The sequence below is a fragment of the Cryptomeria japonica genome, chromosome 9 (genome assembly GCF_030272615.1).
Source record: "Cryptomeria japonica chromosome 9, Sugi_1.0, whole genome shotgun sequence".
In the NCBI taxonomy this organism is placed as follows: domain Eukaryota; kingdom Viridiplantae; phylum Streptophyta; class Pinopsida; order Cupressales; family Cupressaceae; genus Cryptomeria; species Cryptomeria japonica.
The window spans coordinates 373609472-373681560 of record NC_081413.1 but is presented as its reverse complement, the minus strand read 5'-3'; positions in this window follow the sequence as shown (position 1 = coordinate 373681560).

Genomic DNA, 72089 nt, shown 5'->3' with positions numbered 1-72089 from the left:
CAAACCAAATAGAAAACAAAGCATTCACCCACAAGAGCACACTCACCATAACACAAGATATTTGACGTGGAAACCCAAATGGGAAAAACCATGGTGAGTAGAAACTCACAAGTAACCATCTACAGAATAGTAACCAAACCGGTTAAGGTCATACAATGTTCTTCACCAAAATAGATCCTGTTAGGAATCTAGATCTCAGTTAGGAGATTTGTCCTGTTAAAGACTACCTTGTTAAAGGATTTTAGATCCATAGTTGTGAACCACCTTGTTAGAGGATTTACAAAGGATTTGTTGGGCCTACTGCTTGGGTCCTTCATACTGCTTGAGATCCTCGAACCGCTTGGGGTCTTCATACTGCTTGGGATCTTCAGTCAATCTAGGACCGGTAAACCATCTTCTGCAAAATACCGATAGTCTAAAGACTATACATTCAATAATACACAATAGCGGTTGGAACAATTACCGGTTGAGCATAACTCATACATCAAGAAAGTGTGTGTCCATCAATGACAATCAAAACATCATCAAAATGCCAACACTATCTCTGTTTCTCTCTTTCTCTTTATGAATTCTCTCTCCATCTCTCTCTCTCTCTATGAACTCTATCCTCTTTTCTCTCTCCCTCATTCTCTCTCTCTCTCTCCCTCTATGAACTCTCTCCTCTTTTTTCTCCCTCCCTCTCTCATTAGATACTCTCTCTCTCTCTCTGAACTCTATTCTCTTTTCCCTCTCTCCCTCATTCACTCTCTCTAACTCATTGTCTCTCAAATTACCTACTCTCCCTCTCTCTCTAGCGTTCTTTATTTTAATCGTGCGTAAAAGTTTAAATTTATATTTGTAAATGTTGTATTTAATTATAAAGTTTGAATGTTTAAATTTATATTTGTAAATGTTGTATTTAATTATAAAGTTTGAATGTTTAAATTTATATTTGTAAATGTTGTATTTAATTATAAAGTTTGAATGTTTAAATTTATATTTTTAAATGTTGTGTTTAATTATAAAGTTTGAATATTAAAATTTATATTTCTAAATTTTGTATTTAATTATAAGTTTCTATTTTGAAGGTGAAATGTAAATTAAATAGTAATTGTAAATTTTCATGTTTGTATATATATGCAGATTATATTCACATAATTAATGAGTTTGACATAGATGAGATGTTAGGTCAGATGCCACTTCCACCCCTCCACCTCCACCCCCTCCACTTCCACCTCCAGATCCACTTGCTTCCCTCTTGAGATATATTAGTACCATTAGACATGATCCTCATCCTCCTCAACAACTACTACGCCTTCCAGATAGTATGCAAGGCGTTGTCCATTCTATACAAAAAATTGGATGGGGAGTTGGATAGATATCACACGTTGAGAGATTCCATACGTGCTTATTATTCTGATAACCTGTCTTATAAATAGGTCAACGATTTGAAATGTTATTTTTCTGAACCCAAAAATGGGTGAGGAGATAGATCCAAAAAAGTCACGTATTAGATGGTGTAGGCACCTGCAAATAGCTGCACACTTTTGGGAGTATTGGTGGATTGTATTTGACCATCCACCAGACTCTAATCATGAGGTGCCTATGTATTTTTTGAAAAAATTATGGGCAAAATTTGAATTGGGTAAAAAACCCAATTACTTCAAGGGATTGGCTGAGGCATACCACAGGACAGGCCAGGGGCTAAATTGAATGATAGAGTTATAAATTGTGTGCACGGTGATCCCCTTGTTCCTCTTCCTACACTAGTTGTTCCTGCACTCGTTCATCATCGAGTAGTTGAATCTTCTCTTGGTTCACTGAATGCCATTTCAGGCAATTTGTTAAGTTTGAGTCATGTCCAATAGGTGTTTTCGATGTGGATCACAAATTTTTGACCCAACTCTTAACTTAAGAACATCTCTAGCACTAGGTGATACTCTCGTATTATTGTGCTAGAATTTTTCAATCAAAGTTTTGACTTCACCAGTAAGTTTCATATCAGGCCTTGATAGTCTACCACTAAAATTCCACAAATTGTTTGTTGGATCACTTTCAAAGTTAACTCTTCTTTTTACAGCTCTTGACAAATTTTTACGATGAATATTAAGATATCCACTTATGTTACTCATCATTCTTTTATCGAAAGTTGTTTGGCTTACTAAAGCTATTGTTATTGCCCGTCGTGCCGCATTTTTATCTTTAGAATGACTTTTTTTTTCCGATTGTATCAAAGGCGCTAGCTACAGTCGATACAACTTGTTTTAAAGACTCATCCTTCTTCTTGGGTTTCACATAAAAGCCTAACTTCTTCATCACTTTTCGCATTTTAGACAATTTAATTAATTGACATTGAATTCTAAATTTCTTATTATAAAAAAATGTCTAAACAATCTATTTGCATGTGTCCTAATCTGTCTCCATGAAACCAAGCCAGGAAGATTGCCTAGTACATCACTTTTAATTTCAAAATTTTCATTCATTTGATTATCATCCAAACATGTTTCTTTTTCAATTGGTGTTTCCATGTCTACATCCACATTATTGGTTTCAGTTGCAGGTGGATTTTCAAATTCATTTGGAGTTTCAATTTCAGTTTCAAGTTGAGATCTAGTTTCATTTGGGGTTTCAATTTGGATTTCAATTTCAGTTTCAACTTGAGTTCTAATTTCATCTGGGGTTTGATTTTCAATTGGCGTTTGATTTAATAAGTAATCTACTTCTACTAAATCACCAATTTCTTGATGAGAAAAAACATAGGGTTGTGAAGACATACATGTATCCAATAACGAATTAGAAGATGCACTTGAATTAAATGGTTCTATTGTGTTTCCTTCGTCAACATTTATGGTCTCATCGATGTTCTCCTCTTCGAAATGATTGTTGAACTTGAAGCTCCTTGTCTCATTCTTGCTCTTCTCTCTCATTGGCGTATTGCCTCCTCCCTATTTGATGCAATCTCCTCAGTTGTCTGAACCTTTCTTTGCCTCTTCCTGCGTTGATTTCATCCCCTGGCTGCACCAAATTTTGAATTCGAATTGACCTCCTTACCAAATCGACAATAAGACAAAAAAAGAGAATGATTAATCAAAACATTCTCTTTGCAAATTGTACCTGTCAGGCAATGATTGAAAAATAATTCAATCATTGAGATTTGTGCTTGGGGACCAGATTCTGGCCCAATAAATCTTGTAACAAATGGGCACCCATTTTTTGATGAAACAGGTGCCCATTTTAGAATCGGATGCCCACGCCTATTTTGCATTCAACAGTACAAAGCAAAACGAGCGCCCATTTTTTGAATTTAAAAAATGGGAGCTCATTTTTTAAAATTAGGGGCAAGAAACAACCCTTATCCTTTTTTTTTGCTTCGGGATTGGCTTGGTCCCACCAAGCCTATGCTTGGGCCTCCAAAAAAATATCTAAGGTAAAACGACATTATATTTCTACCTTGGCCTAATTTTTTGAGGGCCTTCCTAATTGAATTTTTTGATGAAACAAAAACCCATTAGAGTTTTCAGCATCCTGATTTCAAAAATATAAATTTCATAATGATAAGATCATTTTTACTATTTTTGTATTAATTATTAATCAAAAGTGGTACTTAAACCTAAAATACCGAGGTTCATTAAAACTTTAATAACTTTTTTGTTTTTAGGTTTTTAGAAAAATAAATTATATGACATCGATCTACATATAAATATTTTGAATATTAAAAAAATAATTGAAAAATATGAATTTTTTATCAAATTATGGTAGTCGTACACCCCATGTTTTGAAAATATACTTTATTGTCAGTTTAAAATTAATAAAAAAAAAATATTCAATAAAAAAATAAGAAAAATTATTCTCATCAATATTTGTTGTCTTAGGTATTTTTTCCCAGTAGGATTTGCAAAAATTCATTTATTTGCATCCAAAAAGGGTGCCTGTACACGTGTGGTATGGTCCTGAAACAATCGTTTTGAAAAAATGGTTTTTAAACATGCCTACTAAAAAGTGATTTCTACCATGTGGGTATTAAAATAGATTACATATTTAAAAAGTAGAGTCTGAGCACTATATTTTCTATTACTGAAATTTTTTGAGATTCAATTTTTAAGTCTGTCAAATTTTGAGACCAATCGACAAAAAAATTGAAAAATAGAAAAAAAAAACACTTCCACTTTTTGCCCAAAAGTGCGACTCAACTTCTTGTAGCCACCCTACTCCCAAATCATCATTTTGAAGCATCAAAATGGGTATGTGGAGGTGCAACAAGCTTGAAAATGCAAGTTTTGATTTCGGAGCCACGATCATGAAAGCGCGACTATGAAACTTATCATACTCCCAAATGATCATTTTGAAGTTGGTGCTTCCTAAACAGAAGTTTTGAAGCATCAAAATGTGTGTTTGGATGCACATAAATATTGAAAATGCAAGTTTTGATTCTGAAGCCACAAGCATGAAAGTGTGATTATGAAACTTATCATCTTCCCAAATCATCATTTTGAAGCTTATGCTTCTTAAACGTAAATTTTGAAGCATCAAAATTGTTGTTTAGAGGCACAACAAGCTTGAAAATGCAAGTTCTGATTCCGAAGCCACAAGCATGAAAGCATAATTATGAAACTTATCATACTTCCAAATCATCATTTTGAAGCTTGCGGTTCCTAAACGCAAGTTTTGAAGTATGAAAATGGGTCTTTAAAGGCACAACAAACTCAAAAAATGCAAGTTCTGATTTAGAAGCCACGAGTATGAAAGCGCGATTATGAAATTTATCGTACTCCCAAATCATGATTTTGAAGTTTGTACTTCCTGAATGCATGTTTTGAAAAGTCAAAATGTGTGTTTGAAGGTACAACAAGCTTAAAAATGCAGGTTTTGATTAAGAAGCCATGAGGCCAAATCATCATTTTCATGGTTGTGTTTCCTAAATGTTTGTTTTGAAGCATCAACATGGGTGTTTGGAGGAACAACAAGCTTAAAAATGCAAGTTCATATTCCGAATCCATGAGCATGAAAGCATGATTATGAAAGTTATCATACTCCTAGATCATCATTTTGAAAATACAAGTTTTGATTCTAAACCCACGACCATGATAGGTGATAATGAAACTTATCATACTCCCTAATCATCATTTTGAAATTTATGCTTGCTAAAAGCATGTTTTTAAGCATCAAAAAGTGTGTTTGGAGGCACAAGTAGCCTGAAAATGCAAGTTTTGATTCCGAATTCACAAGCATGAAAGCGTTGTGAAACTTATCATTCTTGCAAATCATCATTTCGAAACATGTGCTTCCTAAACACAAGTTTTGAAGTATCAAAATAGGTGTTTGGAGGCACAACAAGCTTGAAAATGTAAGTTCTAATTAAGGGACCACAAGCATGAAAGCGTGATTATGAAACTTATCGTACTCCCAAATCATCATTTTGAAGCGTGTGCTTCCTAAACACAAGTTATGAAGTATGAAAATGTGTGTTTGGAGGTACAATAAGCTTGAAAATATAAGTTATGATTTCAAAGCCATGAGCATGAAAGTGCGGTTATTAAACTTATTGTACTCATAAATAATCATTTTGAAGCTGGTGCTTCCTGAACAGAAGTTTTGAAGCATCAAAATGTGTGTTTGGATGCACAAAAAACTTGAAAATGCAAGTTTTGATTCCAAAGCCACATGAAAGCACTATAATAAAACTTATCGTACTCCCAAATCATCATTTTCAAGCTTTCCCTTCCTAAACGCATGTTTTGATGTATCAAAATGGGTGTTTGGAGGAACAAGAAGCTTGAAAATGCAAGTTTATATTCTGAAGCCATGAGCAAGAAAACATAATTATGAAACTTATCGTACTCCCAAATCATCGTTTTGAAGTTTGTGCTTTCTAAACGCATGTTTTGAAGCATCAAAAAGGGTGTTTGGAGGCACAAAAAGATTGAAAATGTAACTTTTGATTCTGAAGCCATGAGCATCAAAGCACGATTATGAAACCTATCCTACTCCCAAATCATCATTTTGGAGCTTATGCTTCCTAAACATTAGTTTTGAAACATCAAAATGTGTGTTGGGAAGCACAAAATGCTTGAAAATGCGAATTCTAATTTTGAAGACTAGATCATGAAAGCTCAGTTATGAAACTTATCGTACTCCCAAATCATCATTTTGAAGCTTGCACTTACTAAACACAAGTATTTAAGCATTAACATGTGTGTTTGTAGGTACAACAAGCTTGAAAATACAAGTTCTAATTTCAAAGCTACGAGCATGGAAACGCGGTTATGAAACTTATCTTACTCCGAAATCATCATTTTGAAGCTTTTCGTTAATAAAAGTAAGGTTTGAAGAATCAAAATGTGTTTTTGGAGGTACAACAATCTTGAAAATGAAAGTTCTGATTCCAAAACCACGAGCATGAAAGTGTGATTATGAAATTTATCGTACTCCCAAGTCATCATTTTGAAGCTTGTGCTTCCTAAATGTAAGTTTTGAAGCATCAAAATGGGTGTTTAGACGCACAAAAATCTTGAAATTGAATGTCTCGATTACGAAGGCACAAACATGTAAGCACGATTATGAAACTAATTGTACTCCCAAATCATCATTTTGAAGCTTGTGCTTCCTAAACTCAAGTTTTGCAATATCAAAATGGTGTTTAGAGGTACAACAAGATTAAAAAGGCAAGTTTTGATTTCAAAGCCACTAGTATGAAATCATGATTATGAAACTTATCGTACTCCCAAATTATCATTTTGAAACTTGTGCTAACTAAACACAAGTTTTGATGCATCAAAATGGGTGTTGTGAGGCACAACAAGCTTGAAAATGCAAGTTCTAATTCCGAAGCCATGAGAGCATTTTCAAGCTTGATGTGCCTCCAAAAAACCATTTTGATGCTTCAAAATTTACGTTTAGGAAGCATAAGCTTCAAAATGATGATTTGGGAGTAAGATAAGTTTCATAATCACACTTTCATGCTCATGGCTTCAGAATCAGAACTTGCATTTTCAAGCTTGTTGTGCCTCCAAACACCCATTTTGATGCTTCAAAACTTATGTTTAGTTAGCACAAGCTTGAAAATGATGATTTGGGAGTACGATAAGTTTCATAATTGTGCTTTCATACTTGTGGCTTTGAAATTAAAACTTGCCTTTTCTTTCAATCTTGTTGTACCTCCAAACACCCATTTTGATACTTCAAAAATTGAGTTTAGAAATAACAAGCTTCAAATGATGATTTGGGAGTATGATTAGCTTCATAATCAAGCTTACATGTTTGTGGCTTCGTAATCATAACATGCATTTTCAAGCTTTCTGTGCCTCTAAACACCCATTTTGATGCTCCAAAACTTGAGTTTACGAAGCACAAGCTCCAAAATGATGACTTGGGAGTATAATAAGTTTCATAATCACACTTACATGGTCGCAACTTTGGAATCATAATTTGCATTTTCAAGCTTATTGTACCTCAAAATGCACATTTTGATTCTTCAAACCTTGCGTTTAGTAAGCAAAAGCTTCAAAATGATTATTTGGGAGTACGATAAGTTTCATAACTGTGTTTACTTGCATTTTCAAACTTGTCCTACCTCCAAACATACATGTTAATGCTTAAAAAATTGCTATTAGGAAGGGCAAGCTTCAAAATGATTATTTGGGAGTACGATAAGTTTCATAACTGAGCTTTCACACTCGTGGCTTCGGAATTGGAACTTGCATTTTCAAGCTTGTTGTGCTTCTGAACACACATTTTGATGTTTCAAAACTTATGTTTAGGAAGCATAAAAGCTTCAACATGATGATTTGGGAGTAGGATAAGTTTCATAATCGCGCTTTCATGCTCATGGCTTCAGAATCAAAAGTTACATTTTCTATCTTTTTGTGCCTCCAAACACCCTTTTTGATGCTTCAAAACATGCGTTTAGAAAGTACAAACTTCAAAATGATGATTTGGGAGTACGATAAGTTTAATAATCGCGCTTTCATGCTCGTGGCTCCAAAATCAGAACTTACATTTTCAAGCTTGTTGTGCCTACACATACCCTTTTTGATGCTTCAAAACATAAGTATAGGAAGGAAAACTTCAAAATGATGATTTGCGAGTACGATAAGTTTCATAATCATGCTCCTGGCTTCATAATCAAAACTTGCATTTTGAAGCTTGTTGTGCCTCCAAACACACATTTTGATGCTTCAAAACTTGTGTTTAGGAAGCACAAGCTTTAAAATGATGATTTGGGAGTATGATAAGTTTCATCATTGCACTTACATGCTAGTGGCTTCAGAATTAGAATATGCATTTTCAAGCTTGTTGTGCCTCCAAACACCCATTTTTATGCTTCAAAACATGCATTTAGGAAGCACAAGATTCAAAATGTTGATTTGGTAGTATGATAAGTTTCATAATCACACTTCAGAATCATAACTTGCATTTTCAAGATTGTTGTGCATCCAGACACCCATTTTCACACTTCAAAACTTTTGTTTAGGAAGCAAAAGCTTCAAAATGATGATTTGGGAGTATGATAAGTTTCATAATTATGCTTTCATCGTCGTGGCTTCGGAATCAGAACTTGAATTTTCAAGCTTGTTGTCTCTCCAAACACACATTTTGATGCTTTTACAACTTGCATTTAGGAAGCACAAGCTTCAAAATAATGATTTGGGAGTACGATCAGTTTCACAATTGCACTTTCATGCTCGTGGCTTCAAAATCCAAATGTGCATTTTCAAACTTGTTGTTCCATGAAACACCCATTTTGATGCTTCAAAACTTGCATTTAGGAAAGACAAGCTTCCAAACTTGCATTTAGGAAGCACAAGCATCAAAATGCTTGTTTGCAGGCACAAGAAGTTTGAAAATGCAAGTTCTGATTCCAAAGCCACAAGCATGAAAGCATGATTATGAAACTTATCATACTTTCAAATCATCATTTTGAAGCTTGTGGTTCCTAAACACAAGTTTTGAAGTATGAAAATAGGTCTTTGGAGGCACAAAAAACTTGAAAATGCATGTTTTGATTCAAAAGCCACGAGTATGAAAGCATGATTATGAAACTTATCGTACTCCCAATTCATGATTTTGATGTTTATCCTTCTTAAATGCATGTTTTGAAGAGTCAAAATGTTTGTTTGGAGGTACAACAAGCTTGAAAATGCAAGTTTTGATTAAGAAACCATGAGCCCAAATCATCATTTTCAAGGTTGTGCTTCCTAAATGTATGTATTGAAGCATCGGCATGGGTGTTTGGAGGGACAACAAGCTTGAAAATGCATTTTTTTATTCCGAAGCCATGAGCATGAAAGCACGATTATGAAAGTTATCGTACTTTCAAAACATCATTTTGAAGTCTGTGCTTCCTTAACACATGTTTTGAAGCATCAAAAAGGGTGTTTGGAGGCACAAGAAGCTTGAAAATGCAAGTAATGATTTTGAAGCCACGACCATGAAAGCGTGATTATGAAACTTATCATACTCCCAAATCATCATTTTGAAATTTATGCTTCCTAAAAGCATGTTTTGAATCATCAAAAAGGGTGTTTGGAGGCACAAGAAGCTTGAAAATGCAAGTTTTGATTCTGAAGCCACGAGCATGAAATCATCATTTGAAACTTATCGTACTCCCAAATCATCATTGTGAAACTTATCGTACTCCCAAATCATCATTTCGAAACATGTGCTTCCTAAAAACAAGTTTTGAAGTATCAAAATGGGTGTTTGGAGGCACAACAAGCTTGAAAATGTAAGTTCTAATTCAGGGGCCACGAGCATGAAAGGGTGATTATGAAACTTATTATACTCCCAAATCATCATTTTGAAACTTGTGCTTCCTACACACAAGTTTTGAAATATGAAAATGTGTGTTTGGAAGTATCAAAATGGGTGTTTAGAGGCACGAAAAGCTTGAAAATGCATGTTTTGATTACGAAGCCACAAACATGTAAGCGCGATTATGAAACTAATCGTACTCCCAAATCATCATTTTGAAGCTTGTGTGCTTCCTAAACACAAGTTTTGAAACATCAAAATGTGTGTTTGGAGGTTCTCATTATTTGTGATAGGGTAGGTCAATGATACAATAAAGAACCATATATTTAAGAAGAAGGCTCATATTTTAAAAAAAAAGTAGTTACACAATGAAATCAACATTGACAAATCCATGGGCATTCAAGGGCGTTGCTATTATAGTTATAACTATCATACCCTAAAAGATCAATCAACCACCAAAAGAGCAGATCAAGGGTTTTTGACAAAAGACAATGGATTATGTGATTGTAGCCCTTATAGTAAATTCTGAGCATGAATACCAAAAAATAGTGAGTTGTGGAATTGATAAAGCTATAAGAAGCAACACAGGATCACCATGTATCAAGATCTTAGCCCTTTACATGTTATTCTCAGACTTAACAGAAATATTAAAAAGCCTTTGAAGACTATTTGTAGACAAGGAGATCATTGTCTTAACAGTGATGTGCAACTCATAAGCATATGCTTGGTGCTTACAAATAGAGATTGTAGTCTCAGACCCACAATCCTAACAACGAATAGGCATCATAGTCTTGCTAGGTAATGCAAAACCCTAATATGTGTATGAATCAAAGCACATACTCTGCAATAAACCTCTTTCAAAGAAATAACAAAGATACCATAGAAGAAAATATGGCACGTACCATGCAAAAGAATCCAAAGTGTATGCGAAGAAAGCTCATGTTCAAGATCCAGTTCAACCTCACATAACAAAAAAATGCACAAACTTCACAATGTTGATTCGGCTTCATAATCGCGCTTTCATGGTTGTGGCTACGAAATCAGAACTTGTATTTTCAAGCTTGTTGTGCCTCCAAACACCCATTTTGATACTTCAAAACTTGCGTTTAGGAAGAACAAGCCTCAAAATGATGATTTGGGAGTATGATAAGTTTCATAATTGTATTTTAATGATCCTAGCTTCAGAGTCAGAACTTGCATTTTCAAGCTAGTTGTGCCTACAAACACCCAATTTGATGCTTCAAAACTTGTGTTTAGGAAGGACAAGCTTCAAAACAATGATTTGGCAGTACAATAGGTTCCAGAATTGTGCTTTCATGCTCACGGCTTCAAAATTAGAACTTGCATTTTAGAGCTTGTTGTACTTGCAAACATACATTTTGATACTTCAAAACTTGTGGTAAGGAAGCACATACTTCAAAATGATGATTTGAGAGTACGATAAGATTCATAATCACGCTTTCATGCACCAGGCTTCAGAATGAGAACTTTCATTTTCAAACTTTTTGTGCCTCCAAACACCCATTTCGATGCTTCAAAACTTGCGTTTAGGAAGCACAAGCTTCGAAATAATGATTTGGGAGTACGATTAGTTTCATAATCGTGCTTTCATGCTTCTTGGCCTCAGAATGAGAACTTCCATTTTCAAGCTTGTTGTACCTCCAAAAACACATTTTGATGCTTCAAAACTTGCATTTAGGAAGTGCAAGCTTCAAAATGATAATTTTGGAGTACGATAAGTTTCATAATCGAGCTTTCACGCTCGTGGTTGCAGAATCAAAACTTGCATTTTGAAACTTGTTGTGCCCCCGAACACTCATTTTGATGCTTCAAAACTTGCGTTTACGAAGCATGAGCGTCAAAATGATTATTTGGGAGTACAATAAGTTTCATCATCGCGCTTTCATGCTTTGGCTTCAGAATCAGAACTTGCATTTTCAAGCTTGATGTACCTCCAAACACCCATTTTGATGCTTCAAAACTTGAGTTTAGGAAGCAAAAGCTTCAAAATGATGATTTGGGAGTACGATAAGTTTCATAATCGTGCTTTCATGCTCATGGCTTCGAAATACAGAACTTGCATTTTGAAGCTTGATTTACCTCTAGACACCCATTTTGATGCTTCAAAACTTGTGTTTAGAAAACACAAGTTTCAAAATGATGATTTGTGTGTACGATAATTTTTGTAATTGTGGTGTCATGCTCATGGCTTTAGAATCATAACTTGCATTTTCAAGCTTTTTTTGCCTCCAAACACCCATTTTGATGCTTCAAAACTTGCCTTTAGGAAGCATAAGCATCAAAATGTTGATTTGGGAGTACGATATATTTCATAATCGCACTTCCATGGATGGCTTCGGAATCAGAACTTCCATTTTCAAGCTAGTTGTGCCTCCAAACACCCATTTTCGTGCTTCAAAATTATGATTTGGGAGTAGGATAAGTTTCATAGTCAAGCTTTGAAGCTCATGGCTTCAAAATTAGAACATGCTTTTTTAAACTTGTTGTGCCTCCAAACACCCATTTTGATGCTTCAAAACTTGGTTTTTTGAAGTGCAAGCTTCAAAATGATGTTTTCGGAGCACGATAAGTTTCAAAATCGTGCTTTAATGCTCATGGCTTCAGAATCAAAAGTTGCATTTTGAAACTTGTTGTCCCTCCAAACACCAATTATGAAGCTTCAAATTGATATTTTGGAAGCACTATAAGTTTCAAAATCGCACTTTGAAGATCAAGGCTTCAGAATCGAAACCTGCATGTTGAAGCTTGCTTTGCCTCCAAACACCCATTTTGATGCATGGAAACCCAAGTTTTGGAAGCACGATAAGTCTCAAAATCGCACTTTGAAGCTCGTGGCCTTGGAATCAGAACTAGCATTTTGAAGCTTGTTGTGCCTCAAGACACCAATTTTGATGCTTCAAAACTTGGGTTTTCTAAGCACAAGATTCAAAATGATGCTTTGTGAGCATGATAAGTATCAAAATCGCGCTTTCATGCTCATGGCTTCAAAACAAAAACTTGCATTTTGAAGCTTGTTGTGCCTCTAAACACCCATTTTGATGCCTCAAAACTTGGGTTTTTGTAAGCACAAGATTTAAAATGATGTTTTACGAGCACAATAAGTTTCAAAATCGTGCTTTTGTCCTCGTGGATTCAGAATCAGAACTTGCATTTTGAAGCATCATTATGTGTGTTTGGAGGTACAACAAGCTTGAAAATGCAAGTTTTGATTCTGAAGCCAAAGCCATGAGCATGAAAGCATGATTATGAAACTTATAGTACTCCCAAATCATCATTTTGAAGCTTGTGCTTCCTAAACGCAAGTTTTGAAGCATCAAAATGGGTGTTTGGAGGCACAACCAGCTTGAAAATGCAAGTTTTTCTTCTAGAGCCATGAGCATGAAAGTGCGGTTATGAAACTTATCGTACTCCCAAATTATCATTTTGAAGTTTGTGCTTCCTAAACGCAAGTTTTGAATTATCAAAATGTGTGTTTGGAAGTACAACAAGGTTGAAATGCAGGTTGTGATTCTCAAGCCATGAGCATGAAAGCATGATTATGAAACTTATCATACTTGCAAATCTTCATCTTGAAGCTTGTCATCCTAACCATAAGTTTTGAAGCATCAAAATGTGTGTTTGGAGGTACAACAAACTCTAAAATGCAAGTTCTGATTTTGAAACCATGAGCATAAAAGGATAATTAATACTCTGAAATCATCATTTTAAATCTTGTGCTTCCTAATTACATGTTTTTGTAATACCCTAAAATACGCCACCTAAACCATGGGCCCCTAATCTCGACAACATCACCAAGGTCCTAACCAAAGGCAATTAATCAATCTTGAGCACATTATTAATTCTTTAATCATCAAATGTCACATGGCAAGTCAATTATTCTATATTAATTAAATATTCATTTAATTAATTGAATCATTCCAAGAAAATCATTTTGATCAATTATCCTATTTAATTTATTAAATATCATTGCATATTTAATTAATTAATAAATTTGCCATTTAATCGTAAAAAAAGAATTAATTTATTACAAAAGAGGAATTAATCACAAAGCAAGAGTTAAATTGAAAATAAAATAAAATAAAAGAATTGAATTGAGAGAAATCAAACTTGAGATATTATTTCTTTTTCTAAATTGAGATTAACTTGAAATCAGAAAAGCAAATAAAAGGAATTTAATTGTTTTCTCTAAAATTAGAACTCAAAGCTTTTGAGAAAAAGAAGTTCAGTTGCATTGAAAAGACTCTTTTCTTGAATAAATCAAAGAATTATCTATTTTTATCACAAGTGCATGGAATTAATTAATTCTTATTTCTAATGCAACTTGAACTTCTTATTTAAATGCATTTCAATTAAACTATAATTGGAATCTATCTCAAGGTTAACTGAATCTGATTTCTCAATTATTTCAATTATCCTAAATTGTGCTTTTTCTTGATCTCTCTTGCAATTCTCTATAAATTCAGCCTTCAACTCTCATTCAAATCACCTTGGAGATTTATTATTATACACTTTTCGCTCTGGAGTCATTGAATATATTGTGCTTGCTTTTTGAGATTATTGCATCTTAGTTTAATTTCTTTTTTGCATATTTCATGATTGCTTGAATCCATATTGCTTGAATTCGTTATTTCTTGAATCTTTCATCCATCTTGCATCCATTTAGCTTAATCTTGTGCTCATATAGATTAAATCCTTCATCTTGGTGTAGTCTAGTCACTGGTATTGCTCATACAAATCTGAGAGCAATCTTATACTCGCATCTTTTAGAAGGCAATTGGTTGATTTGTTATGGTTTTATTATTCATGCTTATATTTGTCTAACCATGGATGTAATGACTTAATTGAAGTGTTGTGCCTACAACTATCAAACTTATTTCACTTTTTCACACACAGTTTTGAAGTATCAAAATGGGTGTTTGGAGGCACAACAAGCTTGAAAATCCATGTTTTGATTCTAAATCCACGAGCATGAAAGAACGATTATGAAAATTATCATACTCCCAAATCATCATTTTGAAGTTTGTGCTTCCTAAACACAAGTTTTGAAGCATCAAAATGGGTGTTTGAAGGTACAACATGCTCTAAAATTCAAGTTTTGATTCTGAAGCCACGAGTAAAGCGCAAATATGAAACTTATCGTACTCCAAATTCATGATTTTGAAGATTCTGCTTCCTAAACTCAAGTTTTGAAGCATCAAAATGTGTGTTTGGACGTACAACAAGCTTGAAAATGCAAGTTTTGATTTAGAAGCCATGAGCATGAAAGCATGATTAACAAAACTTATCGTACTCCCAAATCATCATTTTCAAGGTTGTGCTTCCTAAATGTATGTTTTCAAGCATCAACATGGGTGTTTGGAGGGACAACAAGCCTGAAAATGCAAGTTTTTATTTCGAAGCCACGAGCATGAAAGCGTGATTATGAAAGTTATCGTACTCTCAAATCATCATTTTGAAGTTTGTGCTTCCTAAACATATTTTTTCAAGCATCAAAAAGGGTGTTTGGAGGGACAAAAAGATTGAGAATGCAAGTTTTGATTCGAAAGCCACAACCATGAAAACGCGATTATGAAACTTATCATACTCCCAAATCATCATTTTGAAATTTATGCTTCCTAAAAGCATGTTTTGAAGCATCAAAAAAGGTGTTTTGAGGCACAAGAAGCTTGAAAATGCAAGTTTTGATTCCGAAGCCACGAGCATGAAAGCGCTGTTGTGAAATTTATCGTACTCCCAAATCATCATTTTAAAACATGTGCTTCCTAAACGCAAGTATTGAAGCATCCAAATGGGTGTTTGTAGGCACAACAGGCTTGAAAATGCAAGTTCTAATTCCTAATCCACGAGCATGAAAGTGTGATTATGAAACTTATCGTTCTACCAAATCAACATTTTGAAGCTTGTGCTTCCTAAATGCACGTTTTGAAGCATAAAAATGGGTGTTTGGAGACACAACACGCTTGAAAATGCATGTTCTGATTCAGAAGCCATGAGCCCAAATTATCATTTTCAAGGTTGTGCTTCCTAAATGTATGTTTTGAAGCATCAACATGGGTGTTTGGAGGGACAACAAGCCCTAAAATGCAAGTTTTTATTCCAAAGCCACGAGCATGAAAGAACGATTATGAAAGTTATCGTACTCTCAAATCATCATTTTGAAGTTTGTGCTTCCTAAACACATGTTTTGAAGCATCAATAAGGGCGTTTGGAGGCACAACAAGATTGAAAATGAAAGTTTTGATTTTGAAGCCACGACCATGAAAGCACAATTATGAAACTTATCATACTCTCAAATCATCATTTTGAAATTTATGGTTCCTAAAAGCATGTTTTGAAGCATCAAAAAAGGTGTTTGGAAGCACAAGAAGCTTGAAAATGTAGGTTTTGATTCTGAAGCCATGAGCATGAAAGCATCATTGTGAAACTTATCCTACTCCCAAATCATCATTTTGAAACATGTGCTTCCTTAACACAAGTTTTGAAGTATAAAAAATGGATGTTTGGAGGAACAACAAGCTTGAAAATGTAAGTTCTAATTGAGGGACCATGAGCATGAAAGCGTGGTTATGAAACTTAGCATTCTCTCAAATCATCATTTTGAACCTTGTGCTTCCTAAATGCAAGTTTTGAAGTATGAAAATGGTTGTTTGGAGGTACAATAAGCTTGAAAATGCAAGTTATGATTTCAAAGCCAATGAGCATGAAAGTGTAGTTATTAAACTTATCGTACTCACAAATCATCATTTTGAAGTGTCAAAATGGGTATTTGGAGGCACAACAAGCTTGAAAATGCAAGTTATGATTCCAAAGCCACGAGCATGAAAGCATGATTATGAAACTTATCGTAGTACCAAATCAACATTTTGAAGTTTGTGCTTCCTAAATGCACGTTTTGAAGCATAAAAATGGGTGTTTGGAAGCACAACAAGCTTGAAAATGCATGTTTTGATTCCGAAGCCACTAGCATTAAGCGCAATGATGAAACTTATCATACTCCCAAATCATCATTTTGAAGCTTGTGCTAAAGCTTTCCAAGAATCTAGTCTTTAGTGGAAAGTCGTATTAAATGTAATGGCCTCTATATGACTTGTTTTTTATCTCAATGGTTAGTTAGTGATGGTTATAAGGCAGCTTTGACTTTTATTTAAAATTTTAATTATTTAAATAATATAAGGAGGCACAAAAAGATTGAAGATGTAAATTTTGATTTCGAAGCCATGAACATGAAAGCACGATTATGAAACTTATCCTACTCCCAAATCATCATTTTGAAGCTTTCGCTTCTTAAACATAAGTTTTGAAACATCAAAATGTGTGTTTGGAAGCACAACAAGCTTGAAAATGCAAGTTCTAATTCCGAAGCCACGAGCGTGAAAGCTCAGTTATGAAACTTATCGTACTTCCAAATCATCATTTTGAAGCTTTTGCTTACTAAACGCAAGGCTTGAAGAATAGAAAATGTGAGTTTGGAGGTACAACAAGCTTGAAAATGCAATTTCTGGTTCCAAAGCCTCAAGCATGAAAGCGCGATTATGAAACTTATCGTACTCCCAAGTCATTATTTTGAAGCTTGTGCTTCCTAAACGTATGTTTTGGAGCATCAAAATTGGTGTTAAAAGGCATGAAAAGACTTAAAATGCATGTTCTGATTTAGAAGCCACGCGTATGAAAACACGATTATGAAACTAATCGTTCTCCCAAATCATCATTTTCAAGCTTTTGCTTCCTAAACTAATGTTTTGAAGTATCAAAATGGGTGTTTGGAGGTACAACAAGATTGAAAAGGCAAGTTTTGATTTTGAAGCCACAACTATGAAAGCACAATTATGAAACTTATCCTACTCCCAAATCATCATTTTGAAGCTTGTGCTAACTAAACACAAGTTTTGAAGCATCAAAATGGTTGTTTGGAGGCACAACAAGCTTGAAAATGCAAGTTCTGACAAGCTTGAAAATGTAAGTTCTAATTGAGGGGCCACTAGCATGAAAGCGTGATTGTTAAACTTATCGTACTCCCAAATCATCATTTTGAAGCTTGTGCTTCCTAAACACAAGTTTTGAATCATCAAAATGCATGTTTGGAAGTACAACAAGCTTGAAAATGCAAGTTGTGATTCTAAAGCCATGAGCATGAAAGCATGATTATGAAACTTATCATATTCCCAAATCATCATTCTGAAGCTTGCCATTCCTAACCGTAAGTTTTGAAGCATCAAAATGTGTGTTTGGAGGTACAACAAGCTCTAAAATGCAAGTTCTGATTTTGAAGCCATGAGCATGAAAGCACAATTATGAAATACTCCCAAATCATCATTTTAAATCTTGTGCTTCCTAATTACAAGTTTTGAAGTATCAAAATGGGTGTTTGGAGGCACAACAAGCTTGAAAATCCATGTTTTGATTGTAAATCAATGAGGATTAAAGGCGATTATGAAAATTATCGTACTTTAAAATCATTTATTTTGAAGCTTGTGCTTCCTAAATACAAGATTTGAAGCATCAAAATGTTTGTTTGGAGGTACAACAAGTTGAAAATGCAAGTTTTAATTCTGAAACCATGAGCATGAAAGCGCAATTATGAAAAAGATCATACTCCCAAGTCATGATTTTGAGGCACAACAAGCTTGAAAATGCAAGTGTTGATTCCGAAGCCACTAGCATGAAAGCATGATTAGGAAACTTATCATACTTCCAAATAATCATTTTGAAGCTTGTGGTTCATAGACACAAGTTTTGAAGTATGAAAATGGGTCTTTGGAGGCCCAACAAACATGAAAATGCAAGTTATAATTCATAAGCCACGAGTATGAAAGCACGAATATGAAACTAATCATACTCCCAAATCATGATTTTGAAGATTTTGCTTCCTAAACGTAAGTTTTGAAGCATCAAAATATGTGTTTGGAGTTACAACAAGCTTGAAAATGCAAGTTTTGATTCAGAAGCCATGAGCATGAAAGCATGATTAAGAAAACTTATCATACTCCCAAATCATCATTTTCAAGGTTGTGCTTCCCAAATGTATGTTTTGAAGCATCAACTTGGGTGTTTGGAGGGACAAGAAGCTTGAAAATGCATGGTGTTATTCCGAATCCATGAGCATGAAAGCACAATTATGAAAGTTATCATTAGCTCAAATCATCATTTTGAAGTTTGTGCTTCCTAAACACATGTTGAAGTATCAAAAAGGGTTTTTGGAGGCACCACACGATTGAAAATGCAAGTTTTGATTTTGAAGCCATGACCATGAAAGCATGATTATCATGAAACTTATCATACTCCCAAATCATCGTTTTGAAATTTATGCTTCCTAAAAGCATCTTTTGAAGCATCAAAATGGGTTTTCGGAGACACAAGAAGCCTGAAAATGCAAGTTCTGATTCCGAAGCCACGGGCATGAAAGTGTTGTTGTGAAACTTATCGTACTCCCAAATAATCATTTTGAAAATGTTCTTCCTAAACTCAAGTTTTGAAATATCAAAATGGGTGTTTGGAGGCACAACAAGTTTGAAAATGTAAGTTCTAATTATGAAACGTTGAAAAACGAGCATGAAAGTGTGATTGTGAAATTTATCGTACTCCCAAATAATCATTTTGAAGCTTGTTCTTCCTAAATGTAAGTTTTGAAGAATCAAAATGGATGTTTGGAATCACAACAGGCTTGAAAATGCAAGTTCTAATACTGAAGCAACGAGCACTAAAGGCAATTATGAAACTTATCATAAAATATATTATTTTGAAGCTTGTGCTTCCTAAATACAAGATTTGAAGCATCAAAATGTTTGTTTGGAGGTACAACAAGTTTGAAAATGCAAGTTTTAATTGCAAAAGCATGAGTACGAAATCGCAATTATGAAAATGATCATACTCCCAAGTCATGATTTTGAAGCTTGTGCTTCCTAAACATATGTTTTGAAGCATCAAAATGGGTGTGAAGAGGCACAACAAGATTGAAAATGGAAGTTCTTCTTTCGAAGCCACGAACATTAAAGCTCGATTATGAAGCTTATCGTACTCCAAAATCATCATTTTGAAGCTTGTGCTTCTTAAATGCAAGTTTTGAAGCATCAAAATGGGTATTTGGAGGCACAACAAGCTTGAAAATGTTTGTGCTTCCAAATCAACATTTTGATGTTTGTGCTTCCAAAATGCAAGTTTTGATTCTGAATTCACATGAAAGCATAGTTATAATACTTATCGTACTCCCAAAACATCATTTCCAAGCTTTCCCTTTTTAAACGCATGTATTGAAGCATCAAAATGGGTGTTTGGAGGGAAAAGAAGCTTGAAAATGCAAGTTTTTATTCTGAAGCCACGAGCATGAAAGCGCAATTATGAAACTTATCGTAATGCCAAATCATCATTTTGGAGCTTGTCCTTCCTAAACATAAGTTTTGAACCATCAAAACGTGTGTTTCGAAGCACAACAAGCTTGAAAATGCAAGTTCTAATTCTGAAACTAGGAGCGTGAAAGCTCAGTTATGAAACTTATCATACTCCCAAATCATCATTTTGAAGCTTGCGCTTCCTAAACGCAAGTTTTTAAGAATTAACATGTGTGTTTGGAGGTACAACAAGCTTGATAATGCAGGTTCTAAGTTCAAAGCCATGAGCATGGAAACACGGTTATGAAACTTATCGTACTCCCAAGTCATCATTTTGAAGCTTGTGCTTCCTAAACATAAGTTTTGAAAGATCAAAATGTGTGTTTAGAAACACAACAAGCTTGAAAATGCAAGTTCTAATTATGAAACCACGAGCGTGAAAGCTCAGTTATGAAACTTATCATACTCCCAAATCATAATTTTGAACCTTGTGCTTCGTAAACTCAAGTTTTGAAGTATCAAAATGGGTGGTTGGAGGTACAACAAGATTGAAAAGGCAAGTTGTGATTCTGAAGCAACAAGTATGAAAGCACAATTATGAAACTTATCATACTCACTCCCAAATCATCATTTTGAAGCATCAAAATAGGTGTTTGGAGGCATAACAAGCTTGAAAATGCAAGTTTTGATTCCGAAGCCATGAGCATGAAACTGCGATTATGAAACTTATCATACTCCCAAATCATCATTTTGAAGCATCAAAATGGTTGTTTGGAGGCACAACAAGCTTTAAAATGCAAGTTTTGATTCCGAAGCCACAAGTATGATTATGAAACTTATCATACTTCCAAATCATCATTTTGAAGCTTGTGGTTCCTAAACGCAAGATTTGAACTATGAAAATGGGTATTTGGAGGCACAACAAACTTGAAAATGGAAGTTTTGATTTAGAAGCCATGAGCCCAAATCATAATTTTGAAGGTTGTGCTTCCTAAATGTATGTTTTGAAGCATCAACATGGGTGTTTGGAGGGACAACAAGCTTGAAAATGCAAGTTTTTATTCTGAAGCCACAAGCATGAAAGCGAGATTATGAAAGTTATCGTACACCCACAAGTGTGAAAACGAGATTATTCTGAAACCACAAGCATGAAAGTGAGATTATGAAAAAGCGATTATTAAAGTTATCGTACTCCCAAATCATCATTTTGATGTTTGTGCTTCCTAAACACATGTTTTAAAGCATCAAAAAGGGTGTTTGGAGGCACCACAAGATTGAAAATGCAAGTTTTGATTCTGAACCCACAACCATGACAGCGCGATTATCAAACTTATCATACTCCCAAATCATCATTTTAAAATTTATGGTTCCTAAAAGCATGTTTTGAAGCATCAAAAAGGGTGTTTGGAGGCACAAGAAGCTTGAAAATGCAAGTTCTGATTTCGAAGCCACGAGCATGAAAGTGTTGTTGTGAAACTTATCATACTCTCAAATCATCATTTCGAAACATGTGCTTCGTAAACACAAGTTTTGAAGTATCAAAATGGGTGTTCGGAGGCACAAAAAGATTGAAAATGTAAGTTCTAATTGAGGGGCCAGGAGGATGAAAGTGTGATTATGAAACTTATCATACTCCCAAATCATCATTTTGAAGATTGTGCTTCCTTAAATACAAGTTTTGAAGTATGAAAATGTGTGTTTGGAGGTACAATAAGCTTGAAAATGCAAGTTATGATTTCGAAGCCATGAATGTTAAAGTGCGGTTATTAAACTTATCGTACTCGCGAATCATCATTTTGAAGCTTGTGCTTCCTAAACGCAAGTTTTGAAACATCAAAATTTGTGTCTCATGGAACAACAAGTTTGAAAATGCACATTTGGGTTTTGAAGCCACAAGAATGAAAGTGCGATTGTGAAACTTATCGTAATCCCAAATCATTATTTTGCAGCTTGTGCTTCCTAAACACAAGTTGAAAAAGCATCAAATTGAGTGTTTGGAGATACAACAAGCTTGAAAATGCAAGTTTTGATTTCAAAGCCACAAGCATAAAAGCACTATTATGAAACTTATCATACTCCCAAATCATCATTTTGAAGCTTATGCTTCCTAAATGTACCTTTTGAAGCATAAAAATGGGTGTTTGGAGGCACAACAAGCTTTAAAATGCATGTTCTAATTTCAAAGGCACTAGCATGTAAGCTGGATGAGGAAACTTATCATACTCCCAAATCATCATTTTGAAGCTTGTGCTTCCTAAACTCAAGTTTTGAAGCATCAAAATGTTTGTTTGGAGGCACACAACAAGCTTCAAAATGCAAGTTCTATTTCTGAAGCCATGAGCATGAAAGCATGTTCATGAAACTTATTGTACTTGCAAATCATCATTTTGAAGTTTGCCTTCCTAAACTTATGTTTTGAAGCATCAAAATGGGTATGTGGAGGCACAACAAACTTGAAAATGTACATTCTGATTTCGAAGCCACGAGCATGAAAGCATGATTATGAAACTTATCATACTCCCAAATGATCATTTTGAAGGAGGTGCTTCCTAAACACAAGTTTTGAAGCATCGAAATGTGTGTTTGGATGCACAAAAAACTTGAAAATGCAAGTTTTGATTCTGAAGCCACATGAAAGCGCAGTTATAAAATTTTATCGTACTCCCAAACCATCATTTTCAAGCTTGCCCTTCATAAATGCATGTTATGAAGCATCAAAATGGGTGTTTGGAGGGACAAGAAGCTTGAAAATGCATTTTTTTATTCTGAATCCACGAGCATGAAAGCGTAATTATGAAACTTATCGTACTCTCAAATAATCGTTTTGAAGTTACAAGCTTGAAAATACAATTTATGATTACAAAGCCACGAGCATGAAAGTATGATTATAAAACTTATCATACTACCAAATCAAAATTTTGAAGCTTGTGCTTCCTAAATGCATGTTTTGAAGCATAAAAATGGGTGTTTGGAGGCACAACAAGCTTGAAAATGCATTTTCTGATTCCAAAGCCACTAGCATGTAAGCTCGATGATGAAACTTATCATACTCCCAAATCATCATTTTGAAGCTTATGCTTCCTAAACGAAAGTTTTGAAGAATCAAAAAGGGTATCTGGAGGCACAACAAGCTTGAAAATGCAAGTTCTGGTTTCAAAGCCACAATCATGAAAGCGCGATTATGAAACTTATCATACACCCAAATGATCATTTTGAAGTTAGTGCTTCCTAAACACAAGTTTTGAAGCATCAAAATATGTGTTTGGACGCACAAAAAGCTTGAAAATGCAAGTTTTGATTCCGAAGCCACATGAAAGCATAGTTATAAAACTTATCGTACTATCAAATCATCATTTTCAAGCTTGCCCTTCCTAAACACATGTTTTGAAGCATCAAAATGGGTGTTTTGAGGGACAAGAAGCTTGAAAATGCAATTTTTTATTTCGAAGCCACGAGCATGAAAGTGCAATTATGAAGCTTATCGTACTCCCAAATCATCGTTTTGAAGCTTGTGCTTCCTAAACGTAAGTTTTGAAGCATCAAAATGGGTGTTTAGAGGCACAAAAAGCTTGAAAATGCATGTTCTGATTATGAAGGCACAAACATTTGCAATTATGAAACTAATCGTACTCCCAAATCATCATTTTGAAGCTTGTGCATCCTAAACTCAAGTTTTGAATTATCAAAATGGGTGTTTGGAGGTACAACAAGATTGAAAAAGCAAGTTTTGATTTCGAAGCGACAAGTATTAAAGCACGATTATGAAACTTATCATACTCCCAAATAATCATTTTGAAGCTTGTGCCAAACACATGTTTTAAAGGATCAAAATGGGTGTTCAAAGGTACAATAAGCTGGAAAATGCAAGTTCTGATTCCAAAGCCACAAGAATTAAAGTGCGATTACAAAACTTATTGTACTCCCAAATCATCATTTTGAAGCTTATGCTTCCTAAATGCAAATTTTGAAGCATAAAAATGGTTGTTTGGAGGCACAACAAGCTTGAAAATGCAAGTTTTAATTCTGAAGCCACAAGCATGAAAGCATGATTATGAAACTTATCATACTTCCAAATCATCAATTTGAAGCTTGCGATTCCTAAACGCAAGTTTTGAAGTATGAAAATGGGTCTTTGGAGGCTTAACGAACTCAAAAATGCAAAATCTAATGCAGAAGCCACGAGTATGAAAGCGCGATTATGAAACTTATCATACTCCCAAATCATGATTTTGAAGTTTATGCTTCCTAAATGCAAGTTTTGAAGCACCAAAATGTGTGTTTGGAGGTACAACAAGCTTGAAACTACAAGTTTTTATTCAAAAGCCATGAGCATGATTAATAAATTTATCATACTCCCAAATCATCATTTTCAAGGTTGTGCTTCTGATACGTTTTGAAGCATCAACATGGGTGTTTGGAGGGACAAGAAGCTTGAAAATGCGATTATGAAAGTTATCGTACTCCCAAATCATCATTTTAAAGTTTGTGCTTCCTAAACACATGTTTTGAAGCATCAAAAAGGGTGTTTGGAGGCACAACAAGATTAAAAATACAAATTTTGATTCTGAAGCCAGGACCATGAAAGAGTGATTATGAAACTTATCATACTCTCAAATCATCATTTTGGAATTTATGCTTCCTAAAAGCATGTTTTGAAGTATCAAAAAGGGTGTTTGGAGGCACAATAAGCTTGAAAAATCAAGTTCTGATTCAAAAGCCATGACATGAAAGCGTCGTTGTGAAACTTATCGTATTCCCAAATCATCATTTCAAAACATGAGCTTCCTAAACACAAGTTTTGAAGTATCATCATTTTGAAGCTTGTGCTTCCTAATCGCAAGTATTGAAGTTTAAAAATGGGCATTTCATGGAACAACAGGTTTGAAAATGCACATTTGGATTTTGAAGTCACAAGCATGAAAGTGCGATTGTGAAACTTATTGTACTCCCAAATCATCATTTTGAAGCTTGTGCTTCCTAAATGCAAGTTGTAAAAGAATCAAAATGTGTGTTTGGAGATACAAAAAACTTGAAAATGCAAGTTCTGATTCTGAAGCCATGAGCATGAAAGCATAGTTATGAAACTTATCGTATGCCCAAATCATCATTTTCTAAACGAAAGTTTGGAAATTTTAAAATGGGTGTTTGGAGGCAAAACAAGCTTGAAAATGCAAGTTATGATTCTGAAGCCACAAGCATGAAAGCGTGATTATGAAACTTATCGTACTACCAAATCAACATTTGGAAGCTTGTGCTTTGTAAATGCATGTTTTGAAGCATAAACATGGGTGTTTGGAGGTACAACAAGCTTGAAAATGCAAGTTTTGATTCTGAAGCCATGAGCATGAAAGCATGATTATGAAACTTATTGTAGTCCCAAATCATCATTTTGAAGTGTTTCTTCCTAAACTTATGTTTTGAAGCATCAAAATGGGTATGTGGAGGTAGAACAAATTTAAAAATTTGAGTTTTGATTACAGAACCATGAGCATGAAAGCGTGATTATGAAACTTATCATACTCCCAAATGATGATTTTGAAGCTGGTGCTTCTAAAACATAAGTTTTGAAGCATCAAAAATGTGTGTTTGGATGCACAAAAAGCTTGAAAATGCAAGTTTTGTTTTCAAAGCCACATGAAAGCACAGTTCTAAAACTTATCGTAGTCCCTAATCATCATTTTCAAGCTTGCCCTTCCTAAACGCATGTTTTGAAGCATCAAAATGGCTGTTTTGAGGGACAAGAAGCTGGAGCGATTATGAAACTTATCGTACTCCCAAATCATCATTTTGAAGTTTGTGCTTTCTAAATGCATGTTTTGAAGCATCAAAAAGGGTGTTTGGTGGCACAAAAAGATTAAAAATAAGCATGAAAGCATGATTATGAAACTTATCCTACTCCCAAATCATCATTTTGAAGCTTGCAATTCCTAAACATAAGTTTTGAAACATCAAAATGTGTGTTTGGAAGCACAACAAGATTGAAAATGCAAGTTCGAATTCCATAGCCACGAGCGTGAAAGGTCAGTTATGAAACTTATCATACTCCCAAATCATCATTTTGAAGCTTCTTCTTCCTAAACGCAAGTTTTTAAGCATTAACATGCGTGTTTGGAGGTACAACAAGCTTGAAAATGCAATTTCTAATTTGGAATCCACGAGCATGGAAACACGGTTATGAAACTTATCGTACTCCCAAATCATCATTTCGAAGCTTTTTCTTACTAAACGCAAGGTTTGAAGAATCAAAATGTGTGTTTGGAGGTACAACAAGCTTGAAAATGCAATTTTTGATTCCAAAGCCACGAGCATGAAAGCATGATTATGAAACTAATCTTACTCCCAAGTCATCATTTTGAAGCTTTTTCTTCCAAAAGGTAAGTTTTGAAGCATCAAAATGGGTGTTTAGAGGCACAAAAAGCTTGAAAATGCATGTTCTGATTACGAAGCCACAAAAATGTAAGTGTGATTATAAAACTAATCGTTCTCCCAAATCATCATTTTGAATCTTGAATGTTTCCTAAATGCAAGTTTTGAAGCATCAAAATGTGTGTTTGGAGGTACTCATTATTCGTGATAGGGTGGGTCAATGATACAATAAAGAACCATAGATTTAAGAAGATGGCTCAGATTTCCAAAAAAAGCAGTTACTCAAAAAAATGGTTACACAATGAAAGCAACATTGACAAATCCATGGGAATTCAAGGGCCTTGCTACTATAGTTATAACTGTCAAACCCTAAAAGAGAAGATCAAGGGTTTTTGACAAAAGACAATGGGTTATGTGATTGTAGCCCTTATAGTAAAGTCTAAGCATGAATACCAAAAAACAACAAGTTGTGGAATTGATAAAGCTATAAGAAGCAACACATGATCACCATGCATCAAGATCTTAGCCCTTTACATGTTATTCTCAGACTTAATAGAAATAGTAAAAAACATTTTAGGACTATTTGCAGACAAGGAGATCACTGTCTTAACAATGATGTCAAACTCATAAGCATATTAGGGCAGTAAATGATGCTTGGTGCAGATGAACAAAGATTGTAGTCTCGGACCCACAACCCTAACAACGAATAGGCATCATAGTCTTGCTAGGTAATGCAAAACCCTAATATGTGTATGAATCAAAGCACATACTCTGCGATAAATCTCTTCCAAAGAAATAACAAAGATACCATAGAAGAAAATATGGCAGGTACCATACAAAAGAATCCAAAGTGTACGCAAAGAAAGCTCCTATTCAAGATCCAGTTCAAGCTCACATAACAGAAAAATGCACAAGATTCAAAATGACGATTTTGTAGTATGATCAGCTTCATAATCGTCCTTTCATGGTTGTGGCTACAAAATCAGAACTTGTGTTTTCAAGCTTGTTGTGCCTCCAAACACCTATTTTGATGCTTCAAAACTTGCGTTTAGGAAGCACAAGCTTCAAAATGATAATTTTCCCGTACGATAAGTTTCATAATTGTGCTTTAATGCTCCTAGCTTCAGAGTTAGAACTTGCATTTTCAAGCTTGTTGTGCCTCCAAACACCTAGTTTGATGCTTCAAAACTTGCATTTAGGAAGCACAAGCTTCAAAATGATGATTTGGGACCAGGATAAGTTTCATAATCACGCTTTCATGCTCGTTGCTTCGGAATCAGGACTTGCATTTTCAAGTTTGTTGTGCCTCGAAACACCCATTTTGTTTCTTCAAAACTTTTTTTTAAGAATTACAACCTTCATAATGATGATTTGGGAATACGATACGTTTCAAAATCACACTTTCATGCTCATGGTTGCGGAATCAAAACTTGCATTTTTAAGATTGTTGTACCTCAAAGCACACATTTTGATGCTTTAAAAATGTGTTTAGGAAGCACAAGCTTCATAATGACTAAATTTGGAGTACAATAAGTTTCATAATCGCACTTTCATGCTCATTGTTTCAGTATCAGAACTTGCATTTTCAAGCTTGTTGTGCCTCCAAACACTCATTTTGATGCTTCAAAACTTGTGTTTAGGAAGCAGAAGATTCAAAATGATTATTTGGGAGTACGATAGGTTTCATAATTTCACTTTCATGCTAATGGCCTTAAAATCAAAACTTGCATTTTAGAGCTTGTTGTACCTCCAAACACACATTTTGATGCTTCAAAACTTGAGAATAGGAAGCACAAGCTTCAAAATGATCATTTGAGTGTACGATAAGTTTCAAAATCATGCTTTCATTCTTGTGGCTTTAGAATCAGAACTTGCATTTTCAAACTTGTTGTGCCCTCAAACACCTATTTTGATGCTTCAAATCTTGCGTTTAGGAAGAACAAGCTTCAAATTGATGATTTGGGAGTATGATAAGTTCAATAATTGTGTTTTCATGGTCATGGATTCAAAGCCACAAATTGCATTTATAAGCTTGTTCTACCTCCAAACACACATTTTGATGATTCAAAACATGCTTTTAGGAAGCACAAGCTTGTTGTGCCTCCAAACACCCATTTTGTTGCTTCAAAACTTCCATTTAGGAATTACAAGCTTCAAAACGATTTTGGAGTTCGATAAGTTTCACAATCACGCTTTCATGCTCATGGCTTCAGAATCAAAACTTTTATTTTCAAGATTGTTGTACCTTGAAACACACATTTTGATGCTTCAAAACTTGTGTTTGGGAAGCACAAGATTCAAAATGATTGATTTTAGAGTATGATAAGTTTCATAATCTTACTTTCATGCACATTTTGGTATCAAAACTTGCATTTTCAAGCTTGTTGTGCCTACAAATACCCAATTTGATGCTTCAAAACTTGTGTTTAGGAAGTACAAGCTTCAAAATGATGATTTGGGAGTACGATAGGTTCCATAATTGTGCTTTGATGCTCATGGCTTCAAAATCAGAACTTGCATTTTAGAGCTTATTGTACTTACAAACACACATTTTGATACTTCAAAACTTGCGGTTAGGAAGCACACGCTTCAAAATGATGATTTGAGAGTACGATAAGATTCATTATCGTTCTCTCATGCACCAGGATTTAGAATGAGAACTTGCATTTTCAAACTTGTTGTGCCTCCAAACACCCATTTCGATGCTTCAAAACTTGTGTTTAGGAAGCCCAAGCTTCAAAATACTGATTTGGGAGTACAATCAGTTTCATAATCCGAACTTGCATTTTCAAACTTGTTGTGCCTCCGAACACTCATTTTGATGCTTCAAAACTTGCATTCAGGAAGCACGAGCGTCAAAATGATGATTTGGGAGTACAATAAGTTTCATCATCACAATTTCATGCTCATGGCTTCAGAATTAGAACTTGCATTTTCAAGCTTGATATGCTTCCAAACACCCATTTTGATGCTTCAAAACTTGCATTTACAAAGCACAAGCTTCAAAATGATGATTTGGGAGTATGATAAGTTTCATAATCGTGCTTTCATGCTCATGGCTTCGGAATTAGAACTTGCATTTTGAAGCTTGATTTACCTCTAGACACCCATTTTGATTCTTCGAAACTTGTTTCAAAATGATGATTTGGGTGTATGATAATTATGATAATCGTGGTTTCATGCTCATGGCTTTAGAATCATAACTTGCATTTTTAAGCTTTTTATGCCTCCAAACACCCATTTTGATGCTTCAAAACTTACCTTTAGGAAGCATAAGCATCAAAATGTTGATTTGGGAGTACGATAAGTTTCATAATCGCATTTCCATGCGTGGCTTCAGAATCAAAACTTCTATTTTCAAGCTAGTTGTGCCTCTGAATACCCATTTTGGTCCTTGAAAACTTGCATTTAGGAAGCACAAGCTTCGAAATTATGATTTGGGAGTAGGATAAGTTTCATAATCAAGCTTTGAAGCTCATGGCTTCAAATTTAGAACATGCATTTTAAAACTTGTTAATCCTCCAAACACACATTTTGATGCTTCAAAATGATGTTTTCGAAGCACGATAAGGTTCAAAATCATGCTTTAATGCTCATGGCTTCGAAATCAAAATTTACATTTTGAAACTTGTTGTCCCTCCAAACACCAATTATGATGCTTCAAAACTTTTGTTTTGGAAGAACAAGCTTCAAATTGACATTTTGGAAGCACGATAAGTTTCCAAATCGCACTTTGAAGATCAGGGCTTCGGAATCGAAACCTGCATGTTGAAGCTTGTTGTGCCTCCAAACACCCATTTTGATGCATGAAAACTTGGGTTTTGGGAGATCATGCTTCAAAGTGATGTTTTGGGAGCACGATAAGTCTCAAAATTTCACTTTGAAGCTCATGCCCTTGGAATCAGATTTAGCATTTTGAAGCTTGTTGTGCCTCGAGACACGAATTTTGATGCTTCATAGCTTGGGTTTTCTAACCACAAGATTCAAAATGATGTTTTTTGAGCACGATAAGTTTCAAAATCGCACTTTCATGCTCATGGCTTCAGAATCAAAACTTGCATTTTGAAGCTTGTTGTGCCTCTAAACACCCATTTTGATGCCTCAAAACTTGGGTTTTTGTAAGCACAAGAGTTAAAATGATGTTTTGCGAGGACGATAAGTTTCAAAATCATTCTTTTATCCTTGTGAATTCAGAATCAGAACTTGCATTTTGAAGCATCATTATGTGTGTTTGGAGGTACAACAAGCTTGAAAATGCAAGTTTTGATTCGGAAGCCATGAGCATGAAATCATGATTATGAAACTTATCATACTCCCAAATCATCATTTTGAACGTGAGTTTTGAAGCATCAAAATGGGTTTTTGGATTCACAACTAGCTTGAAAATGCACATTTTTCTTCTGAAGCCATGAGCATGAAATTCTGATTATGAAACTTATCGTACTCCCAAATCATCATTTGGAAAATTGTGCTTCCTAAACACAAGTTATAAATCATCAAAATGTGTGTTTGGAAGTACAACAAGCTTGAAAATGCAAGTTTTGATTCTAAAGCCATGAGCATGACTATAAAACTTATCGTACTCCCAAATCGTCATTCTGAAGCTTGTCATTCCTAACCATAAGTTTTGAAGCATTAAAATGTGTGTTTGGAGGTACAACAAGCTCTAAAATGCAAGTTCTAATTTTGAAGCCTCATGCATGAAAGCACAATTTTGAAATACTCTCAAATCATCATTTTAAATCTTGTGCTTCCTAATTACAAGTTTTAAAATTATCAAAATGGGTGTTTGAAGGCACAAAAAGCTTGAAAATCCATGTTTTGATTCTAAGGCCACGAGCATGAAAGCGCTATTATGAAAATTATCTTACTCCCAAATCATCAATTTGAAGCTTGTGCTTCCTAAACACAAGTTTTGATGCATAAAAATGGGTGTTTGAAGGTACAACACGCTCTAAAATTCAAGTTCTGATTCTGAAGCCACGAGTATGAAAGCGCAATTATGAAACCTATCGTACTCCCAAATCATCATTTTGAATCTTGCGCTTCCTAAACATAAGTTTTGAAGAATCAAAATGGATGTTTGGAAGCACAACAAGCTTGAAAATGCAAGCTCTGATACCGAAGCAATGAGCATTAAAGGCGATTATGAAACTTATCATACTAAAAAATCAATCATTTTGAAGCTTGTGCTTCCTAAATACAAGATTTGAAGCATCAAAATGTGTTTTTGGAGGAGGTACAACATGTTCGAAAATGCAAGTTTTAATTCCGAAAGCATGAGCATGAAAGTGCAATTATGAAAATGATCATACTCCCAAGTCATGATTTTGAAGCTGGTGCTTCCTAAACGCATGTTTTGAAGCATCAAAATGGGTGTTAGGAGACACAACAAGCTTGAAACTGAAAGTTTTTGATTCCAAAGCCATGAGCATGAAAGAGATTATGAAACTTATTGTACTCCCAAATCATCATTTTGAAACTTGTGCTTCCTAAATGCAAATTTCATTGCATCAAAATGGATGATTGGAGGCACAACAAGCTTGAAAATGCAAGTTCTTCTTTCGAAGCCATGAACATTAAAGCGTGATTATGAAGCTTATCGTACTCCAAAAATCATCATTTTGAAGCTTGTGCTTTTTAAACGCAAATTTTGAAGCATAAAAAATGGGTGTTTGGAGGCACAACAAGCTTGCAAATCCACGAGAATGAAAGTGCAATTATGAAACTTATCATACTCCCAAATCATCATTTTGAAACTTGTGCTTCCTAAGGGTAAATTTTGAAGCATCAAAATGGTTGTTTGGAGGTACAACAAGCTTGAAAATGCAAGTGTTGATTCCGAAGCCACAAGCATGAAAGCATGATAATGAAACTTATCATACTTCCAAATCATCATTTAAAAGCTTTTGGTTCCTAAACGCATGTTTTGAAGTATGAAAATGGGTATTTGGAGGCCCAACAAACTTGAAAAATGCAAGTTCTAATTCAAAAGCCACAAGTATGAAAGTGTGAATATGAAACTTATCGTACTACCAAATCATGATTTTGAAGATTCTGCTTCCTAAATGGAAGTTTTGAAGCATCAAAATGTGTGTTTGGAGGTAAAAGAAGCTTGAAAATGCAAGTTTTGATTTAGAATCCATGAGCATGAAAGCTTGATTAAGAAAACTTATCATACTCTCAAATCATCATTTTCAAGGTTGTGCTTCCTAAATGTATGTTTTGAAGCATCAACATGGGTGTTTCGAAGGGCAAGAAGCTTTAAAATACAATTTTTATTCCAAAACCACGAGCATGAAAGCATGATTATGAAAGTTATTGTACTCTCAAATCATCATTTTGAAGTTTGTGCTTCCTAAACATATGTTTTGAAGCATCAAAAAGGGTGTTTGGAGGCACAACAAGATTGAAAATGCAAGTTTTGATTCTGAACCCACGACAATGAAAGCGTGATTGTGAAACTTATCATACTCCCAAATCATCATTTTGAATTTTACGCTTCCTAAAATCATGTTTTGAATCATCAAAAAGGGTGTTTGGAGGCACAAGAAGCTTGAAAATGAAAGTTCTTATTTCGAAGCCATGAGCATGAAAGCATCGTTGTGAAACTTATCATACTCCCAAATAATCATTTCAAAACATGTGCTTACTTAACACAAGTTTTCAAGTATCAAAATGGGTGTTTGGAGGCAAAACAAGCTTGAAAATGTAATTTCTAATTGAGGGGCCATGAGCATGAAAGTGTGATTATGAAACTCATCATACTCCCAAATCATCATTTTGAAGTATGAAAAATGTTTGTTTGGAGGTACAATAAGCTTGAAAATGCAAGTTATGATTTCAAAGCCAATGAGCATGAAAGTGCGGTTATTAAACTTATCGTACTCGCAAATAATCATTTTGAAGCTTGTGCTTCCTAAATAAAAATTTTGAAACATCAAAATGGGTGTTTCATAGAACAAGTTTAAAAATGCATGTTTAAATTTTGAAGCCACGAGCATGAAAGTGCGATTGTGAAACTTATCGTACTCCCAAATCATCATTTTGAAGCTTGTGCTTCCTAAATGTGAGTTGTAAAAGCATCAAAATGTGTGTTTGGAGATACAACAAGCTTGAAAATGCAAGTTCTGATTTTGAAATGACGAGCATGAAAGCACAATTATGAAACTTATCGTACTCCCAAATCATCATTTTGAAGCTTGTGCTTCCTAAACGCAAGGTTTGAAGTGTCAAAATGGGTGTTTGGAGGCACAACAAGGTTGAAAATGCAAGTTATGATTGCAAAGCCACAAGCATGAAAGTGTCATTATGAAACTTATTGTACTACCAAATTAACATTTTCATGTTTGTGCTTCCTAAATGCAAGTTTTGATTCCAAAGCCACATGAAAGCACAGTTATAAAACTTGTCGTACTCCCAAATCATCATTTTCAAGCTCGCCCTTTTTAAACATATGCTTTGAAGCATCAAAATGGGTGTTTGGAGGGACAAGAAGCTTGAAAATGCAAGTTTTTATTCTGATGCCATGAGCATGAAAGCACAATTATGAAACTTATCGTACTCCCAAATCATCATTTTGAAGCTTGTGGTTCCTAAACATAAGTTTTGAAACATCAAAATGTGTGTTTGTAAACACAACAAGCTTGAAAATGCAAGTTCTAATTTCAAAACCACGAGCATGAAAGCTCAGTTATGAAACTTATCGTACTGCCAAATCATCATTTTGAAGCTTACGCTTCCTAAACACTAGTTTTTAAGCATTATGTGTGTTTGGAGGTACAACTAGCTTTATAATGCAAGTTCTAATTTCAAAACCATGAGCATGGAAAGACGGTTTTGAAACTTATCGTACTCCCTTATCATAATTTTGAAGCTTTTACTTACTAAACGCAAGGTTTGAAGAATAAAAAATGTGTGTTTGGAGGTACAACAAGCTTGTTAATACAAGTTCTGATTCCAAAGACATGAGCATGAAAGCATGATTATGAAACTTATCTTACTCCCAAGTCATCATTTTGAAGCTTGTGCTTCCTAAATGTAAGGTTTGAAGCAACAAAATCGGTGTTTCGAGGCACGGAAAGCTTGAAAATGCATTTTTTGATTACAAAGCCACAAACTTGTAAGCGCGATTATGAAGCTTGCGCTTCCTAAGCTCAAGTTTTGAAGTATCAAAATGGGTGTTTGGAGGCATAAAAAGCTTCGAAATGAAAGTTCTGATTCTGAAGCCAAGAGCATCAAAGTACGATTATTTAACTTATGGTACTCCCAAATCATCATTTTGAAGCTTATGCTTCCTAAACACAAATTTTGAAGCATCAACATGGTTGTTTGGAGGCACAACAAGCTTGAAAATGCATGTTTTGATTCCGAAGCCACAAGCATGACTATGAAACTAATCATTGTTCCAAATCATCATTTTGAAGCTTCTGGTTCCTAGACGCAAGTTTTGAACTATGAAAATGGAAGTTTTGATTCAGAAGCCAACAGCCCAAATCATCATTTTCAAGGTTGTGCTTCCTAAATGTATGTTTTGAAGCATCAACATGGGTGTTTGGAGGGACAAGAAGCTTGAAAATGCAAGTTTTTATTCCAAAGCCAGGAGCATGAAAGCACGATTATGAAAGTTATCGTAATCCCAGATCATCATTTTGAAGTTTGTGCTTCCTAAACACATGTTTTGAAGAATAAAAAATGGTGTTTTTGAAACGATAAGTTTCAAAAACATGCTTTCATGCTCATGGCTTCAGAATCAAAACTTGCATTTTGAAGCTTGTTTTGCCTCTAAACACCTATTTTGATGCCTCAAAACTTGGGTTTTTGTAAGCACAAGATTTAAAATGATGTTTTACGAGCATGATAAGTTTCAAAATCGTGCTTTTATCCTCATGGATTCACAACTAGAACTTGCATTTTGAAGCATCATTATGTTTGTTTGGAGGTACAACAAGCTTGAAAATCCAAGTTTTGAACTTGAAGCCATGAGAATGAAAGCATGATTATGAAACTTATCGTACTCCCAAATCATCATTTTCAAGTGTGTGCTTCCTAAACACAAGTTTTGAAGCATCAAAATGGGTGTTTAGAGGGACGACCATCTTGAAAATGCAAGTTTTGTTTCTAAAGCCATGAGCATGAAAGTGCGATTATGAAACTTATTGTACTCCCAAATCATCATTTTGAAGTTTTTGCTTCCTAAATGCAAGTTTTGAATGCTCAAAATGTGTGTTTGGAAGTACAACAAGCTTGAAAATGCAAGTTTTGATTTTGAAGCCATGAGCATGAAAGATTGATTATGAAACTTATCGTACTCCCAAATCATCATTCTGAAGCTTGTCATTCCTAACCATAAGTTATGAAGCATCCAAATGTGTGTTTGGAGGTACACAAACTCTAAAATGCAAGTTTTGATTTTGAAGCCAATGAGCATGGAAGCACAATTATGAGCATGAAGCCTCGTGTATGAAAGTACGAATATGAAACTTATCGTACTCCCAAATCATAATTTTGAAGATTTAGCTTCCTAAATGCAAGTTTTTCAGCATCAAAATGTGTGTTTGGAGGTACAATAGGCTTGAAAATGCAAGTTCTGATTTAGAAGCCATGAGCATGAAAGCATGATTAAGAAAACTTATCATACTCCCAAAATATTGTCTCAAGGTTGTGATTCCTAAATGTATGTTTTGAAGCATCGACATGGGTGTTTGGAGAGACAACAAGCTTGAAAATGCAAGTTTTTATTCTGAAGCCACAAGCATGAAAGCGCGATTATGAAAGTTATCATACTCTGAAATCATCATTTTGAAGTTTGTGCTTTCGAAACACATGTTTTGAAGCATAAAAAAGGGTGTTTGAAGGCGAAATAAGATTGAGAATGCAAGTTTTGATTCTGAAGCCACGATGATTAAAGCGCGATTAAGAAACTTATCATACTCCCAAATCATCATTTTGAAATTTATGCTTCCTAAAAGCATGTTTTGAAGCATCAAAAAGGGTGTTTGGAGGTAGAAGAAGCTTGAAAATGCAAGTTATCAATCCAAAGCCACGAGCATGAAAGCGTCGTCGTGAAACTTATCGTACTCCCAAATGATTATTTTGAAACATGTGCTTCCTAAACACAAGTTTTGAAGTATCAAAATGGGTGTTTGGAGGCACAACAAGCTTGAAAATGTAAGTTCTAATTGAGGGGCCACGAGCATGAAAACATGATTATGAAACTTATTGTACTCCCAAATCATCATTTTGAAGCTTGTGCTTCCAAAACGAAGGTTTTGAAGTATGAAAATGTGTGTTTGGAGGTACAATAAGCTTGAAAATGCAAGTTATGATTTCGATGGCATGAGCATGAAAGTGTCGTTATTAAACTTATCGTAGTTGGAAATCATCATTTTCAAGGTTGTTCTTCCTAAATGTATGTTTTGAAGCATCAACATGGGTGTTTGGAGGGACAAGAAGCTTGGAAATGCAAGTTTTTATTCCGAAGCCACGAGCATGAAAGCGCGATTATGAAGGTTTATCATATTCGCAAATCATCATTTTGAAGTTTTTCTTCCGAAACTTATCGTACTCGCAAATGAGCATGAATTCATGATCATGAAAAGTATGGTACTCCCAAATCATGATTTTGAAGTTTGTGCTTCCTAAATGCAAGTTGTAAAGCATCAAAATATGTGTTTCGAGGTACAACAAGCTTGAAAATGCGAGTTTTGATTTAGAAGCCATGAGCATGATTAAGAAACTTATTGTACTCCCAAATCATCATTTTCAAGGTTGTGTTTCCTAAATGTATGTTTTGAAGCATCAACATGGGTATTTGGAGGGACAAGTAACTTGAAAGTGCAAGTTTTTATTTTGAAGCCACGAGCATGAAAGCACGATAGTGAAACTTATCATACTCCCAAATCATCATTTTGAAGCTTGTTCTTCCTAAATGCAAGTTGTTCGAGCATCAAAATGTGTGTTTGGAGATACATCAAGCTTGAAAATAATCATTTTGAGGTTTTTCGTTCTAAACTTATCGTACTCGCAAATCATCATTTTGAAGTTTTTCTTCCTAAACTTATCGTACTCGCATATGAGCATGAAATCATGATCATGGAACGTATCGTACTCCCAAATCATGATTTTGAAGTTTGTGCTTCCTAAACGCAAGTTTTAAAGCATCAAAATGTGTGTTTTGAGGTACAACAAGCTTGAAAATACGAGTTTTGATTTAGAAGCTATGAGCATGATTAAGAAACTTATCTCACTCCCAAATCATCATTTTCAAGGTTGTGCTTCCTAAATGTATGTTTTGAAGCATCAACATGGGTGTTTGGAGGGACAAGAAGCTTGAAAATGCTAGTTTTTATTCCAAAGCCACAAGCATGAAAGCACGATTATGAAGGTTTATCGTACTCCCAAATCATCATTTTGAAGTTTGTGCTTCCTAAACACATGTTTTGAAGCATAAAAAAGGGTGTTTGAATGCACAATATTTTGAAAATGCGAGTTTTTAAGCATCAAGCATTCTGAAGCCACGAGCGTGAAAGGGCGATTGTGAAACTTATCGTACTCCTAAATCATCATTTTGAAGCTTGTGCTTCCTAAACACAAGCTGTAAAAGCATCAAAATGTGTGTTTAAAGATACAACAAGCTTGAAAATCCAAGTTCTGATTCCGAAGCCATGAGCATGAAAGCATGATTATGAAACTTATCGTACTCCCAAATCATCATTTTGAAGCTTTTGCTTCCTAAACGCAAGTTTTAAAACATTAAAATGTGTGTTTGGAGGCACAACAAGCTTGAAAATGTGAAATCTGATTATGAAGCCTCATGCATGAAAGCATGATAATGAAATTTATCTTACTACCAAATCATCATTTTGAAATTTATCCTTCCTAAAAGCATGTTTTCAAGTAGCAAAAAGGGTGTTTGGAGGCAGAAGAAGCTTGAAAATGCAAGTTCTAATTTGGAAACCATGAGCATGAAAGCGTGATTATGAAATTTATCATACTACCAAATCAACATTTTGAAACTTGGGATTCCTAAATGCACGTTTTGAAGCATAAAAATGGGTGTTTGGAGACACAACTTGCTTGAAAATGCAAGTTCTGATTCTAAAGCCACGAGCATGAAAGCGTGATTATGAAACTTATCGTACTCCCAAGTCATCAGTTTGAAGCTTGTGCTTCCTAAACCTAAGTTTTGAAGCATCAAAATGGGTGTTTATAGGCACAAAAAGCTTGAAAATGCATGTTTTGATTACGAAGCTACAAACTAATCGCACTCCCAAATCATCATTTTGAAGCTTGTGCTTCCTAAACTCAAGTTTTGAAGTATAAAAATGGGTGTTTGGAGGTACAACAATATTGAAAAGGCAAATTTTGATTTCGAAGACACAAATATGAAAGCACAATTATGAAACTTATCGTACTCCCAAATCATCATTTTGAAGCTATCAAAATGGGTGTTGTGAGGTACAACAAGCTTGAAAATGCGAGTTCTGATTCGAAAGCCACGAGCATGAAAGTGCGATTATGAAACTTATCGTACTCCCAAATCATTATTTTGAAGTTTGTGTTTCCTAAACACATGTTTTGAAGCATCAAAATGGGTGTTTGGAGGCACAATAAGATTGAAAATGCAAGTTTTGATTCTGAAGCGACGACGATGAAAGCATGATTATGAAACTTACTATACTCCCAAATCATCATTTTGAAATTTATGCTTCCTAAAAGCATGTTTTAAAAAAATAAAAAAGTGTGTTTGGAGGCACAAGAAGCTTGAAAATGCAAGTTCTGATTTCGAAGACACGAGCATGAAAGCATCATTGTGAAACTTATCGTACTCCCAAATCATTATTTTGAAACATCTGCTTCCTAAACACAAGTTTTGAAGTATCAAAATGGGTGTTTGGAGGCACAACAAACTTGAAAATGTAAGTTCTAATTGAGGGGCTACAAACATGAAAGAACGATTAGGAAACTTATCGTACTCCTAAATCATCATTTTGAAGCTTGCACCCCTAAATGAAAGTTTTGAAGTGTCAAAATGGGTGTTTGGAGGCACAACAAGCTTGAAAATGCAAGTTATGATTCCAAAGCCATGAGCATGAAAGCATGATTATGAAATTTATTGTACTACTAAATCAACATTTTGAAACTTGTGCTTCCTAAATGCATGTTTTGAAGCATAACAATGGGTGTTTGGAGGCACAACAAGCTTCAAAATGCATGTTTTGATTCTGAAGCCACTAGCATGTAAGCACGATGATGAAACTTATCATACTCCCAAATCATCATTTTGAAGCTTGTGCTTCCTAAACGCAAGTTTTGAAGCATCAAAAAATGTGTTTGGGAGCAAAACAATCTTGAAAATGCAAGTTTTGGTTCTGAAGCAATGAGCATGAATGCATGATTTTTAAACTTATCGTAGTCGCAAATCATCATTTTGAAGTTTTTCTTTCTAAACTTTTCTTCCTATATGTTCTTGTGCTTTCTAAACTCCCAAAGCTTGTGCTTTATAAACGAAAGTTTTAAAGTGTCAAAAAAGAAGTTTGGAGGCACAACAAGCTTGAAAATGCAAGTTATGATTCTAAAGCCATGAGCATGAAAGCATGATTATGAAACTTATTGTACTGCCAAATCAAAATTTTGAAGCTTGTGCTTCCTAAATGCACATTTTGAAGCATACAAATGGGTGTTTGGAGGCACAACAAGCTTGAAAATGGATGTTTTAATTCTGAAGCCACTAGTATGTAAGCACGATGAGGTTTTATAATTGTGCTTTCATGTGGCTTCGAAATCAAAACATGCATTTTCAAGCTTTTTGTGCGTCCAAACACACATTTCGATGCTTCAAAACTTATTTTTTGGAATCGTACTCCCAAATCATCATTTTGAAGCTTGTGATTCCTAAATGCAAGTTTTGAAGCATTAAAATTTGTGTTTGGAGGCACAAAAAGCTTGAAAATGCAAGTTTTGATTCTGAAGCCATGAGCATGAAAGGATGATTATGAAACTTATTGTACTTGCAAATCATCATTTCAAAGTTTTTCTTCCTAAACTTATCATACTCACAAATCATCATTTTGAAGTTTTTCTTCCTAAACTTATCGTATTCGCAAATGAGTATGAAAGCATGAATATGAAGCTTATCATACTCACAAATCAAAAATTACATTTTCAATCATTTTGTGCCCCAAACACGCTTTTTGATGCTTCAAAACATGCGTTTAGAAAGAAAAAACTTCAAAACAATGATTTGAGAGTACGATAAGTTTCATAATTGTGCTTTCATGCTCGTTGCTTCGGAATAAAAACTTGCATTTTCAAGCTTCTTCTCTCCAAACACCCATTTCGATGCTTCAAAACATGCATTTTATAACTACGCTTTCATGTGGCTTTGGAATCAAAACTTGCATTTTCAAGCTTTTTGTGCATCCAAACACACATTTTGATGCTTCAAAACTTGTGTTTAGGAATCATACTCCCAAATCATCATTTTGAAGCTTGTACTTCCTAAACGCAAGTTTTGAAGCATCAAAATATGTGTTCAGAGGCACAACAAGCTTGAAAATGCAAGTTCTGATTATGAAGCCATGAGCTTGCAAGCATGATTATGAAACTTATTGTACTCACAAATCTTCATTTTGAAGTTTTTCTTCCTAAACTTATCGTACTCGCAAATCATCATTTTGAAGTTTTTCTTCCTAAACTTATTGTACTCGCAAATGAGCATGAAAGATTGATTATGAAACTTATCGTACTCGCAAATCAAAAGTTACATTTTCAATCTTTTTGTGCCTCCAAGCACTCTTTTTGATGCTTCAAAACATGCATTTAGAAAACACAAACTTAAAAACAATGATTTGGGAGTACGATAAGTTTCATAATTGCGCTTTCATGGTCGTGGCTTTGGAATAAAAACTTGAATTTTCAAGCTACTTGTCCCTCCAAACACCCATTTTGATGCTTCAAAACATGCGTTTAGGAAGGGAAAGCTTGAAAATGATAATTTGGGTAAGTAGGATAAGTTTTATAACTGCGCTTATATGTGGATTTAGAATCAAAACTTGCATTTTCAAGCTTTTTGTGCATCCAAACACACATTTTGATGCTTCAAAACTTGTCTTTAGGAAGCACTGGTTTCAAAATGATCATTTGGGAGTATGATAAGTTTCATAATCGCGCTTTCATGCTTGTGGCTCCGAAATCAGAAATTGCATTTTCAAGCTTGTGCTGCCTCCACTTACCCATTTTGATGCTTCAAAACATAAGTTTAGGAAGAAAAACTTCAAAATGTTGATTTCATAGTACGATAAGTTTAATAGTCACGCTTTCATGCTCATGGCTTTAGAATCAGAACTTGTATTTTGAAGCTTGTTGTGCCTCCAAACACTCATTTTTATGCTTCAAAACATGTTTGTGCTTTCTAAACTCCCAAAGCTTGTGATTTCTAAACGAATGTTTTGAAGTGTCAAAATGGGTGTTTAGAGACACAACAAGCTTGAAAATAAAAGTTATGATTTTGAAGCCATGAGCATGAAAGCGTGATTACGAAACTTATCATACTACCAAATCCACATTTTGAAGCTTGTGCTTCCTACATGCACCTTTTGAAGCATAAGAATGGGTGTTTGGAAGAACAACAAGCTTGAAAATGCATGTTCTGATTTTGAAGCCACTAGCGTGTAAGCGTGATGATGAAACTTATAATACTCCAAATTATCATTTTGAAGCTTGTGCTTCCTAAACACAAGTTTTGAAGCATCAAAATGTGTGTTTGGAGGCACAACAAGCTTGGAAATGCAAATTGTGATTTTGGAGCCACGAGCATGAGAGCGCGATTATGAAACATATCATGCTCCCAAATGATGATTTTGAAGCTGGTGCTTCTTAAACACAAGTTTTGAAGCATGAAAATGGGTGTTTGGAGGGATAATATGCTTGAAAATGCATGTTTTTATTCTATAGCCATGAGCATGAAGGCGCAATTATGAAACTTATCGTACTCCCAAATCATCGGTTTGAAGTTTGTGCTTTCTAAACACATGTTTTGAAGCATCAAAATGGGTATGTGGAAGCACAACAAGCTTGAAAATGCAAGTTTTGATTTTGAAGCCACATGAAAGCACAGTTATAAAACTTATTGTACTCCCAAATCATCATTTTCAAGCTTGCCTTATGTAAACGTATGTTTTGAAGCATCAAAATGGGTGTTTAAATGGACAAGAAGCTTGAAAATGCAAGTTTTTATTCTGAAGCCACGAGCATGAAAGCGCAATTATGAAATGTATCATACTCCCAAATCATCATTTTGAAGCTTGTGCTTCCTAAACAAAAGTTTTGAAGTGTCAAAATGGGTGTTTGGAGGCACAACAAGCTTGAAAATGCAAGTTATGATTCTGAAGCCACGAGCATGAAAGCGTGAATATGAAACTTATCGTACTACCAAATCAACATTTTGAATTTTATGCTTCCTAAATGAACGTTTTAAAGCATAAAAATGGGTGTTTGGAGGGACAAGAAGCTGGAAAATGTAAGGTTTTTTTTCCGAAGCCACGAACGTGAAAGCGCAATTATGAAACTTATCGTACTACCAACTCATCATTTTGAAGTTTGTGCTTTCTAAATGCATGTTTTGAAGCATCAAAATGGGTATGTGGAGGCACAACAAGCTTGAAAATGCAAGTTCTGATTTCGGAGCCACGAGCATGACAGTGCGGTTATGAAACTTATCATACTCCCAAATGATGATTTTGAAGTTGGTGCTTCCTAAATACATGTTTTGAAGCATCAAAATGTGTGTTTGGACGCACAAAAATCTTGAAAATGCAAGTTTTGATTCCGAAGCCACATGAAAGCGCACTTATAAAACTTATCTTACTCCCAAATCATCATTTTCAAGCTTTCCCTTCCTAAACGCATGTTTTGAAGAATCAAAATGGGTGTTTGGAGGGACAAGAAGCTTGAAACTGCAAGTTTTTATTCTGAAGCGACGAGCATGAAAGCGCAATTATGAAACTTATCGTACTCCCAAATCATCATTTTGAAGTTTGTGCTTTCTAAAGGCATGTTTTGATGTTTGTGCTTTCTAAACGCACGTTTTGAAGCATCAAAATGGGTATGTGGAAGCACAATAAGCTTGAAAATGCAAATTCTGATTTCTGAGCCACGACCATGAAAGCGCGATTATGAAAATGAACATACTCCCAAATGATGATTTTGAAGCTGGTGTTTCCTAAATACAAGTTTTGAAGCATCAAAATGTATGTTAGGATGCACAAAAATCTTGAAAATGCAATTTTTGATTCTGAAGCCACATGAAAGCACAGTTATAAAACTTATTGTATTTCCAAATCATGATTTTCAAGCTTGCCCTTCCTAAATGCATGTTTTGTGGCATCAAAATGGGTGTTTGGAGGGACAAGAAGATTGAAAATGAAAGTTTTTATTCCAAAGCCACGAGCATGAAAGCGCAATTATGAAACTTATCATACTACCAAATCATGATTTTGAAGTTTTTGCTTCCTGAACGCATGTTTTGAAGTGTCAAAATGAGCTACAACAAGCTTGAAAATGCAAGTTTTGATTCAGAAGCCATGAGCCCAAATCATTATTTTCAAGATTGTGCTTCCTAAATGTATGTTTTGAAGCATCAACATGGGTGTTTGGAGGGACAACAAGGTTGAAAAAGCAAGTTTTTATTCTAAAGCCACGAGCATGAAAGTGTGATTATGAAAGTTATCATACTCCCAAATCATTATTTTGAAATTTATGCTTCCTAAAAGCATGTTTTGAAGCATCAAAAAGGGTGTTTGGAGGCACAAGAAGCTTGAAAATGCAAGTTCTCATTCCAACGCCACGAGCATGAAAGCATTGTTGTGAAACTTATCATACTACCAAATCATCATTTAGAAACATGTGCTTCCTAAACTCAAGTTTTGAAGTATCAAAATGAGTGTTTGGAGGCACAACAAGATTGAAAATGTAAGTTCTAATTGAGCGGCCATGAGCATGAAAGCGTGATTATGAAACTTATCGTACTCCCATATCATAATTTTGAAGCTTGTGCTTCCTAAATGCAAGTTTTGAATTATGAAAATGTGTGTTTGGAGGTACAATAAGCTTGAAAATGCATGTTATGATTTCGAAGCCAGGTAAGCTTGATTATGAAACTAATCGTACTCCCAAATAATCATTTTGAAGCTTGTGCTTCCTAAACTCAAGTTTTGAAGTATCAAAGTGAGTGTTTGGAGGTACAACAAGATTGAAAAGGCAAGTTTGGATTTGGAAGCCACGAGTATGAAAGCATGATTATGAAACTTATCGTACTCCCAAATCATCATTTAGAAACTTGTGCTAACTAAACACAAGTTTTGAAGCATCAAAATGGGTGTTTGGAGGCACAACAAGCATTGATAATGCAAGTTTTGATTATGAAGTCATGAGCATGAAAGTGCGATTATGAAACTTATTGTACTCCCAAATCATCATTTTGAAGCTTACGCTTTCTAAACGCAAATTTTGAAGAATCAAAATGGTTGTTTGGAGTCACAACAAGCTTGAAAATGCAAGTTCTGATTCCGAAGCTACAATCATGAAAGCATGACTATGAAACTTATCATACTTCCAAATAATCATTTTGAAGCTTGTGGTTCTTAAACGCAAGTTTTGAAGTATGAAAATGGGTCTTTGGAGGCACAACAAACTCAAAAAATGCAAGTTCTGATTCAGAAGCCACAAGTATGAAAGCACGATCATGAAAATTATTGTACTCCCAAATCATGATTTTGAAGTTTGTGCTTCCTAAATGCAAGTTTTGAAGCATCAAAATGTGTGTTTGGAGGTACAACAAGCTTGAAAATGTGAGTTTTGATTCAAAAGCACTAAGCATGATTAGGAAACTTACAGTACTCCCAAAACTTCATTTTCAAGGTTGTGCTTCCTAAATATATGTTTTGAAGCATCAACATGGGTGTTTGGAGGGACAAGAAGTTGAAAATGCAAGTTTTTATTCCGAAGCGCAATTATGAAAATTATCATACTTTCGAATCATCATTTTGAAGTTTCTGCTTCCTAAACACATGTTTTGAAGCATCAAAAAGGGTGTTTGGATGCACAACAAGATTGAAAATGCAAGTTTTGATTCTGAAGCCACGACGATGAAAGCACGATTATGAAACTTATCATACTCTTAAATCATCATTTTGAAATTTCAAAAATGGTGTTTGGAGGTACAAGAAACTTGAAAATGCAAGTTCTGATTCAGAAGCCATGAGCACGAAAACATTGTTTTGAAACTTATCGTACTCCCAAATCATCATTTCAAAACATGTGCTTCCTAAACAGAAGTTTTGAAGCATCAAAAAGGGTGTTTGGAGGCACAACAAGATTGAAAATGTAAGTTCTAATTGAGGGGCGACTATCATGAAAACGTGATTATGAAAACTTATCGTACTCCCAAATCATGATTTTGAAGCTCGTTCTTCGTAAACGCAAGTTTTGAAGAATAAAAATATGTGTTTGGAGGTACAATAAGCTTGAAAATGCAAGTTATGATTTTGAAGCCATGAGAGCATGAAATTGTGGTTATTAAACTTATTGTACTCGCAAATCATCATTTTGAAGCTTGAGCTTCCTACATGCAAGTTTTGAATCATTGAGATGGGTGTTTCATGGAACAACAAGTTTGAAAATGCACGTTTGGATTTTGAAGCCACGAGCATGAAAGTGCGATTGTGAAACTTATCATACTCCCAAATCATCATTTTGAAGCTTGTGCTTCCTAAACGCAAGTTGTAAAAGCATCAAAATGTGTGTTTGGAGATATAACAAGCTTGGAAATTCAAGTTATGATTCTGAAGCCATGAGCATGAAAGCATGATTATGAAACTTATCGTATTACCAAATCAACATTTTGAAGCTTGTGCTTCCTAAATGCACGTTTTGAAGCATAAAAATTGGTGTTTGGACGTACAATAAGCTTGAAAATGCATGTTTTGATTCCGAAGCCACTAGCATGTAAGTGCGATGATGAAACTTATCATACTCCGAAATCATCATTTTAAAGCTTGTGCTTCCTAAATGCAAGTTTTGAAGCATCAAAATGTGTGGAGGCACAACAAGCTTGTAAATGCGAGTTCTGATTTTGAAGCCATGAGCGTGAAAGCATGATTATGAAACTTATCGTATTCCCAAATCATCATTTTGAAGTTTGTTCTTTCTAAACGCATGTTTTGAAGCATCAAAAAGGGTGTTTGGAGGCACAAAAGGATTGAAAATGAATTTTTTAATTCCGAAGCCATGAGCATGAAAGCATGATTATGAAACTTATCCTACTCCCAAATCATCATTTTGGAGATTTTTCTTCCTAAACATAAGTTTTGAAACATCAAAATGTGTGTTGGGAAACACAACAAGCTTGAAAATGCAAATTCTTATTCTGAAGCCTAGATCGTGAAAGCTCAGTTATGAAACTTATCGTACTCCTAAATCATCATTTTGAAGCTTGTGCTTCCTAAGCGCAAGTATTTAAGCATTAACATGTGTGTTTGGAGGTACAACAAGCTTGAAAATGCAAGTTCTAATTTCAAAGCCACATGGAAATGCGGTTATCAAACTTATCTTAATCCCAAATCATCATTTTGAAGCTTTTGCTTACTTTAGCAAGGTTTGAAGAATCAAAATGTGTGTTTGGCGGTACAACAAGCTTGAAAATGCAAGTTTTGATTCCAAAACCACGAGCTTGAAAGCACGATTATGAAACTTATCGTACTCCCAAGTCATCATTTTGAAGCTTGTACTTCCTAAACGTAAGTTTTGAAGCATCAAAGTGGGTGTTTAGAGGCACAAAAAGCTTGAAAATGCATGTCTTGATTACGAAGCCACAAACATGTAAGCACGATTATGAAACTAATCGTATTGGGCTAGATTTCAAAGTTGGGTCCCAATCCTGTCGAAGTTTGTGGGTTGGGAAAATTATCGTCTAGAAACGGGCACGTGATTTTTATAAATCGAGCGCCTGTTTTGCTTTGGGTGCCCAAGCTGTGAATAAATCGGGTGCACATTTTCAGAAACGTGTGCCCCTTTTGGTTCAGGTGCCCATTTTGTAAAAAAATGGGTTCTTGTTTTGTAAATGTATTTAATTTTTTAAAGGCCTTTTTTCCTCATTTTCACTGTTCAGAAACGGGTAGGCAATTTGAGGAAGCACGGGTGCCCATTTTCAGCTTGCCAACCGACCCTCCAAACCATTTTTTCCTCATTCTAGGTACATACCTTTGTTTTTTTATATTTGTTTTCATTTATTATTATTATTTTTCTAAAAAAATGTTAATTTATGTCATTTTTTAATTGTAGCGAGTAGGTTTAAAATATTAAGTTTGAAAAATGTTTTTGTTTAATAGTGTAAAAAAATTATTTAATTTTATGTTTAAAATAGTTGTTTTTAGTTTTCAAATATTATAGAAAACCTGAAAAATAAAAAATAGTTAAAACTTAAAACCCTAGGTAGAAAACAAAAAAAAACACGTAAATGAACAATAAACCCTACACATAAAACAAACGAACAATAAACCCTAGAAACAAAATGAACAATAAACCCTAGACATAAAACAAACAATAAACTATAGATAGAAAATGAACAATAACCCTCTCTCTCTCTCATTACTTACTCTCTCTCTCTCTCTCTCAATCTCTCTCATTACCTGCTTTCTCTCTCTCTCTCTATAGGACTTTTTTAGTACATCATAGGACCTCTTAAGACATTGTAGGATGCCTTAATACATCCTAGGACATATTTTGACCGTGTAAGAAACCGAGAACCCTTTAATACATCCTACTACATCCTTAGACCCATTTTCACCCAAATGCTACATATATTTAAATGCTATACATGTGTATAGTTAGATGTTTAAATGTTTAAATTTCTTTTTGATATGTTGAAATGTTACATTCTATATGTTTCTAATGTTATGTATAAATGTTAAACATGTATAGCTAGAAGTTAAAATGATATCTTAGGACCCCTTAGTATAACCTAGGACCTTTTAAGATACCTAGGACCCCTCAAGATACCTAGGACCCCTTATTAGGACCTTTTATGACATAAGATTCCTTAGACCCATTTTCACCCCAATGCTACATATATTTAAATGGTATACATGTATAGTTAGATGTTTATATGTTTAAATTTTTATTTCTGTATATATATATATATATATATATATATATATATCTCACTCACACTCTCTCTTGATCTCGCTCACTCTCTCTCATTACCTACTCTCTCTATCTCACTCACTCTCTCTCTCTCTCTCACACACACACACTTTCTCTCTATCTCGCTCACACTCTCTCATTACCTACTCTCTCTCATTAGCTACTCTTGCTCTCTCTCTCTCTCTCTATGCACTCCATCCTCTTTTCTCTCTCTCCCTCCCTCTATGAACTCTCTCCTCTTTCTCTCTCTCTCTCTCATTAGCTACTCTCTCCTCTTTTCTCTCTCTCTCTCTCTCTCTCTCTCTTTATGAACTCTATCCTCTTTTCTCTCTCCTTCATTCACTCTCTCTCACTCATTGTCTCTCAAATTACCTACTCTCCCTCTCTCTCTAGCTCTCTTTATTTTATTTGTGTGTAAAAGTCTAAATGTTTAAATTTATATTTGTAAATGTTGTATTTAATTATAAATTTTGTTTTGGAAGGTGAAATATAAATTAAATAGTAATTGTAAATTTTCATATTTGTATATACATGTGTATAGTTATATGTTTAAATGTTTAAATTTCTTTTTGATATGTTGAAATGTTACGTTCTATATGGTTCTAATGTAATGTATAAATGTTCTCACTCACACTCTCTCTCTATCTCGCTCACTCTCTCTCATTACCTACTCTCTCTCATTCTCTCTATCTCACTCACTCTCTCTCATTAGCTTCTCTCTCTCTCACTGACTCACTGACTCACTCATGCTCTCTCTCATTACCTACTCTCTCTCTCTCTCTCTCTGAAGCCACAAGCGTGAAACCTCAATTATGAAACTTATTGTACTCCCAAATCATCATTTTGAAGCTTCCGCTTCCTAAATGCAATTTTTTAAGCATTAACATGTGTGTTTGGAGCTACAACAAACTTGAAAATGCAAGTTCTAATTTCAAAGACACGAGCATTGAAATACGGTTATGAAACTTATCGTACTCCCAAATCATCATTTTGAAGCTTTTGCTTACTAAATGCAAGGATTGAAGAATAAAAAATGAGTGCTAGGAGGTAAGCTTGAAAATGCAAGTTCTTATTCTAAATCCATGAGCATGAAAGCACGATTATGAAACTTATCATACTCCCAAGTCATCATTTTGAAGGTTGTGCTTCCTAAACCTAAGTTTTGAAGCATCAAAATGGGTGTTGTGAGGCACAACAAGCTTGAAAATGCATGTTCTAATTCTGAAGCCACGAGCATGAAAGTACGATTATGAAACTTATCGTACTCCCAAATCATCATTATGAAGCTTATGCTTCCTAAACACAAATTTTGAAGCATAAAAATGGTTGTTTTGAGAGGCACAACAAGCTTGAAGTTGCAAGTTCTGATTCCGAAGCCACAAGTATGAAAGCATGATTATGAAACTTATCATACTTCCAAATCATCATTTTCAAGCTTGTGGTTCCTAAATGCATTTTTGAAGTATGAAAATGGGTCTTTGGAGGCACAACAAACTCGAAAATGCAAGTTCTGATTCAGAAGCCACGAGTATGAAAGCATGATTATGAAACTTATCGTACTCCCAAATCATGATTTTGAAGTTTGTGCTTCCTAAACGGAAGTTTTGAAGCATCAAAATGTGTGTTTGGAGGTACAACAAGCTTGAAAATGCAAGTTTTGATTCAAAAGCCATGAGCATGACAACATGATTAAGAAACTTATCATACTCCCAAATCATCATTTTCAAGGTTGTGCTTCCTAAATGTATGTTTTGAAGCATCAACATGGGTATTTGAAGGGACAAGAAGCTTCAAAATGCAAGTTTTTATTCCAAAGCCACAAGCATAAAAGCGCGATTATGAAAGTTATCCTAATGATCATTTTGAAGTTTGTGCTTCCTAAACACATGTTTTGAAGCATCAAAAAGGGTGTTTGGAGGCACAACAAGATTGAAAATGCAAGTTTTGATTCTGAAGCCTCAACCATGAAATCGTGATTATGAAACTTATTGTAGTGCCCCTACCCTAGTCAACTTTGTAAAACTGGTTTGACCTTGGTTGAATTTTTATGTGGCATTCTTGAATGGTTGAATTACCATGAGGTAATGTTGTAGTAAGATATTATGATTATTATGCATACCTATTAATGTGTTTTCGCATCGATTCTTATGTAAGTTTAATTGTCCTACTAATTCTTGTTATTAATCTCGAGCTAATACCTTCATTATATATATATATATATATATATATATATATATATGTATATATATATATGTATATATATATATGTATATATATATATATATGTATATATATATATATATGTATATATATATATATATATATATATATATATATGCTTGTATGACTCTTGGTTGTAAGAGATTGTAGGTACAGTACCGTCTAGGTGTGAGGTTCGTCTTCACCTGGACTCGCAGGGTTGAGTATACCTCTTTCGTCCTTAGAATTTGGGTTAGGTGGTCGTAAAACCCCCAGTTTACCCTAGTCATGCTCAAGTGAGCGTTGCCTGTGGTCCATTAGTTCCCTTTTCATTTGGGTTTGCGGGTCGGGTATTTGGTTGGCTTTCTTGGGTTGCATTCTTGGCGTGTGGTTAAATTGAGTATTTAATCCTAAGTAGTTATTTTGATTTAATGTGTTCATTTACGCATTAGTAATTAAGAAACTAAAGTAAATAGGTTTCTTTCATATAATTAATCATTTATTTAAAAAATCCTCTATTCATGTTTGTAGCAAGTTTAATTTAATGGTTAATTTTAAATCATGAATTTATTTAGTTTATGCATTTTGAAAGGGAAGATTTAAATTTATTTGAAATAAAAATAATTTAATCCCTTTTGCTTTTTGGAATAGAAAGGTAAATTTCAATTATTTAAGAAAATCAATTTTTATTAGAAAAGCAAGTTTAATTTATATTTATTTGATATAGTGTGAAAGATTGATTTTGAGAATTTAATTTAATTAAAAATATTTTACCCTCATTAATATTGTGAAATACAACTATTAGCTTTGTTAATATTGAGAAAATTAAAATTAAATGAGGGAGAAAAACATTTTGATTTTGAATTAGAACAAGAAGTTTAGATTATTTGAATAGTTGAAAAGAATGATTTTTCTTTTATTTTATTTTATTTATTTATTTATTTTATTCTTTTTATTCAAAAGTTGTTAAATTCTAAAATAAGGGATTAGGTCAGGGGATTCTTCTATTTAACCCTAGGTTTGGAAATATTTTTGGGGAATTATTTTTGCTAGAGCTTTTTGGAAAATATTTTGGAAGGGAAGAGATTGTTGGAGCTTGCAGGTTGGGCTCTTCTTCAATCTTGCCAGGATTGCTAAACCAGGTAGGCCTCTGGTTTATTTCATGGGCTTCTTTGTTTTAAAGAAATTGTTTTGGTTTTTCTTTGTAAAAATTTGGTTGTGTTTGTAGATAATTCCTTATTTTGTGTGGAAAATGGAAGAATGATAATAAAATCACAAACTCAACCCTCCTTGCTTCCTTTCCAAACCTCCAGATGTCATTTTTGTTTGTTTAAATTGGTTTTGAAAAATTAAAGCCAAATATTGGGGTTTGGCTGTTCTTGAGGAAATTTTGTTTAAAACTCCAATGAATCTTCTCTTAAAAAAAAAAAAAAGAAGTTTAAAATTGAAACTTAGTTTGGGGGTTTGGCAGATTTGATGTTGAAATTGTGTAAATCAATCTCATTTTGCCAATATGGTATTGTTTTAGAAAAACTTCCCCTTTCCTGAATCTGGGTATTCTGTAAATGCAAAATGTTAGAAAACCATGATGCTGGAAAATTATTTAATAGTCTCTGATTGACTGTGTTTTTTTTTAATTTATGGGTACTATTATTTTTTTAGCAGTGAATATATTAAAAAAAACATATATATAAAATAAATAATAAATAAAAAATAAATAAATAGCAACCCGTGGCGGGGAAAATCCCCCCACCACGGGGAGGTAGCACACTACCAAGGTAGCGGCTGCTACCAATTGGTAGCAGCGCTACCAATGGTAGCGGACTGCTACCAAAGGGTAGCAACGCTACCAATGGTAGCAAACTGCTACCTTTTGTGGGCTACCAAGGGGGACCCATGTGGAGGTCCACGTGGGTGCCCCCCCCCTTTTTGCATTTTGAATTTATAAGTTTTTTTTATATATATTTTTTTTATATTGCAAAAAAAAAAATAATAATAATTTAATATTATTTAAATGTTATTTTTTTTAATAAAGTTGTAATTATGATTAATTTAGCATTAATTAATAATTATAATTAAATTGTATAATGGTAAATATACGTTAATTAACATTCAGATTTCATTTTATTATTAATGCATATTTTTCTAATTAAATACTCGAATTGCTAATTTCGTTATTAATTATTAATTTGTTATATTTCATTAATAACGGATTAATAAATATATACATTAATTAATAGTTAATTTTGGTGTCTGTTTTATTGAGGAAGTACTTTTTTTGGAAAAAAAATAAATATTATATTTAATTGGATAATTGTTGAAATAAAATATATTTATTACTTGATAATTTTTAAATAATATTTTATTCAAGAATATATTATTTGAGTAATTGAGAAAAGAATGAAATATTTTATCAAGGATATTTTGAAAATTTAAACGATATGCTATTGGAATTATTGGAAATTTAATAATGTATCGTTTGGAAAATTGGTAAGTTAATGAGATTTTCATTTAGTAAAATAAATGGTTTAGTTTATATTTTTCCTCTATATTGAGACATAGACAAATGGATTATTGTAATTGTGGTTTTGTATTCACCTTGAATGGTGATTTTTCTGTTAATGTGTTTTTGAAAACTTAGACCATTTAGAAAACTTGATCGACTTTTATTGTTTAAACCAATAGGAAAGAAGATTGTCCTTTTCTGATTATTGCCTATGCAAGTTTAATTTTTGTATTCGCTTTCATTTAAAGTAATGGCAAGGCCTTGATATGTTTGTTTGGTCCCTGTCATTTGGTTGATTTGGGGTACCTGTTTAAGTCTTCAGTCTCTAGTTTGGTTGTTGCCTTGTGATGGTGTTATAACTGGTCTTGTCCTTTATGCGAATGTCGAGTGTTGATGTGTGGTTGACCATAGCAGGTCAGGTCTCTAGTTAGAGTACTGTCGGGAAATAGACCTTGTATTAGCTTTTAATATGTTTAGTCGGATCCATTTCTATATAGGGATCATTTATGTAATTATTGACCAATGTGGTCGGTTGTTTATTGGTATGATTCACCTTGATGACAGGAATGTAAATGATGTGGAGCTTATGTACCCTTAACTTATTTAAATGATCAGAGGGGTCTTGCAGTTGAGTAGACCCGAAGATGTAGCCCTTTAGGGGTGAACTCCGATATCAATTTGGTGTTATGTGATGCTTTTGTTCTTATGTTTCATGTTTTTAGTGTTAGCATGTATGGATGGCTTTTTGATAGAATGTATAAGTGGATTATATGAGATTTATTGTAAATGCATGTATGCAATCGGTCTCTTAATGCAGTAATGTGGATCATGAAAGAGTGTAGTTTGATTTGCAGAATGAATTCTATAATTGTTAATGAAAATAAGTATGCATGAGAAGATCTCACTAGTTATGATGAAATTATAGTGCGTTTTGGAACTAGATGCATGACATGTGTTTAATGTAAAATTGAACGAAATGAATGGATAACAATTATTGGATGAACTCATCATATTACCTAAATTGTAATTCTAATGGATGAACTTCATTTATTTATTTACATTTTAACCTTAATAAATGAATTTCATCATATTAGCTATATTTTAACCTTAATGAATGATTCATATGTTATCTATGTTTTAACATTAATGGGTAAATTTCCTCATCTTAGACTCACCTTCAACCATAATGGATGAGCGCATCCTATTTTCTATAATGATAATTTACTGAACAAATTATATCCTTGTTTAAAGTAATATCATGAAATTAAGTTAACCCGTTTTATTGGGCCAGATGTCGTGAGTTGGGATAGATGTTACGTTACGTAATCACGTTGGGAAACTCCTTAGGTTTTGTTTAGTCTTCTGCTGTGTTATCTGAACTTTTGATAACTCCTTGTATATGTTGTGTCTTATTTAAAAAAAAATTATTGCACTCCATTCGTGTGTTTTAGCTTTATCCCTTCAGGGTTTCATTGCGGGGCATTACCTTTCTATTCCAAAAAGCAAAAGGGATTAAATTATTTTTATTTCGAATAAATTTAAATCTTCCCTTTCAAAATGCATAAACTAAATAAATTCATGATTTAAAATTAACCATTAAATTAAACTTGCTACAACCATGAATAGAGCAATTTTTAAATAAATGATTAATTATATGAAAGAAACCTATTTACTTTAGTTTGTTAATTACTAATGCTTAAATGAACACATTAAATCAAAATAACTACTTAGAATTAAATACTCATTTTAACCATACGCCAAGCATGCAACCCAAGAAAGCCAACCAAATACCCGACCTGCAAACCCAAATGAAAAGGAAACTGATGGACCACAGGCGACGCTCGCTTGAGCATGACTAGGGTAAACTGAGGGTTTTACGACCACCTAACCCAAATTCTAAGGACGAAAGAGGTATACTCAACCTTGTGAATCCAGGTGAAGACGAACCTCGCACCTAGACAGTACTTTACCTGCAATCTCCTACAACCAAGAGTCATACAAGCATATATATATATATATATATATATATATATATATATATATATATATTTAATGAAGGTGTTAGCTCGAGATTAATAATAAGAATCAGGAGGACAATTAAACTTACATAAGAATCGATACGAAAGCACATTAACAGGTATGCACAATAATCATAATATCTGACTACAACATTACCTTATGGTAATTCAACCATTCAAGAATGCCACATAAAAAGTCAACCAAGGTCAAACCGGTTTTACAAAGCTGACTAGGGTAGGGGCACTACACTTATCATACTCCAAAATCATCATTTTTAAATTTATGCTTCCTTAAAGCATGTTTTGAAGCAGCAAAAAGGGTGTTTGGAGGCACAAGAAGCTTGAAAATGCAAGTTCTAATTCTGAAGCCACAAGCGTGAAAGCACGATTATGAAACTTATCGTACTCCCAAATCATCATTTTGAAGCTTGTGCTTCCTAAATGAATGTTTTGTAGTGTCAAAATGGGTGTTCGGAGGCACAACAAGTTTGAAAATGCAGGTTATGATTCTGAAGCCACGAGCATGAAAGTGTGATTACGAAATTTATCGTACTACCAAATCAACATTTTGAAGCTTATGCTTCCTAAACGCAAGTTTTGAAGAATCAAAATGATCATACTCCAAAATGATAATTTTGAAGCTGGTGCTTCCTAAACACATGTTTCAAAGCATCAAAATGTGTGTTTGGACGCACAAAAAGCTTGAAAATGCAATTTTTGATTCCGAAGCCACATGAAAGCGCAGTTATAAAACTTATCATATTGCAAAATCATCATTTTCAAGCTTTCCCTTCCTAAATGCATGTTTTGAAGCATCAAAATGGGTGTTTGGAGGGACAAGAAGCTTGAAAATGCAAGTTTTTATTTCGTAGCCACGAGCGTGAAAGTGCAATTATGAAACTTATCATCCTCCCAAATCATCTTTTTGAAGTTTGTGCTTTCTAAATGCATGTTTTGAAGCATCTAAAAGGGTGTTTGGAGGCATAAAAAGATTGAAAATGTAACTTTTGATTACGAAGCCATGAGCATGAAAGCGTGATTATGAAACTTATCCTACTCCCAAATCATCATTTTGAACCTTGCGCTTCCTTAACATAAGTTTTGAAACATCAAAATGTTTGTTTCGAAGAACAACAAACTTGAAAATGCTAGTTCTAATTCTGAATCCAAGAGCATGAAACCTCAATTATGAAACTTATCATACTCCTAAATCATCATTTTGAAGCTTGCGCTTCCTAAACGCAAGTTTTTAAGAATTAACATGTGTGTTTGGAGGTACAACAAGCTTGGAAATGGAAGTTCTAATTTCAAAGCCACGAGCATGGAAACACGGTTATGAAACTTATCGTACTCCCAAATCATCATTTTTAAGCTTTTGCTTACTACATGCAAGGTTTGAAGAATCAAAACGTGTGTTTGGAGGTACAACAAGCTTGAAAATGCAAGTTTTGATTCCAAAGCCGCAAGCATCAAATGCGAATATGAAACTTATCGTACTCCCAAGCCATCATTTGGAAGCTTTTGCTTCCTAAACGTGAGTTTTAAAGCATCAAAATGGGTGTTTAGAGGCTCAAAAATCTTGAAAATGCATGTTATGATTACGAAGCCACAAACATGTAAGCGCGATTATGAAACTAATCGTAATCCCAAATCATCATTTTGAACCTTGTGCTTCATAAACTCAAGTTTTGAAGTATCAAAATGGGTGGTTGGAGGTACAACAAGATTGAAAAGGCAAGTTGTAATTCTGAAGCCACAAGTATGAAAGCACAATTATGAAACTTATCATACTCACTCCCAAATCATCATTTTGAAGCATCAAAATGGGTGTTTGGAGGCATAACAAGCTTGAAAATGCAAGTTCTGATTTCGAAGCCATGATCATCAAAGGGCGATTATGAAACTTATCATACTCCCAAATCATCATTTTGAAGCATCAAATTGGTTGTTTGGAGGCACAACAAGCTTTAAAATGCAAGTTTTGATTCCGAGGCCACAAGTATGATTATTAAACTTATCATACTTCCAAATCATCATTTTGAATCTTGTGGTTCCTAAATGCAAGATTTGAACTATGAATATGGGTATTTGGAGGCACAACAAACTTGAAAATGGAAGTTTTGATTCAGAAGCCATGAGCCCAAATCATAATTTTCAAGGGTGTGCTTTCTAAATGTATGTTTTGAAGCATCAATTATGAAACTTATGCTTCCTAAACAAAAATTTTGAAGCATCAAAATGGTTGTTTGGAGACACAACAAACTTGAAAATGCAAGTTTTGATTTCAAAGCCACAAGCATGAAAGCATGATTATGAAACTTATTATACTTCCAAATCATCATTTTGAAGCTTGTGGTTCCTAAACGCAAGTTTTGAAGTATGAAAATGGGTCTTTACAGGAAAAACAAACTTGAAAATGCAAGTTCTGATTCAGAAGCCACGGGTATGAAAGTGCGATTATGAAGCTTACCGTACTCCCAAATCATGAATTTGAACTTTGTGCTTCCTAAACGCAAATTTTAAAGAATCAAAATATGTGTTTGGAGGTACAATAAGCTTGAAACTACAAGTTTTTATTAAGAAGCCATGAGCATGAAAGCATGATTAAGACACTTATCTTACTCCCAAATAATCTTTTTCAAGGTTGTGCTTCCTAAATATATGTTTTGAAGGATCAACATGGGTGTTTGGAGGGACAACAACCTTGAAAATGCAAGTTTTTATTTCGAAGCCATGAGAATGAAAGTGCGATTATGAAAGTTATCGTACTCCCAAATAATGATTTTGAAGTTTGTGTTTCTTAACAAAGCAGACAGAAACCCTAGATTTAACAGAGTAGATAGTCGCACTAAACAGAATAAAAAAAAATGTCAAAGGTCTGGATTTCGGATTGTCTAGATAGACAAGAGCATACTCTCCTACTTTCACACTTTCCTGCGGTCAGACAGATTATGATTAAATAGAGCAGATAACAGGAAATGAAAAGAAAATGCAGACTACAGTTAGCGCCTAAAAATTTCAGACAAATTAACAGAGCAAACAGTCACACTAATCAGATGGAAAAGTGCCAAAGGTCTAGATTTCTGATTGTCTAGACAGACAAGAGCATACTCTCCTATTTTCACACTTTCCTATGGTCAGAGCATACAGTCACGCTAAACAGAATTAAAAAAAATGTCAAAGGTCCAGATTTCTAATTGTCTATATAGACAAGAGCATACACTCCTACTTTCACATAGATTATAATAAAACAGATCAGATAACAGAGTTATCGTGCTGAAACAGAAACATAAAAGAAACAAAATAAGGAGCCGTCGCACAGAAATACAGAGCCGCTATTCTGGAACTTGTGAAAAAGATATATATATATATATATATATATTATCGCGCTATTCTGGAACCTACATCTCACAACTCACAAAAACTTAAAAAAACATTAGTTCTTAGGGATGTGGGTCCCACCGGGCGTGCCAAAATGAAGAGGGGAAAATAGATTAGAAGGTCAAATGATAAAAAACATAACGAAATAAACATGCAAAATGCTAAAATATCATGAAAAGACCATTTCACCTTGCTATTTTACCTTCTCCTTCAGATTGAGCTTGATGAAGTGAAGGCACCCCTTGATAATGCTCCACTTGATGTGATCCTTTGATTGTTGGATGTGGATGGCTCTCCAATGTTGTGCACAAATGGAATGGATTTGGAAAATGATACGGATGAGATGATCAAGTTGCCAAGATGATTTCCTGGGCTCAAAAGGGTAGCATAAGCTTACTGGATTTCAAGATGTTTTTGAATGAAGGGACGGAGGCCTTTATTTATAGGAAGAGGAGAGAAAAATGGAAGGCTAGAATGGATTCGAGATGAAGGGCTAGGATTTACTTATGAGCTCACACAAGGTCCAAGAGAGGGTGTGGAGACCAAGAAATATGCCTTAAAGGCATTTCGTATCTCCACACTCCACAAGGTGCATTGGAGGAATTAAAAATTCTCCAAAAAAGGATATCATGGGGATTGGAGGAATAAAAAAGAATTAAAAATTCCTTGGGAGAGGGGATGCTTGGAGGAATGTGAGATTTTGAAAATCTTACATTCACCTAGGAAAAGAGTATTTAAAAGCAAGGAGTTGACTTTATGGCTAATCATGCTAATTAGCCATTAACGATTCATTAAGAGGGGGATTAGAAGAAATGTTAGGTGGGATTAGGATAATTTGACTAGGAGAGAGAATGAGTGGAGGAAATAAAAAAAAATTAGAAGAATAATGTTAAGTGAGTTTAGGGAGTTTCTAGAAGAATTTATTAGGTTAATGATAAATTAAGAAGATGATTTGTAGGAATCATGTAGGTTAACTAATTAATTGAAATTAATTAGCTAAGAGGAAGATTTGTGAGGATTTGATTTTTTAGAAGAATAAAGGGATTGATTTATTAAATAAATCAATCACATGTTATAGTGACAATATTAATTATATTTAATTAATATTGAGGAGAATTTGAATTAACATAATTAATTAATTAATTATGTGAGGATTTAAAAATAATTAAAATAATTATTTTTAAGTGTCTACACTTCCAAATCATCATTTTGAAGCTTGTGGTTCCTAAACGCAAGTTTTGAAGTATGAAAATGGGTCTTTACAGGCAAAACAAACTTGAAAATGCAAGTTCTGATTTAGAAGCCACGGGTATGAAAGCACGATTATGAAACTTATCATACTCCCAAATCATGAATTTGAACTTTGTGCTTCCTAAACGCAAATTTTGAAGAATCAAAATGTCTGTTTGGAGGTACAATAAGCTTGAAACTACAAGTTTTTATTAAGAAGCCATGAGCATGAAGCATGATTAAGACACTTATCTTACTCCCAAATAATCTTTTTCAAGGTTGTGCTTCCTAAATATATGTTTTGAAGCATGAACATGGGTGTTTGGAGGGACAACAACCTTGAAAATGCAAGTTTTTATTTCGAAGCCATGAGAATGAAAGTGCGATTATGAAAGTTATCGTACTCCCAAATAATGATTTTGAAGTTTGTGTTTCTTAAATGCAAGTTTTGAAGCATCAAAATGTGTGTTTGGAGGTACAACAAGCTTGAAAATGCAAGTTTTGAAACACAAGCCTCATCCATGAAAGCATGATTAAGAAACTTATTGTACTCCCAAATCATCATTTTTAAGGTTGTGCTTCCTAAATGTATATTTTGAAGCATCAACGAATCTTATTGTACTCCCAAATCATCATTTTCAAGGTTTTGCTAACTAAATGTATATTTTGAAGCATCAACATGGGTGTTTGGAGGGACAAGAAGCTTGAAAATGCAAATTTTTATTCCGAAGCCACGAGCATGAAAGCGCGATTATGAAACTTATCATACTCCCAAATCATCATTTTGAAGTTGTGCTTCCTAAACTCATGTTTTGAAGCATCAAAAAGGGTGTTTGAAGGCACAACAAGATTCAAAATGCAAGTTTTGATTCTGAAGCCACGACCATGAAAGTGCAATTATGAAATTGATCTTACTCGCAAATCATCATTTTGAAATTTATGCTTCCTAAAAGCATGTTTTGAAGCATCAAAAAGAGTGTTTGGAGGCACAAGAAGCTTGAAAATGCAAGTTTTGATTCCGAAGCTACTAGCATCAAAGCGTCGTTGTGAAAATTATCGTACTCCCAAATTATCATTTTGAAACATGTGCTTCCTAAACACAAGTTTTGAAGCATTAAAATAGGTGTTTGGAGGCACAACAAGATTGAAAATGTAAGTTATAATTTAGGGGCCATGAGCATGAACCAAAGATTATGAAACTTATCGTACTCCCATATCATCATTTTGAAGCTTCTGCTTCCTAAACGCAAGTTTTGAAATATGAAAATGTGTGTTTGGAGGTAGAATAAGCTTGAAATTTCAAGCTATGATTTCAAAGCTATGAGCATGAAAGTGTGGTTATTAAACTTATCATACTCGCAAATCATCATTTTGAAGCTTGTGCTTCCTAAATGCAAGTTTTGAAGCATCAAAATGGGTGTTTCATGGAACAACAAGTTTGAAAATGCATGTTTGAATTTTGAAGCCACAAGCATGAAAGTGCTATTGTGAAACTTATCGTACTCCCAAATTATTATTTTGAAGCTTGTGCTTCCTAAACGCAAGTTGGAAAAGCATCAAAATGTGTGTTTGGAGATACAAGAAACTTGAAAATGCAATTTTTGATTCCGAAGCCACGAGCATGAAAGCACGATTATGAAACTTATCATACTACCAAATCATCATTTTGAAGCTTGTGCTTCCTAAATGAAAGTTTTGAATCATCAAAATGTGTGTTTGGAGGCACAACAAGCTTGAAAATGAAAGTTCTGATTTTGAAGCCATGAGCATGAAAGCATGATTATGAAACTTATTGTACTTGCAAATCATCATTTTAAATTTTTTCTTCCTAAACTTATGAATTGAAGCATCAAAATGGGTATGTCGAGGCACAACAAGATTGTAAATGCAAGTTCTGATTTCGGAGCCATGAGCATGAAAGCACAATTATGAAACTTATCATACTCCCAAATGATGATTTTAAAGCTAGTGGTTCCTAAACACAAGTTTTGAAGCATCAAATTGTGTTTTTGGAAGCACAAAAAGCTTGAAAATGCTAGTTTTGATTTTGAAGCCACATGAAAGCGCATTTATTAAACTTATCGTACTCCCAAATCATTATTTTCAAGATTGCCCTTCGTAAACGCATGTTTTGAAGCATCAAAATGGGTGTTTGGAGGGACAAGAAAGCTTGAAAATGCAAGTTTTTATTTCGAAGCCATGAGCATGAAAGCACAATTATGAAACTTATTGTACTTCCAAATCATCATTTTGGAGTTTGTGCTTTCTAAACACATGTTTTGAAGTATCAAAAAGGGTGTTTGGAGGAAGAAAAAGATTAAAAATGTAACTTTTGATTTGGAAACCATGAGCACAAAAGCACGATTATGAAACTTATCCTACTCCCAAATCATCATTTTGAAGCTTGTGCTTCCTAAACATAAGTTTTGAAACATCAAAATGTGTGTTTGGAAGCACAACAAGCTTCAAAATGCAAGTTCTAATTCCGATGCCACGAGCGTGAAAGCTCAGCTATGAAACTTATCATACTCCCAAATAATCATTTTGAAGCTTGCGCTTCCTAAATGCAAGTTTTTAAGCATTAACATGTGTGTTTAAAGTTACAACAAGCTTGAAAATGCAAGTTCTAATTTCAAAGCCAGAGACATGGAAACATAGTTATGAAAATTATCGTACTCCCAATTCATCATTTTGAAGCTTGTGCTTCCTAAAAATAAGTTTTGAAGCATCAAAATGGGTGTTTAGAGGCACAAAAATCTTGAAAATGCATGTTCTGATTATGAAGCCGCAAACATCAAAGCGCAATTATGAAACTAATCGTACTCCCAAATCATCTTTTTGAAGCTTGTGCTTCCTAAACTCAAGTTTTGAATTATCAAAATGGGTGTTTGGAGGTACAACGAGATTGAAAAGTCCATTTTTGATTTTGAAGTGACAAGTATGAAAGCATGATTATGAAACTTATCGTACTCTCAAATCATCATTTTGAAGCTTGTGCTAAGTAAACACAAGGTTTGAAGCATCAAAATGGGTGTTTGGAGGTACAACAAGATTGAAAAGGCCATTTTTTATTTCAAAGCGACAAGTATGAAAGCATGATTATGAAACTTATCGTACTCTCAAATCATCATTTTGAAGCTTGTGCTAAGTAAACACAAGGTTTGAAGCATCAAAATGGGTGTTTGGAGGTACAACAAGCTGGAAAATGCAAGTTTTGATTTTGAAGCCACGAGAATGAAATTGGGATTATGAAACTTATCATACTCCCAAATCATCATTTTGAAGCTTATGCTTCCTAAACGCAAATTTTGAAGCATCAAAATTGTTGCTTGGAGGCACAACAAGTTTGAAAATGCAAGTTTTGATTCCGAAGCCACAAGCATGAAAGCATGATTATGAAACTTATCATACTTCCAAATCATCATTTTGAAGCTTGTGGTTCCTAAATATAAGTTTTCAAGTATGAAAATGGGTCTTTGGAGGCATAACGAACTCAAAAATGCAAAATTTGATTCAGAAGCCACGAGTTTGAAAGTGAGATTATGAAACTTATCGTACTCCCAAATCAAGATTTTGAAGTTTGTGCTTTCTAAATGCAAGTTTTGAAGCATCGAAATGTGTGTTTGGAGGTACAACAAGCTTGAAAATGCAAGTTTTTATTCAGAAGCCATGAGCATGATTAAGAAAATTATCGTACTCCCAAATCATCTTTTTCAAGGTTGTGCTTCCTAAATGTATGTTTTGAAGCATAAACATGGGTGTTTGGAGGGAGAAGAAGCTTCAAAATGCAAGCTTTTATTCTGAAGCCACGAGCATGAAAGCACGATTATGAAAGTTATCGTACACCCAAATCATCATTTTAAAGTTTCTGCTTCCTAAACACATGTTTTGAAGCAACAAAAAGGGTGTTTTGAGGCACAACAAGATTGAAAATGCAAGTTTTCAATTTGAAGCCATGACCATGAAAGAGTGATTATGAAACTTATCATACTCCCAAAGAATCATTTTGAAATTTATGCTTCCTTAAAGCATGTTTTGAAGTATCAAAAAGGGTGTTTGGAGGCGCAAGAAGCTTCAAAATGCAAGTTCTGATTCCAAAGCCATGAGCATGAAAGCATCGTTGTGAAACTAATCTAACTCCCAAATCATCATTTCAAAATATGTGCTTCCTAATCACAGGTTTTGAAGTATCAAAATTAGTGTTTGGATGCACAACAAGCTTCAAAATGTAAGTTCTAATTGACAGGCCACGAGCATGAAAGCATGATTATGAAACTTATCATACTCCCAAATCATCATTTCGAAGATTGCACTTAATAAACGCAAGTTTTTAAGAATTAACATGTGTGTTTGGAGGTACAACAAGCTTGGAAATGGAAGTTCTAATTTAAAAGCCACGAGCATGGAAACACGGCTATGAAACTTATCGTACTCCCAAGTCATCATTTTGAATCTTGTTCTTACTACACAGAAAGTTTGAAGAATCAAAATGTGTGTTTGGAGGTACAACAAGCTTGAAAATGCAAGTTCTGATTCCAAAGCCGCAAGCATCAAAGCACTATTATGAAACTTATCATACTCCCAAGTCATCATTTGGAAGCTTGTGCTTCCTAAACGTATGTTTTGAAGCATCAAAATGGGTGTTTAGAGGCTCAAAAAGATTGAAAATGCATGTTATGATTACAAAGCCACACACATGTAAGCGCGATTATGAAACAAATCATACTCCCAAATCATCAATTTGAAGCTTGTGCTTCCTAAACTCAAGTTTTGAAGTATCAAAATGGGTGTTTGGAGGGACAACAAAATGGAAAAGGTGAGTTTTGATTTCGAAGCTACAAGTATGAAAGCACAATTATGAAACTTATCGTACTTACAAATCATCATTTTGAAGCTTATGCTTCCTAAACGCAAATTTTGAAGCAACAAAATGGTTGTTTGGAGGCACAACAAACTTGAAAATGCAAGTTCTGATTTCGAAGCCACAAGCATGAAAGCATGATTATGAAACTTATTATACTTCCAAATCATCATTTTGAAGCTTGTGGTTCCTAAACACAAGTTTTGAAGTATGAAAATGGGTCTTTACAGGAAAAACAAACTCAAAAATGCAAGTTCTGATTCAAAAGCCACGGGTATGAAAGTGCGATTATGAAACTTATCGTACTCCCAAATCATGATTTTGAACTTTGTGCTTCCTAAATGCAAATTTTGAAGCATCAAAATGTGAGTTTGGAGGTACAATAAGCTTGAAACTGCAAGTTTTTATTCAGAAGCCATGAGTATGAAAGCATGATTAAGAAACTTATCTTACTCCCAAATAATCTTTTTCAAGGTTGTGCTTCCTAAATATATGTTTTGAAGCACCAACATGGGTGTTTGGAGGGACAACAACATTGAAAATGCAAGTTTTTATTTCAAATCCACAAGAATGAAAGCGCGATTATGAAAGTTATCATACTCCCAAATCATGATTTTGAAGTTTGTACTTCTTAAACGCAAGTTTTGTAGCATCAAAATGTGTGTTTGGAGGTACAACAAGGTTGAAAATGTGTTTGAATCAAAAGCCTCATGCATGAAAGCATGATAAAGAAACTTATTATACTCCCAAATCATCATTTTCAAGGTTGTGCTTCCTAAATGTGTATTTTGAAGCATCAACGGAACTTATTGTACTCCCAAATCATCATTTTCAAGGTTTTGCTTCCTAAATGTATATTTTTGAAGCATCAACATGGGTGTTTGGAGGGATGAGAAGCTTGTAAATGCAAATCTTTATTCCGAAGCCACGAGCATGAAAGTGCGATTATGAAACTTATCGTACTCCCAAATCATCATTTTGAAGTTTGTGCTTCCTAAATTCATGTTTTGAAGCATCAAAAAGGGTGTTTGAGGGCACAACAAGATTCAAAATACAAGTTTTGATCCTGAAGCCACGACCATGAAAGTGCAATTATGAAACTTATCTTACTCGCAAATCATCATTTTGAAATTTATGCTTCCTAAAAGCGTGTTTTGAAGCATCAAAAAGAGTGTTTGGAGGCACAAGAAGCTTGAAAATGCAAGTTTTGATTCCGAATCCACTAGCATCAAAGCATTGTAGTGAAAATTATCGTACTCCCAAATTATCATTTCGAAACATTTGCTTCCTATACACATGTTTTGAAGTATTAAAATGGGTGTTTGGAGGCACAAAGAGCTTGAAAATGTAAGTTCTAATTGAGGGGTCACGAGCATGAAATAACGATTATTTAACTTATCGCACTCCCATATCATCATTTTGAAGCTTGTGCTTCCTAAACGCAAGTTTTGAAGTATCAAAATGTGTGTTTGGAGGTAGAATAAGCTTGAAATTTCAAGCTATGATTTTGAAGCTATGAGCATGAAAGTGTGGTTATTAAACTTATCATACTGGTAAATCATCATTTTGAAGCTTGTGCTTCCTAAACGAAAGTGTTGAAGCATCAAAATGTGTGTTTGGAGGCACAATAAGCTTGAAAATTCAAGTTCTGATTCTAAAGCCATGAGCATGAAAGCATGATTATGAAACTTATCGTACTCGTAAATCATCATTTTAAATTTTTTCTTCCTAAACTTGTTTTGAAGCATCAAAATGGGTATGTCGAGGCACAATAAGCTTGAAAATGCAAGTTCTGATTTCGGAGGAATGAGCATGAAAGCGCGATTATGAAACTTATCATACTCCCAAATGATGATTTTGAAGCTAGTGGTTCCTAAACACAAGTTTTGAAGCATCAAAATGTGTTTTTGGACGCACAAAAAGCTTGAAAATGCAAGTTTTTGATTCTAAAGCCACATGAATTCGCAGTTACTAAACTTATCGTACTCCCAAATCATTATTTTCAAGATTGCCCTCTGCAAACACATGTTTTGAAGCATCAAAATGGGTGTTTGGAGGGACAAGAAAGCTTGAAAATGCAAGTTTTTATTCTGAAGCAACGAGCATGAAAGCGCAATTATGAAACTTATCATACTTCCAAATTATTGTTATGAAGTTTGTGCTTTCTAAACACATGTTTTGAAGTATCAAAAAGGGTGTTTGGAGGAAGAAATAGATTGAAAATGTAACTTTTGATTCTGAAGCCATGAGCATGAAAGCTCGCTTATGAAACTTATCCTACTCCCAAATCATCATTTTGAATCTTGCGCTTCCTAAACATAAGTTTTGAAACATCAAAATGTGTGTTTGGAAGCACAAAAAGCTTGAAAATGCAAGTTCTACTTCAATTGCCATGAGCGTGAAAGCTCAATTATGAAACTTATCATACTCCCAAATCATCATTTTTTAGCTTGCGCTTCCTAAACGCAAGTTTTTAAGCATTAACATGTGTGTTTAAAGTTACAACAAGCTTGAAAAATTCAAGTTCAAATTTCAAAGCCACGAACATAGAAACATGGTTATGAAACTTATCGTACTCCCAAGTCATCATTTTGAAGCTTGTGCTTCCTAAAAATAAGTTTTGAAGCATCAAAATGGGTGTTTAGAGGCACAAAAAGCTTGAAAATGCATGTTCTGATTATGAAGTCACAAACATCTAAGCACAATTATGAAAATAATTGTACTCCCAAAATCATCATTTTGAAGCTTGTGCTTCCTAAACTCATGTTTTGAATTATCAAAATGGGTGTTTGGAGGTACAACAAGCTTGAAAATGCAAGTTTTTATTCAAAAGTCATGAGCATGATTAAGAAACTTATCATACTCCCAAAGCATCTTTTTCAAGGTTGTGCTTCCTAAATGTATATTTTGAAGCATCAACATGGGTGTTTGGAGGGACAAGAAGCTTCAAAATGCAAGTTTTTATTTTGAAGCCAGGAGCATGAAAGTGTGATTATGAAAGTTATCGTACACCCAAATCATCATTTTAATGTTTGTGCTTCCTAAACACATGTATGATTCACCCCCCCCTCTCATCTTGTTAGCTATTGGCATCAAAACTTTACAATTGGTATCAGAGATTTGGACTCCAGAAGAAAATTTTAAAGGTAATTGAGGCAAAGATCCAAAAATGTATAAAAGGGATGCACCAAAGCTGAACAAGTCAAGTTTCTCCACATGGCAGAAAAGGATGAAGCTGCATTTATCAAGAAATGGAGAATATGCAACACATTATTTATAGAATGATTACATACCACCAAGCACCAACCCGATGACCTTGGAAGAGATAAAGGCAAAGCAAGAACATATTCAAGCTATGATTGAAATAACATCAGCATTGACCGAATCAAAGTTTAATGATCTAGAAGGCTGTAATGATGCAAAAGCAATGTGGACCAAGCTCATATCTGTGTATGGCAGTGATGAACATGTTCAAAGAGCAAAAATAGATAGTCTAAGAGGACAACTTGAATCCATGAGAATGAATGAAGGTGAGAACATAACCCAATATAGTACAAGGTTAAAGGAGACTGCCAATCAAATCAAAGGAGCAGGAGGAACTATTGAAGAAAAGGATGTAACAAGTAAGTTGTTGAGAACCCTTCTACCTGCTTATGCCATTTGAGTCTCTGCAATCAATGAACTAAGGTCTATACCTAACATGCCAGTTTCTTTGGATGCTACTATTGGTAAGCTACATGCATTTGAGTTAAGTAATTTTGATAACAGTGGGTCTTCGGTAAATAAAGTAGAATCTGCATTCAGTTCTTTTCATATTGGTGAATCTGATGATTACAATGATAGAATGAGTAAGTACTCTAAAGGGAATCACAGTGGAGCAAGTGAAAGATTTCGTAAGAACATGGAAGAAGTGCACAAACTATATGAGGAAATCAAGAAGCAAGAAGAGTTTGAAGCATTATTAGCCAGAAGGTTACTGAGAGGAAAAGGTAAGTATAAAGGAAAGCTACCTTTAAAATGTTTCAATTGTCATAAAATAGGACATATGGCTTCTAACTGCCGTGACAAAGAATCTAGTGAAAAGAGAGAATACCGAGATAACAGGCAGAAAGACAACCAATATAAAGGACACCGAGACTTCAGAAGGAGAGACAGAAAGACATGCCTAGCAGCTGATGAGGAATCCAATGATGACAAATCTGATGAAACTGATACAGAGGAAGTTGTTTATGTGGCTATTAAAGATGGATCAGATGAAGAAAGGTATGAAGAAAAAGCCTTAATATCTCACATAAATAATAATGATTCTTGGATCATAGATAGTGGATGCTCACATCACATGACAGGTGATAAACACAAGTTTGTTAAATTAGAAGACTATGATGGAGGTTATGTAAGATTTGGTAATGATGCACCATGTCCGGTGAAAGGTAAAGGATGTATGACACTTCTTGACAATGCTAAATGTGATGATGTATACTGGGTTGAAGGTTTGAAATACAATTTGTTGAGTGTAGCACAACTAAACAATATAGGATACCAAATAGAATTTTAGAAAGGAATTGTCAAAGTTCATGACAAGCATGGAAAGTTAGCTGCTACCGGAACACAAACAAAAGGTAATACATTTCATCTTGACTCAACTTGGAACAAGTGTCTTTATGCAAAGATAGATGATACCTGGTTATGGCATAAAAGGTTTTGTCATGTAAATTTTGATAATCTAATCAAAATAAGTAAGAGGTCTACCGCGTTTGAAAAAAATTGAGAATGCTATGTGCCAAGGATACCAGATGGGTAAGATGACAAGATCAAGCTTTACAAGTAAGTCCTACACTTCTAAAAAAATTTTAGATCTAGTACACACTGATCTTTGTGGTCCCATGAAAGTTCAAAGCTATTATGGTGATAAATATTTCATATTATTTGTGGATGATCACTCAAGGATGATGTCAGTTATGTTTTTAAAAGAAAAATCAGAAGCTTTTCAAATGTTTAAATGGTACAAGGCAAGAGTTGAAAATAAAATAGGAATACAGCTGAAATGTCTTAGATCTGATAGAGGAGGAGAATTCACTTCTGATGAATTTAACTTATTTTGCAATGATCATGGTATAAAGAGGCAAGTATCTGCACCAAGAACACCTCAGCAAAATGGGATAGCCGAGAGAAGAAACAAATCAATTGTAGATTGTGCCAAAACCCTGATGATAGAAAAGAGGGTACCTCAAACATTTTGGAGAGAAGCAATTAGCATTGCAGTTTACACCCTGAACTGAGTACAATTGAAGAAAGGAACTATGAAGACACCATATGAAATCTGGTATGACAAGAAACCTGATGTAAGTTATTTTAAGATCTTTGGAAGTAGATGTTATGTTCACAAAGATGACAGAAATGGAAAGTTTGATCATAAAAGTGAAGAAGGAACATTTCTTGGCTATTCTTCTAGAAGTAAAGCATTTAAATGTCTGATCAAATCATCTAACGAAATAGTAGAAAGTGCAAATGTGAAAATTGATGAATTTGCAGAAAGAAATGATGAAGGAAATTCCAAAGAACCAGAAGATTATGAAGAATTTGTTTATGTTCAACCGAGAAGTCCTACCAAGAAAGTTGTTGAAGAAAATGAAAAGAATGTCTAGTTACCAAGTGATGAAGAAGATCATACAGAGCCTACCGAGCCTACATTAGCCAAATATGTTAGAAGACATCATGCATCAAGTCAGATTATAGGAGCTAAGGATGATCCAATGATGACAAGGAACAAACTGAGACAGAACACATGTCTGATATCTGAATTTGAACTGATAATAGTCAAAGAGGCATTTAACAGTGAGGATTGGGTAAATGCTATGACAGAAGAGATTGATCAAATCAAGAAGAATGACTCATGGACACTGATCCCAAGACCGAAGGACAAAAATGTAATCGGTACAAAGTGGATTTTCAGAAACAAGCTAAATGAAAAAGGTGAGGTCATTTGGAACAAAGAAAGACTAGTTTGCAAAGGTTATGCTCAAGAAGAAGGAATAGATTATGGTGAGACTTTTGTACCTATGTCTAGACTTGAGGGAGTAAGAACATTGTTGGCATATGTTGCTTTCAAAAATTTCAAGGTATATCAAATGGATGTTAAATCTGCATTTTTGAATGGTATACTAGAAGAAGTCTATATTGAACAACCTGAAGGATTTGTTGAAGACAAGAGTAAAGATCAGGTATGTAAACTAAACAAAGCTTTATATGGTCTGAAACAAGCACCTAGAGCATGGTATGAAAGATTGCACTCTTATTTGATCAAGATTGGTTTTATAAGGACAAGTGAAAATAGTAATATGTACATGAAGAATGATGAGGAGAATGGAATGCTGATCTCAGCCATATTTGTTGATGATTTTATTTTTTGTGGTAATGACTCCTTATGCAAGAACTTTGGAAATGAAATGTGCAAAGAATTTGAGATGTCATTAATCGGTGAGATAAATTATTTTATAGGTTTACAAATATTGCAAATGAAAGATGAGATTTTCATTACTCAATCCAAGTACATAAAGGAAATCTTGAAGAAATTTGGAATGGAGGATTCTAAACCTGTAAGTACTTCCATGACTACTAACTGTAAACTATCAAATAATGATGAATCTACATCTGTTGATGAGACACTTTACCAATCTATGATTGGGAAGTTGCAATATGTTGTGCACAGTAGACCGGATATAGCACATGCAGTAGGTATTGTTGCAAGATTCTCTGCAGATCCCAAGGAAACCCATATGATAGCAATCAAGAGAATTTTCAAATACCTAAGAGGCACTGAAGATTATGGCTTAGTATATGAAAAGAGGAATGATTTTGATTTAAAAGTTTATACTGATGCTGATTGGGCAGACAACATTGATGACAGGAAAAGCACAAGTGGTGGAGCTTTCTTTTTAGGAGAAAGACTAGTGAGTTGGCCTAGTAAGAAACAAGGATGTATTTCACAGTCAACAACATAAGCTGAATATGTTTTTGCAACATTTAATTGTACTAATATAGCATGGATAAAGCAACTATTGGAAGGTATAAATGAGAATTTTACCGAGCCAGTAACTATATTCTATGATAATACGAGTGCCATTAACATTTCAAATAATCTGGTAATGCACTCTAAGACAAAACATATCTCTATAAAGTATCATTATCTCAAAGAAGAAGTTCAAGAGAAGAAAGTTGTGCTGGAATATATCAGTTCAAAGGAGCAAATA